The sequence below is a fragment of the Nicotiana tabacum genome, chromosome 7 (assembly GCF_000715075.1).
Source record: "Nicotiana tabacum cultivar K326 chromosome 7, ASM71507v2, whole genome shotgun sequence".
Taxonomy (NCBI): Eukaryota; Viridiplantae; Streptophyta; class Magnoliopsida; order Solanales; family Solanaceae; genus Nicotiana; species Nicotiana tabacum.
This window is the reverse complement of record NC_134086.1, coordinates 24,216,581-24,288,669: the sequence shown is the minus strand read 5'-3', so window position 1 is coordinate 24,288,669 and position 72,089 is coordinate 24,216,581.

Here is a 72,089-nt window from a genome sequence, read left to right as displayed (position 1 = left end):
CGAGTGCCAAGAGAGGGTATTTTTAGAACGGGTAAAGGCTTGTATCGTGGTTTTTGAAAGAAAAAGGTCTATGGCTCAAAAGGGTTGGCTAGGGATGTTATCATTGGTAGGCTGTGGAAGTTTTCAAGACAGCATTCGGATCAAGGAGAGCCTATAATCACATCTCAAGTCAAACTAAACTTAGAATTTTGCCTAGACAAACATTCAGGGCAAGTTCTAGACTAATGGCTTGAGACTTGGACTTGCAATTCAAATTCTCACCACACAAGCTATAAGATTGCTAAAGAGAAAGAGTCGAGGGCCCACAACAAACTTAGCTAAGAATTGAGCAACATGAATGGTCCCAAAAAACCACTTGATGATTATCGGCCAACACAAGAGTCTCAAGGTCACAACTTTCACCATCCTATACAAAACAATTTGTTTTGACCATAGGATCAAAGGAAAATGTGTTAGGCCCAAGTGAAGCTTTGCTTGAGGCACCCTTAACTAGCTACTATTTTCACCAAAAGCAAAAGAAAACAGACTCAAACCCTTAAGAAGGTTGTCATGACATCCATCATCAGAAAAAGCCACCCAGTTCACAGAAATTCTACCTTTGGAAAGAACCGTGGCATTAAGAAAACCAAAGGTTTATTGTACGCAAAACTCAAAATAAGAAGCTATCGAAATGAAATAAGAAGCTATGAAAGAGAAAATGTGAAAAGTAGAATGAATATGTACAAGAGGGGATTTAGACGAATATACATAAGGGGGAATGAATATATACATCAGTAAGTAACTTTATATACAGACCAAAGTTGCAAAGTACGAAAAGTAAACTAGAATGTAAAAACTATGTAGATACCAAAAGTAAAAAGAAATCGTAATAAGAAGAAAGTAATGTCATATATACAACCCAAATCATCCAAAATAGGGCCTACCCCCTCAAATGAGAGCTAGCATTGTCGCGCCCCCTTTTTTCCCTCCGCGAAGAGAGGTCCGGATTTAGACATTCATGGGGTGTGATAACTCCTTTTGTTTTGGGAATTGAGTATTTGAAGAGTCGTCACCTAACGAATTAAGGTGTGTTAGGGCACCTAGAGTAATTAACTCATGTAACTAGTTTGCATTACCAGATATTAGGGTAAGGGCTCGAAATAACCCTGAGGGGAAGGTGTTAGGCACCTCTCATGGTCCACAATGGTAGGTCCCGACCAAACTTATAGTCACGAATAAGTCCAAATAAGTACTTGAAACAAATAATTACAAATAAGGCATGTTTGTATGACTCAAATAAGACAGAAGTTTTTGGACAAGTTGTATAAAACAAAGTCTTAAACAAAAAAAATTCGGGAAAGGGGGGAGTCCTAGGTTGGTTAGCCTATAGGATCACCCCACACAATGTCCAATAAACACTCCTCAATGAGGGGCTACACGTTACATTAGAACGTAGACATCACATCCCATATCTACCATTCACATCATCGTAGTGGTCATTTAAAGCGAGTGTTTGGTCAGTGATCACTATTGCGTGCTGTTACTCGTCCCTTCTTAATGGTCCTGGAGGGATTACAGAACCCTAAGGTTTTAAAGGTGAAAACACTAAGGCGACAGGAAAGAACAATTAGGACTTTAGCACATAATATAAATGAGAGCAATTAGAGGCTCAAAGTTACCTCCTCAAACGATACACATAAACAGCACGACTCAAGCACAAATAAGGGCCTTTTGTTAAACAGTATCCTAAGGCATGATGTCTAAGTGAATATACAGAAGACGGGTAGATTATTTTATAAACTCAGAAGCAATGACCCTAGTAGTTGCCTATTGAGTTTTTTTAAAAAAAATAACCTGTTAAACAAGAATAACCTAAGTCACAGAAACAGTTTCAGAGTTGCAAGATTTGAAAATGTCCTATAGGCTTGCCTATACACGGAATACTGACGACTACATTTTATAGAGTGAAACAAGCTAGGTTTAAAATGGACTCTTTAATCAATATAGGCATGTTGTCTAGTAATAAATTAAGGCAGTTTCTTAAAGAACTCGTTTCAGGGAAATATAAACCATTTAATTAAATCAGTTTAGAAGTGAGCCAATCGTTAACCGGATTGATTTACTTAAACTAAACTTAGGTGATATCTATAGGCAGAATTTCTGGTGTTGTTCCCTATAGGCATGATATCTACTTGTTTAATACTGATGTTAAAGACTTGCAGGTATGATGACAAATGAAAACATACATAAACACTTGTTATAACAGAAGTTGAATTTGGATTATATCCTATAGGCATGGCATCTACTTGTAAAGCTGATTTTAAGACTTATAAACATGATTTCTATTAAGGAATCACTTGAAACCTATAAGCATGATTTCTAACATGGTGAGACAAACATGACAAGATGTAAAAGTCCTACATGCATGTTTTCTACCCGTATTACCCCACAAATATGTAGCTACCCACACTTTTCACTAATTACCCCAATATTCGTTTACAAGTTATTACAGACCATATGAATGAATTACATAAGTAGATAAGAAAATAAGAAGTTATTCTATAGGGAGCCTACAGATAGGCCCAGGTTTTCAAAGCCTCTAATAGCCACAAATGCCCAAATTCCATAGACAATGTCATAGTCTAGGTGAATCAAAGCTACCTAAGGATCTCAAGGATCCTGGGTAGTGCTTACACCTAGACTAGGTAACCAAAATTGAATAAGTACAGTGTGGAATGGCCAGCCTCGGTATGCTAGAGTTCAGAGGGTTCTCAAGAGGATCTCAAGGCAGTACACATACTGGAGGGGGAAGGACCTATTGACTTAAGAGTGGAGTGAAAGTGCTTGACATAATTTGAAAAGTTTCAGCAGGAAAACAATATAAAGAGGAGGTTTGTTTGAAATAGTTTGCGAAGTAAAAGAGGGAGTCATGCAGTAAAATAATTTTGAAAAGAGAGTTGCATGATTAGACAATAGTAAATCAAACGTGGAGTCCAAAAACCACATCAGCAATACTTAAAGAGCATAGAACCAAACATAAGGAGAAAACCTACATACAGGGGTGATAAGGATTGGGGATACATGGAACACATCATGGTAAACACATAACAGGAAAAGGCAATTGATACACACATGCTCAGAAACACTTAATTAGACATAGAGGGGGTAACATGTTTACACTGATCCTGAGGAAGGGGAGTACATGACATGCTAATCAGGTATCATATTAACTGTAGGTTTCACAACAAAACCATAAGTAAAAGCAAACTAGAAGCAGGGTGAACTGAAGCAATAAAGAACCATATTGTTTTTGGAACTTGAACTAAAATTAGAACATACCAGTAAAGAAGACAGTAAGCAAAAGTGAAAGAGTAGGAGAGCACAATAGTTAGCATTGGCTTGCAGCTGGCTAACTCAGAATAGTAGCCAGTAGCACAAAAAAGGGAGGGTAGAAAGTTTAAGTGTGAGAGAGAGAGAGTTTTTCAACCAAAGTGTTCGTGTGTTTGTGTTAATGGGAGGGTGTGTATATATAGTAGTTTGAAAATTAGGTAAAATAAGGCAATAATCATAGTAGCATAATAATTATGGAACTCAAAACAAATTAGTGTAAAATCAGGACAAGTACTCCCTTAAGTTAAGGGAATCAATTCAAACGGTAGGAACAAGTAGCATATAAAGAAAGAAATCAATATATGACTAATAAGGAAAGAATCAAATTCAGTAAGTATAAGGTAAAAAATTAGGGCTATGTTTAGAATGCTCTAATTAAGGAAATAGTCAGTAAGAATAAAGTACTACAGCAGACAAAGGTAGGCAAATCAATCAATTTGAATAGAAGAGGTAGAAATTGAGGGTTTATGGGAAGGCCTTTCAATCAAACCATAAAATAGGGAATCCAGAATCAATCAAAGAGGAAGTTATGATTCAGTACTCAGCATATAAATAGAGTAAAAATAAGAATAACCAGTCATAGCAAACATGTAGGTTAAACAGTATCGATAGAAAGAGGCAATTCTGAACAATCAAGATGAACATAAACATACAGAGATGATATAAGTTAGGCATGAGAAACCTAGTAGAAACACATTCGAAGTGAAATAGTCACAGAAACTCAAACAAGAACTGGCTAGTCACAAAATCAAACGAAGAAACCTAGAAAAATTATGGCTTTCAACATAGGCAAGTTGAAGAGGTAGTAAAGTCATATAATCCTTCGAAATATGCAAGAGATAGAAGTTTAAACATAAAGAATCGGTTTAAACAAGGTTTTAGAAAAAAGTTCCGAAAACCCTAATTTTAGAAGAAGGTGAAAACACTTTGAAATCGATGATTCTTGTAAAGAGTTACAAGAATAGTGTAAAACATCAAAGAAAAAGACTCAAATCGCTTAAAAATCGTACAGATCTAGGAGATGTAAGCAGAAATTAGGATTTCAGAAGAAACCCAAGTAGAGATGAAAGAACTTGTCTAAAATCTCAAGGATTGTAACAAGTACAGCATGATTTTGCTCGAAATCATACTGAAATAGCCAATAATAGACCATATGGCAAACCCTAGATGCAATTCGGCATGGCCCAGGGCCCTTGAAAACCTTAAAGAAGGCGAGCATGGCAATAGAGGAGCCATTGGAGGCTTAGGAGTTGAAGGGAGATCACCGAAGAAGACCGAAGAAGAAGGTCGGCAGTTGAAGGAGCTAGGGTTAGGTTGAGTGGGTTAGAGAGGAGAGGAGAGGAGAGAATACAGAGGCGGCGGTCTCTAAATAATGAGCTAGGGTTAGGGGTTGTTTGGAATTAAAAATGGTAAGAACGGACGAGGGCCGTTGATCTTTTAGATCAACGGTCAGGATTTAATATGGCTTTGGGTCGGGTAGGCGGGTTCAGGGTTTGGTTCGGGTATTTTAATATGAAATTGGGCTAGGTTTGGGTTTAAATTGGGCTACAATTGAAATGCAAATCTGGCTATATTTTAAATAGCCAATATTTCCTATATAATTTATAATAAATGATACATAATTTCTAAAAATTAATTTAATATACTACAATGATTTAAAATAGATATTTAGCATTTTAAAAATAAAGGAGATCAATTTTATACAAATAAATGTAATTATACATTAATGGGGCTAATATTGCAATTATATGCAATTTAGCTTTAAAAATAAAAATGCAACTATAAAAATGCATAAAAAATATTTTAACCATATTTTGGCATAAATATAGAAATTAAATGACCAAATCACCACAACAATAATTTGAGGGATAATTATTGGGGATTTTATGAATAAAAGGGAAAGAAATAAATCAATTTAATTTCTTAAATTATGGGAAAAATTATAAAAATCTTGTGCATGCTTATATATGAATATATATGCTATTTTGAAGGTATTTATGCATATCAAAAATATAGGTAAAAACTGGGTATCAACGGCTGCCCCTCTTTACCCGGGAAGGATGAAAGAGTTTTCAGGTAAAGAAATGATGGCCAATTTTGACGGGGCAGGATATTTTGAAGGACAAAGGCCGGACTCTAATTTTCGAGTTGCCTACATATCCCTGGTTTTACAGGAATCAGACCATGTGTAGTTCTGGATTCATCTGCGGAGTATGCCGATGAAATTACTGCAAGAACGGACACGCGATGCGGAAGTGGCTACGGTGAGCGGTTAAAGCTCGGGACGGTTGGAGGGAATTGGAGCGAGATTTCTCCTGCTAGGATAGCGGTTGCTTGCTAGTTACCTTCAGATAAAAGATGCTACAAACATATTTGCTAAAATTTAAACATGATGCAGATTCCCTTTGGACCATGAAGGTTGTCTTTGGACGGTTCAAGATGACGTCCTTAGACCATGATGTCCTTGGACATGAATTGTTTAGTGAGAGATTTGTAGTCCATGAAATGATGTTCTCGGGCCATAACAATGGTGCCTCCAACCATGACACCTTTGAATAATGATATGCAAATTTGAGAGATCCTCAGGCCATGACATGGTGTCTTCCGGCTATGAGGATGATGCATTAAGACTATGACGCCTTTAGATAGATTGTCGATATTTCATCCCATGATGTGCAATAGTCATGACGTTATCAAGATAGTGATTAGTCTTGTGAATTGGAGGGCAGAGCTTAGCCCGATTGGAAAGCAAATAGATAGTAAAATAGAGAAATATCTGTGCAAAAGGGACAGTGCTTAGTCCCATGTGAATGTGGAGGCAAGGATTAGCCTCATGCAGGTATAGAGGCAAGGATTAGCCTCATGCAAGTAGGGAGGCAGGGATTAGCCTCATGCAAATGTGGATTCAGGGATTAGACTCATGCAAATAAGGAGGCTAGGATTAGCCTCATACAATTGTGGAGTCAAGGATTAGACTCACGCAAGTAGGGAGGCAGGGATTAGCCTCATGCAGGTATGGAGTCAAGGATTAGACTCATGCAAGTAGGGAGTCAAGGATTAGACTCATGCAAATGGGAGGCAAGGATTAGCCTCATACAAGTATGGAGGCAAGGATTAGCCTCATGCAGGTAAGGAGGCAAGGATTAGCCTCATGCAGGTATGGAGTCAAGGATTAGACTCATGCAAGTATGGAGGCAGGGATTAGCCTCATGCGAATAGAGAGTCAAGGATTAGACTCATGCAAGTATGGAGGAAAGGATTAGCCTCATGAAAATAGGGAGTCAAGGATTAAACTCATGCAAGTAGGGAGTCAAGGATTAGACTCATGCAAGTAGGGAGTCAAGGATTAGACTCATGCAAGTATGGAGGCAGGGATTAGCCTCATGCGAATAGGGAGTCAAGGATTAGACTCATGCAAGAAGGGAGGCAAGGATTAGCCTCATGCAAATAAGGAGTTAAGGATTAGACTCATGCAAGTAGGGATTCAAGGATTAGACTCATGCAAATGGGGGAAAGGATTAGCATCATTCTAGTATGGAGGCAAGGATTAGCCTCATGCAAGTACACAAGTAGTAAGTAAAAGTAGCATATGTCTTAACTGGAGATGTATTCGATGTCTGATGGCCTGATTGATAGTGAACTATCTTTGTGTATACATGTTTTGCGAGTGCTATCGTTACATCAAATATGCTTGCATTCAAAGAAAAATTGTAAGTTTTGTGAGGGGGATGTTGGTTCGTGCTTCGTCCACTGGCCTTGTTATGCTCCGTTCTGAAAGCCCATTTCAAGTTCCACTAGGTAACACCTGACTGTTATAGAATTTTTTGAAAAATATGCAATTGTTGATAAAAAATAGAGTTATTTTAGAAAAAATAGATGAACTAGTGATTATAACACATGTCAAAGGCATTGGAGCTCTCTTATGTTAGAATTTTGAGGGCCCTCCTCAAAATTCTACCCTAGTTTAATAGATGATCCTTCGGCTGTTTGCGGATAATGGATTGCTGAACCTTCTTCGAAATTTTGAGAATCCTTATCAAAATTCTGCCCCAGTTTCTTAACTGATTACTGACCGTCTGACATATGTTGGCGTTGACTGGACTTGCTCCGAAATTTTGAGGGTCCTCCTCAAAATTCTGCCCTAGTTTCTACTCTTGGGGGAAATGAAAATTTTATTATGATATGACCGAACTCATAAGTCATGTATCCCCTCTTAAATGGGAATCAGTTCAAGCATAGTTCAATTACATCAAATGAGGAAATGTAAAGTATCTAAGCATAGTATCTCTTGACTGCGTCTGAATTGATCGGTTTTGGCCAGACTTCTCCGTCCATTTCTACAAGTATGAGTGCTCCTCCTGTTAGTACTCTGTGAACCATGTATGTACCTTTCCAGTTGGGAGAAAATTTCCATTTGGCCTCATCTTGATGTAGGAAAATTTTCTTGAATACTAGCTGCCCTGGTGCGTACTATATTGGTTTGACTCTTTTGTTGAAAGCTCTGGACATTCTGTTCTAATAAATTTGGATGTGACACACTGTGTTTATCCTCTTTCCATCGATAAGGTCCAATTGTTCATAGCGACTCCTTATCCACTTCGCATCGCTGAGTTCAGCTTCTTGTATGACTCTTAAAGAAGGAATCTCCACCTCGGCTGGGATGATAGCCTCGGTACCATAAACAAACATGTAGGGAGTTGCCCCGGTTGATATGCGAACCATGGTGTGGTACCCCAATAGAGCAAAGGGTAACTTTTCGTGCCATTTTTTGTGATTCTCTACCATTTTCCTCAATATCTTCTTGATGTTTTTGTTGGCGGCTTCTACGGCTCTATTCATCTGAGGTATGTAGGCTGTGGAATTCTTGTGCTTGATTTTGAAAGCTTCACATATAGCTTTCATTAGATCACTATTGAGATTGGCGGTGTTGTCGACTCAGGAACTCCGAATCGGTAGACAATACGATCCTTGACAAAATCTGCAACGATTTTCTTGGTTACAGCTTTGTAAGATGCAGCTTCTACATATTTTGTGAAGTAATCAATGGCCACTAGAATAAACCTGTGTCCATTTGAAGCAGTGGGCTCAATCATACTAATAACATCCATTCCCCAAGCGGCTAATGGCCAAGGAGAGCTTGTTGCGTTGAGCTCATTTGGTGGTACTTTTATCATGTCGGCATGCACTTGACATTGAAAGCATTTGCGGACATACTAAATGCAATCCATTTACATGGTCATCCAAAAGTAACCTGCCCTGAGTATCTTCTTAGCCAAGATGAAACCATTCATGTGTGGACCACAAGTCCCCGCATGCACATCCTCAAGAAGCTTTGAAGATTCCTTCGCGTCGACACATCTTAGTACCCAAATCAGGAGTTCTTCTGTACAAGTTTCCTCCACTGTGGAAGAAGTGGTTTGACAATCTCCGAAGTGTGCATTTCTAGATGTGAATTGCATGCTCCGGGTATTCTCCTTTCGATAAGTATTCCTTGATGTCATGGAACAAGGCTTTCCATTCGCTTCTTCCTCGACATGAGCACAATATGCCGGCTGATTATGGATCCTCACCGGAATGGGATCAATGTAGTTCTTATCTGGATGTTGTATCATGGATGACAAAGTGGCCAATGCATCGGCAAACTCGTTCTGAATTCTGAACACATGTCAGAATTCTATCTTTGTAAACCTCTTTCTCAATTCCTGCACATGGTGCAGATATGGAAATATCTTGGAATTCTTGGTGGCTGATTCTCCTTGTACTTGGTGCACAAGCAAATCTGAACCACCGATCACTAGCAGCTCCTGAATATTCATGTCAACTTTCATATTGAGCCCTAATATGCAGGCTTCATACTCTTACATGTTGTTGGTGTAGGGAAATCTAAGTTTAGCAGATGTCGGATAATGCTAACCCATTTCTGATACCAAAACTGCTCCAATGCATACTCCTTTGAAATTTGCAGCTCCGTCAAAGAACATCCTCCAACTGTCATATTTTTCGGTAATGTCTTCACCTACGAATGATACTTCTTCATCAGGAAAATACATTTTCAAGGGTTCGTATTCTCCTCCCACCGGATTTTCAGCAAGGTGATCTACAATGCTTGTCCCTTGACCGCTTTTTGAGTTACATAGATGATATCGAACTCACTTAGTAGTATTTGCCACTTAGCCAACTTCCCAGTAGGAATAGGTTTCTGAAATATGTACTTCAGAGGATCGATCTTGGATATGAGGTATGTAGTGTAGGCACAGAAGTAATGCCTCAATATATGGGATGTCCAAGTTAGAGTGCAGCAAGTGCGTTCAAGTAGAGAATACCATGCTTTATAAGGTGTGAACTTCTTACTCAAGTAATATATGGCTTGCTCCTTTCTTCCTTTCTCGTCATATTGTCCCAAAACACATCCGAAGTCTCCAACCAATACAGATAGATAAAGTAGCAAAGGTCGTCCTAATTCTGGTGGGACCAAAACTGGTGGTGTGGATAGGTACTCCTTGATCTTGTCAAAAACTTTCTGACAATCCTCTGTCCAGCTTGTTTCAGCATCCTTCCTCAGCATCTTGAAAATAGGTTCACATATGACTGTGGACTGTGCTATGAAGTGACTAATGCAGTTGAGACGCCCTAGGAAGCTCATCACGTCCTTTTTGTTCTTAGGTGGTGGTAACTCCTGAATAGCCTTGACTTTAGACGGATCCAGACCAATCCCTTAACGACTGACGATGAATACCAATAATTTTCCTGCGGGAACCCCAAATACACACTTTGTGGGATTCTGTTTCAAATTGTACCTCTGTAGCATGTCAAAGAACTTTCTCAGTTCCCCTATGTGATCTGCGGCCCTCTTGGATTTGATAATGACGTCGTCCACATACACCTATATTTCTTTGTGTATCATATCATGGAAGATGGTTGGCATGGCTCTCATATAGGTGGACCCAACATTCTTCAAACTGAATGGCATCATCTTGTAACAATATACATCCCATGGTGTCGTGCTTGGCGCAATTATCAATCAGGATGTGTATATTTGGTAGTGGGAAGTCGTCCTTGGGACTTGCTCTGTTTAAATCCTGATAGTCAACACATACTCTGACCATCCTATCCTTCTTCGGAACTGGCACAATGTTAGCTAACCAGGTTGGGTACTCAACCACCCTAAGAACTTTGGATTTGATCTGCTTGGTAACTTCTTCCTTGATTTTTAGTCTCATGTCTGGTTTGAACTTTTTAAGTTTCGGTTTTACTAGCGGACACATAGGATTAGTAGGAAACTTGTGAGCCACTATGGAAGTGCTCAAACCGGTCATGTCATCATATGACCATGTGAAAATGTCCTCATATTCTTTTAGGAATCGAATGTACTCTTCCTTCTCTATTGGTGACAAGTGAATGCTGATGCGAGTCTCCTTGACGGTCTCGGCATCTCCCAAATTTATTGCTTCTGTTTCGTCCAGGTTGGACTTAGGCTTGTTCTCAAAATTCTCAACCTCCCTGACAATTTCCTCAGGTATCTCATCTTCTTCATCTGAATCACTATCCTCATGTTGCGTCGCCTCATTACATGTCACAATCACTGGTTCATCGGGAAAAGTAATAATAATGTTGTAGAAAGAAAAGTGTAAAAATAGTAATGAATAATAAAGAGTAAATGCATTTGATTAAAATGAAAAATCATCCAGACAAGTATGGCTCGATAAATCGAGCATTTATTTTGGAAACAAAATTAGGGGAAATCTTAAATGCCTAGAATGGCTATGGAAGTAGAATCTGCCAAGCTACCTAGGGACTCGGCGGGCTCAGGATGGTGTGGCAGTCCAATTCCTGAGAACAGCTTCCTTCTCTATAGTCTGAATAGTGAGGCCTTCTTCCTCCTCCTCCTCAATTATGGCACTGTAGTCCATGTCTTGATCCTCCAAGAACAAATTCTTCAACCCAACTAGTTCTTCTTCCTCTGCAGTTCCCCATATTGTTTTAGCCTGATGAAAAGTTTGTTCCAAATGTGGAATTGGTTGCTCAAGAGGGTAATACGGCCCGCACCATAGAGGTGACCAATCATTGTACTCTTGCCATGTATGCTGGTATCTGAGCCCAAAGGTGGTACTATGATTTTTCAGCTGTATTGGTTTGGTGATACCTTGGAGGTTCTTTCCCAACCCTTTGTCGGGTTCATATCCAGACCATGCTAGTATGCTTTCTATTTTATTACTCCGCCACTTATCCTTTTCGATGGCATTGACCTGTTTAATGTGATGATAGGTTTCCCCTCCTAGGCTTCTTCTATGTCCAATAGCCGGGATCGTTTAACTAGTGTAGATGGGGTTACTTCCATCTCCCCTCTTAGCGGTTCCATTCAAACTTCATGTTTTGATGTAATGTGGAAGGCACAGCTCCAGTAGCATGGATTCATGGTCGGCCCAGCAGAATATTATATGAGGCTGGTATATCAAGCACTTGGAATTCAATGTCAAAGCAAGTTGGCCCCATCTACAAGCAAAGGTTGATTTCCCTGATCGTGGCCCTCTAGGACCCATTGAAAGCCTTCACATTCATGCTACCTACCTGTATCTCGTGGAAACCTTTGTCCAGCCTCTTCAGAGTTTCCAATGGACAAATGTTTAGGCTCGAACCTCCATCAACCATGACCCTTGAAATGGTCTTCAAATTGCACTGTGATATGCAATGCTCGATTGTAATTCAAACCCTCGGGTGGTAGCTCATCTTCGTGGAAGATAATCTTATGGCTCTCCAGCACTTACCCAACCATGTTTTCCATTTCTCCACCAGTGATATTATTGGGTACATAAGCCTCGCTCAGTACTTTCATCAAAGCATTCTTGTGTGCATCTGAATTCTGCAATGGTGACAGGATAGATATTTGAGCAGGGACTTTGTTCAGATGGTCAACAATAGAATACTCCTTTGCCTATACTTTCCTCCATAGGTCATCTGGCTCGGTCTCAATGATAGACTACCTAGTAGTGGCCTCCTTACTTGAACCTCCTAGGTGTTCAGGTGTATAGACTCTTCCGGTTCTAGTCATTCCTTGTGCAGCGTCAGATTCCTCTATGTTGGCCTTCCCTTTTTGCTGAGCCTCGGCAACATAATCCTAGGGTATTGCTTTTGAGTTGAATGGGGGTGTGGTTGATACTGTCATCGTAAAAGGTGTGACCTCTTCTACTTCAAATGGAGCGGAGGTGGCTGAGGGCGGAGCCACTTCCACCTCGAATGGAACTTATGCAGTTACCTAAACCTCGACTGGTGCCTGAGTCTAAACCACAATAGGGGTAAGAGTGACTGCAACCTTAAAGTTATCGCCTTCTCGAATAAGCCTGATCGACCTCTCAGGGTCCCATTCTTCATTTGTCTCTATCACATGTATTCCATCACCTCTGTGATCAGGGAGGGGATTGTTGCGGACATTAGATGCGGCTTCCTTTGCTTGTATGACCTTGTTATCAATGAGTGTCTAGATCTTATCCTTCAATGTTCGGCACTCAGCAGTGGTGTGCCCTTTCATACTGGAATGGTACGCACAGGTTTTGTTTGGATTGACCCATTGGGATGGAATTTCTAATGCCACAGCGGGAACAAGAATGATGTAACATGCGGCTTTCAACCTTTCATACAATTGGTCGATGGGCTCAGTAATGGCGGTGTACTGTCTTGGTGGCTTGCGGTCGAAGTTGGGTCTTGATCTTGGATAATTTTGGCGAGCTGGTGGTGATTGGAAGTGGGATGGTTGGGAATTATAGGTGTGATCACTACAAGAAACACGGTCTTTAAGGAAGGGAAATATGGTCCCTAAAGATCCAATCTAGTCCTAATAAACCAATTGCGACGGGAAAAAGCTGGTCGCCACCGGTCGCAATAGCTTCCACCGCTAAAGGCCAATAGCGACAGCTCCAAAAAACTAGTCGTTAAATATTTTTAGAGACGGATAAAAAATCTAGTCATTAAATACCTTTAGAGACTACATATCTCGTCCAAGTAGTCAATTAATATATTATTAAAATTATATATTTTCTCGTCGTAAAAGAGTTTTAGTCACCACCTTTCTCGTCCATATTAGACGATAAATATATTATGAAAAATATATATATTTTGGTCGTTAACCCATTTTAGCGACCAGTCTTTAACTGGTCATAACTTATCTTTTAGAGACGAGCTACACTAGTCCCTATTTAAAATATTTGTAGTAACTTTAATGACAGTATTTCCAATCTCGATCTTATTGACCACAAGTATTCCTAAAGCTAGATATCAGAAAAAAGATATGTTTATCAATAAATATAAAATTGCTATTGAAAAATCTAGATATAAAAAGGTAATAAAGTTATTAATTGCAATGTTAACATCCCGTGATGTTAGTTTCAATATTTGCTGGAGACCTTAACAAAAAACAACTAACATCCTGAGCTAGACTATGATATCAAATTTTACATAACATTCTTAGCAAAATAATAATGAGCTTGTGTATCTTCCAAACTTGTATCTTGACTTGTAGCTTCAATCTTCAAAACCTATAAATACAAAATTTTGAAAAGACGATGAATAACTATTGGTAAAACAATGTATATGTTAATTTACAATAGTAATAGTTAAGCCGCTTACCCCAAAAGGAGTCAAAATTCATTAGGTGTTATCCAGCAATATCAACAAGGCTATAAGAATATAGAAAGTTAATTAGAAAAAATTTGGAACGATAAATCAAACTTCGGTCAGATTGACAACTGTCTATACATAGTCCTTTTTTCTCTCTTATCATTCACAAATTATCAAACATATCTGTCAGATTCAGAGCCAAAGTCACCTCTCTACTCAAGGAACAAGCCTTAGAATGTATACTTGAAGCACAAGCTTTGGGAGTAAATATATACTTGTCAGGAACTAAGAGAGTCGAACTCCATTCACATAAATCAAGTGATAACATTTTGACTAATTAAATCTAAGAACAATTAAAAATATAAGGAGAAAGATCAGAACACTACTGCTGAGATAGTAATAATGATCTATTATGGACAAAGCAAGGAACAACATGAAAGTTTGGTCGGAAGGAATGGTGATAATGACCTATTATTACCTACTGCTGAGATGAACAAGGTGGAAAAGTTACAAGGAGATGCCAGGGATCTATTATATAGCTACTACTGGTTCTTTGAGTGCTGCTACTGATCGAGATGTTACTTCAAACAAGATTGTGCACTATGGATGGTGTTTCACATGTTGTGAATGCAAGTGTGGAGACTACTAGTACTGTGAATGGAACAGGACTGAATGTCACAGTTGCTACAGGTGATAAGGCAGGGATCAAGGATGCTAAGCTGCCTACAAATTGGGTTGAGAATCGGGCTACGGCTGGTATTCAAGCAGCTCGTTTGAATGCACCTGCGAATCGTGCTGCTTCTAGGTTTGGTGCTATTGATTGTGCTACTAAAGGTGATATTGGATTTCATGACAAGGGAGATGATTGTGAAGTGCTACAGATTTCCAGGAGTAATTGTGAAGCTACAGGGAATGCTGGTGGACTAAAGAATGTGGCTAAGGTTTGGTCAGTTGTATCACCTAGCAAAAGAGCTGCTACATATCATAAAAAGTAGGAATTTGCAGCAGCAAATATTAGGTGTACTAATTTTTCTGATGCTTTGGTCATTGAACAGGAAGATGGCAAGAATGATGCTCGGTAGAATAGTAGTGTTGTGTGCAAGAGCACAAGCTGGTCCCGAGACCACTGCTACAAAAAATAAAAACATTGATGCAGGCATGCCCACTTCTAGAGGATATTTTAGTATTACTGCTTCAAGTTTATGATACTTAGTTGCAGTAAAAGATAGATGTACCTAAACAGAGAAATAAAAGAAAGCTTGTACACTTCCAATAGTTGTTCAATGACATTCATTACCATAGTAAGAAAGAAGACACAGTAAGAGTAATCTGAGTAGTTCTTATATTCCAATTCCTTAAAATTCTGCCACCTGATAAAACCGTTTATCAATAATTTTTTGCACCATCTCCTAACCTGTCCCTAATTGATAAAATAAAACTCAATAAAATCCCTAAATAAAGGACAAGAAAAAGGATCCAAAAGAATCAGAGAAAGTTTTAGTACTTCATTAGTTTCTGGAGATAACATATACATATTACACTTGAGGAACTTTTTCTTAGAGTTTCACCAGCTACTTAGTAAATTTATAGGATATCTAAAGAATTTGATAACTTTTTTTTATTATTATTATTATAGAGAATTTGATAATTTTCTCTGCCTCCTAGAAATATTTGAAACTAAAAAAGAACTTGATATTTTTCCTTAAGTTGTCCTAGCAATGCTTACATAGTCACCACGAAGAAATAATAAAATATCGACTTTGGAATGAGATTATGGCATCTAATTTCTTTTTCTACTCGGAAATCTGTAGAAAAAAAATCAGGATATCAAATAAGGTTAATTTAGCACTAAAATTTAAGGTTGTCACTACTGCAAAGTTGTTTTTCTTAATTTCCAAATACAATCATCTCATGGTTGATATAAAACCATTTCGGAAAAAAACTTCTCTGCTTCCACAGTATTGGAAAAGGCAAGTCTCTTCAACTTAATACTACTTCGAATATATAACATTTAGTAACATAGTGTTCATCAGATCAGAGAATACAATATCTTCTATTGGGTGAATAATAATTAATTATTTGGTTTATTTAATTTTACGTCCATCTACTAAAAATTGCTTTGCTTATAGGACAGAATGCAGGACATTGCAACTAGAAGGAAGTAAATGTTAAATGGTTTTGACCCACATTTAAGTTGTTCTAGCCATTGAATTGGGAGGTCTATTGGAGATGCTCCCCACAAATAATGAGTGGCCCCACACGAAACTTGTAAGCATAAGTTCCGCCAGATGATAAACTACAAATTGACCAAACAATTCTAGTAGCAAGAAGTGAACAATGGCATATGCAGTAGACAAATCATTTCCTGAGGCTCATTTTACTCAGGTTCAGAACAATGGCATATGCAGTAGTAATTTCATGTGTAAAAGAGCAGTTAGACTCACACAAATAATTGACTGATATAACAAAATACCTGCAACAAACATAACTAATCAACTAAATTAGCAATTTGACATCTATCACAACATAGCCACATTTCACAGTAATATACTTACCAGTTTTATCACGCTTAAAATGCACAAGCATACTCTTAACTACAATTGTTACCTCAATAGCTGCCCACATGTGATTCAACTTTTCTTGCTTAATATCATTCCACGATGATACTTACAAATGACATATATTGCTTAATATCATTCCACGATTAAGTAGGCTTCATCGAGCCGATTGTCAACAAGTTGCATCCATTGCTTACTAGGTGCCATAACCTTGGAGAGTAGATAAAAATTAGATTAAAAAAAGATAAATGACAAGGAAAATACTAAGATGAACACAACTTATAACAATTAGATGCACACAATTGTGTTGAACTCTAAGGTGGCAATAGGTGATTAGGCTCTTTTTTCAGTTAATGCTTTGTAATGTACAATCAAATGTCACTAAGATAAATAAAAGATTATAAATCAACTTGTAATTAAGATGCTAGTTCCTGAAACATGTATACATGGTTCCTTCTGGCCTGCCACAAGATCGAAGTAAGTACTTAAACCCCAAAAAATGCAAACAATATAATTTGTGACACAAGATCATCAAAAATATCGATAGCAACTAAAAATATTGTTTGTTAGTAATTGGTGTGAGATCGTGAACTTCTCTGAACTATTGCTCATGTTATGGAAAAGACAAACTATGAAGACCCTGACATCAAATTGAAAGAACTCGATCCAAAATACCACTTCTTTTGCCAATTCACAGCTGATTCAATTGCAATGAAATCAGCAGATTTCATTATCACAAACACATATCAAGAAATAGCTGGAAGGTAAGAATTGGAACTACGAAAGCAGAGAGCTAATGAGCAGGCACTCATATATATATTTCAACATCGCTCTTTCACTATCATCGAATACACACCACTACTTAGTAAGTGTATTTGCTCAAAAGTTTGCAAATTTATGGATCTCATTCTTGAATAATTCAACATATGCAGTAAAAAATCATAACAAAATTGTGAAACCTTTTACCTATTTAATGTTAGAGAAGAAGAAGAAGAAGAAGAAGAAGAAGAAGAAGAAGAAGAAGAAGAAGAAGAAGAAGAAGAAGAAGAAGAAGAAGTCAAATATAGCAAAGCAGTAAAGGGAATTCCAAATGAGTAACTCAGAAGAGCGAGGTTGAAAAAAGAAGAAAAGGAGCAACTCAGAAGATGAGGCATACCTAGATTCGCAAACGGAGGTTGAAAACTAGGGCAGACCTTCGATTCACAAATCAACAAATTCGTAACCTTTGCTTTGAGAAAACAAAAATTTTGAGAGATTGATAGAGGGAGGCAGAGCAGCTGCTTGCGCTATTGCGTTTTGAGACTAGGGCAGATCGATGAGTTTGTTTTGAGAAAAAAGAGAGGAGTCTCTTTAGTTTTTAGAATTTTTAATTTTAGTAAATTAGTTGTGGCGCCTATTTTTTAACATTTTTAAATATTTTAGTATTATATTTGGCTCCATTCTCTCCCACTCATAGCCCTTCAATTATAATTTGGGACCAGTTACTCATTTCTTTAGGGACCAGATTTAGTACCTTTGCAATAAAATACAGAATTAAGGACCACAATATAATTTCGTCGCAATACATATACTTTTAGAGACGGGATTATTAACTCGTTCCTAAATGTTGGTCGTAGATAAGCCTTTTTTTGTAGTGGATGGACAGTGGCTGGTTGGGAATATCTGGGAGATGAAGGTTGATATGTAGGCGGTAATGCTTGGTATATGGGTGGTGGTGCTTGATATGTGGGTGGATGTGTTTGATAGGTAAGTGGAGATTTTGGGCCCTGGGCCACCATTACTGCCCCAAACATCCCTCTTCTTCGATATGTAGCCTGATTGTAATGTTTTATTTGTGGCTTGCAGTGCCTCGAAGTTCGTTACCATCCCGCTCTTATTTCCTTCTTTGATTCTTTCTCCGAGTTTGATGATGTTAGAGAACTTGTGGTGTTCGATAACCATCAACCTCTCATAATATTGTGGATCACGTGCCCTGACGAAGAATTTATTCGTCTGTTCTTCATCCAAAGCGGGCCTGACCTTGGCTGTTTCTGACCACCAATGAGTAGCGTACTCACGGAAAGTGTCAGTAGGTTTCTTCTTAAGATTCTGAATGTAGAAGATATCCGGTGCATTCTCTATGTTGAACCTGAACCGGTCCATGAAATCTGATGTCATGCTTACCCAATTGGACCATTTCTTGGGATTTTGGCTGAAATACCAAGACAAAGCGTCCCCAGTAAGGTTCCTCATAAAGAGCTTCATCTGGATCTTTTCATCTTTCCCGACCCAGACAACCTTGTCACAATAGGTCCTTAGATGAACCCTGGGATCACTTGTACCATCGAACATTTCGAACTTGGGAAGTTTGTACCCTTCTGGCAGTTCGACATCCGGCTGTATGCACAGATCTTCAAAGTTCAAACCCTATATTCCTCTGTCGCCTTCAACACCTTGAACTCGGCTTGTCAACTTCTTGAGTTCTTCATTCATGTTCTTAATGAGCAAGTCCTTCTCGGAGGATTCCAGTGCACAGGAGATTGGTTGGGTAGAATGAGGTATAGTTTCCACATATATGGGGTTGCTTTGATGGATTCCAGGAACTTGGGTGTAGTGATGGTCATTGGTGGAGTTTTGTGGATCGGGAATGGGTTGTGTGTTTTGGAGAGTGTGGTAAGTGGTGGTTGGTGGTACTAAATTGGTTGATGATGATGTTGTGGTGGAGTTGGTATTAGCAGTGGATTGATATTTTGGTATGGAGTTGCATATTGATTTTGTACGGTAGGATTTTATGGCTGCTGGTTTTGTGTGTTTTGAGGAGGCGTCGGGTTCTTTGTGTTTTGTTGATGGACATCGGGGACACTGAGGGTGAGTGACAAATTTACCAAGTTGAGAACCTGCTCAAGTTCTCCTTGCAATTCCAGTATCTTTTGTTCTAGTCTCAAAACCGGATCATTTGGGGCCTGAGTACTATGGACATCTGAAGTCTCTGCATTCTCAATATTTTCCTTTTGGATTCCACTTAAGTCGTCCATCTTTGCTTTTCATCTACATCATGTGTTGCTTGGAGGAGGAGGAGGTGGAGGGCCTCTAGATCTGGTGTGATATGCTGATGAGGCCAGTATGAGTGAACCAACCTAAGGGGATAGGAATAATCAAAAGTAAAGAAAAACAAAAGGTAACAAGTCAGCGAGGATTCTGAAACGTTTGTAGTATTTAAACACATATTGTGAAATGTAAACTCATGTCCTATTTTGGGAACCTCGTTGTGCCCGAGGTAGGCCTAGCGACAAATAAACTTGGAGAATGTTTAATGCCAATAACTGCTTCATTTCATAATATAAAAATAGTCGAATCCCAAAACGACACTAAGATAATAATAAACTAAGTCACTATTGGCACTTGGCCTTATTACATTTTAGGAAAAGCAAGTAAATCTAGCCTATTTGGTCCCAGAAGGACCTTCCCTAGATTTGATCTTCCGGACTCCATCATATAGATCCCCCAGCTCGCGCAGTCCCAGCAGCAAGTAGGCCCTGGCTAGATGTCCTCCTTCAGCTCCTTCAGCGTTCTGGCAATTTTCAATTCTCTTTATGACTTTGCCTTCCAACTCCACTATTCCTCGCTCCAAATATTCCAATTTCCTGTTAGAAGTGATTGCCATCTCTTTCCACTCCTCGATCAACCTCACATTCCTCTCATGTATTTCTTGGTGCTCATTCTCAGAGTCGTGGACCCTCTTGCGCAGCCTATTTTATTTGACTTGAGCTTCAGCTTCCTCATCTATGATTTTGTTCCCTCGATCGGTCCCTAGTGTCACCATTCTTTTCAGATTGTCTTCCAACCATGCCGAATAGAGAGGCTCTCACCCTGCATGATACCTGTTTAGCTCAATGGTGCTTTTCTCCACAATGATTTTGCAGTGCCATATGTGTAGAGCTTGGCACTTGTAAAGGACGTCGTCATCTTGAAAGTCTGCCCTGAAATGACTCATCTTGACAACCCTTAGTACAACCTATTTTCTGCTTGCCTACCTCAATATATGGGTATATTCCTCTCAACCCAATCAGCACCAAGTGTGGAGCATCCCTGGATCTGATAATAAACTCGTCTGTTGGGAACCATTCAAACATCCACTGCACTTGTTCCTCGATCAGACTATCGAAGAATTCTACCCATTCTTTGGCACTTTTCGGCTGGGCAAATCTGTCTGGAATGTAAGTCATCTGCTTAGGGTAATGGAAGGCAATATGGTTGTTCCAAGCCCTTCGCGAAAATTCTTGACGATAGCGACCCTTTTGCAAACGCTCCAGCAACCATAACTACAGCAACAAATTGCAACCCTCGAAATGTTTGACCCCTCTTTGACAGCACTCTAGAGCCCTGTAGATGTCAGGTATGATCATGGGGGCTATGGTATATGTCTGTCCATTAATCCCTTCCTTTAGAGTCTTAGCGACCATGGCCAACCTAGTGTGGATTCTTCCCTTTTTCATTGGGAACACTATCAGGCCTAGAAAGTATACAATGAATACAAACACTCTTCGGTGGATGTAACCTAGAGAAGTGAGAGAGATATCATCATGGTAAGTGTGGAAAGACTTGATATGGCCATACCTCTCGTACAGGTATTCGAAACGTATGTAGGAGTCCTTCAAGCACACTAGGTCAACATTCTTCTTCAGCCCCATCATCTTTAAAAAATCCCCTGCCCATACGGTTTTTTGGTACCAATAGCCTGGGACTGTCCCAGGTCAATCCTGCAAGCCCTCCTATTTCCTCTAAAAGCGGTGTCATTTCTATGTTACCGAAACAAAATACGGCTCTTTCACTATCCCAGAATAAAGTGGCAGCTTCGATTAATTTGTTGTTTGGCTCAATATCTAACAAGGAAGGCAGGTTACCAGGTATTTTATCACATGTTTCTTATCGCTTGAGGAAAGGTCCTCCCACCAATCTAGCAGCAATGGCGAGATGTTGCTAACCATACCGAATTTGGGGACCTCGTGCCTCATTTTCTGCAAAAAAAAAGGGTTAGACCTTTCCCCTACCGGACTCGACTATTATACATTTATGATCAACATATCGGCATATAGTTCTCCAAATTAGTCCACCTAGAGTAATTAACTCATGTAACTAGTTTCCATTACCAGAGATTAGGGTAAGGGTTCTAAATAAACTTGAGGGGAAGGTGTTAGGCACCCCTCTACCTACAACGGTGGGTCCCGGCCGAACTTATAGTCATGAATTAGTCCAAATAAGTACTTGAAACAAATAATTACAAATAAGGCATGTTTGTATGACTCAAATAAGACAGAAGTTTTTGGACAAGTTGTATAAAACAAAGTCTTAAACAAAAAGAATTTTGGGAAAGGGGGGAGTCCTAGGTTGGTTAGCCTATAGGATCACCCCACACAATGTCTGGTAAATACTCCTCAATGAGGGGCTACACGTAACATAAGCGCATAGTCATCACATACCATATCTACCATTCCCATCCTCGTAGTGGTCATTTAAAGCGAGTGTTTGGTCAGTGATCTCTGTTGCGTGATGTTACCCTTCCCTTCTTAATGGTCCTGGAGGGATTTAGGACTCTACCTATAGGTGGATCTAGATAGACCCCTAAGGTTTTAAAGGTGAAAACACTAAGGCGACAGGCAAGAACAATTAGGACTTTAGCATATAAGATAAAAAAGAGCAATTAGAGGCTCAAAGTTACCTCCTCAAACGATACACATAACAGCACGACTCAGGCACAAATAAGGGCCTTTTGTTAAACAGTATCCTAAGGCATGATGTCTAAGTGAATATACAGAAGACTGGCAGTTTATTTTATAAACTCAAAAGCAATGACCCTAGTAGTTGCCTATTGATTTTTTTAAAAAAAAATACCGGTTAAACCAGAATAACCTAAGTCACATAAACAGTTTCAGAGTTACAAGATTTGAAAATGTTCTATAGGCTTGCCTAAACACGGAATACTGACGACTACATTTTATAGAGTGAAACAAGGCAGGTTTAAAATTGACTCTTTAATCCCTATAGGCATGCTTTCTAGTAATAAATTAAGGCAGTTTCTTAAAGAACTCGTTTTAGGGAAATATAAACCACTTAATTAAATCAGTTTAGAAGTGATCCAATCGTTAATGGGATTGATTTATTTAAAGTAAACTTAGGTGATATCTATAGGCAGAATTTCTGGTGTTGTTCCTTATAGGCATGATATCTACTTGTTTAATACGGATGTTAAAGACTTGCAGGCATGATACAAATGAAAACATACATAAACATTTGTTATAACAGAAGTTGAATTTGGATTATATCCTATAGGCATGGCATCTACTTGTGAAGCTGATTTTAAGACTTATAAACATGATTTCTATTAAGCAATCACTTGAAACCTATAAGCATGATTTCTAACATGGTGAGACAAACATGACAAGATGTAAAAGTCCTACATGCATGTTTTCTACCCGTATTACCCCACAAATATGTAGCTACCCACCCTTTTCACTAATTATCCCAATATTCGTTTACAAGTTATTACAGACCATATGAATGAATTACATAAGTAGATAAGAAAATAAGAAGTTATTCTATAGGGAGCCTACAGATAGGCCCAGGTTTTCAAAGCCTCTAATAGCCTCAAATGCCCAAATTCCATAGACAATGTCATAGTCTAGGTGCATCAAAGCTACCTAAGGATCTCAAGGATCCTGGGTAGTGCTTACACCTAGACTGGGTAACCAAAATTGAATAAGTACAGTGTGTAATGGACAGCCTCGGTATGCTAGAGTTCAGAGGGTTCTCAAGAGGATCTCAAGGCAGTACACATACTGGAGGGGGCAGGACCTATTGACTTAGGAGTGGAGTGAAAGTCCTTGACATAATTTGAAAGGTTTCAGCAGGAAAACAATATAAAGAGGAGGTTTGTTTGAAATAGTTTGCGGAGTAAAAGAGGGAGTCATGCAGTAAAACAATTTTGAAAAGAGAGTTGCATGATTAGACAATAGTAAATCAAACATGGAGTCCAAAACCACATCAGCAATACTTAAAGAGCATAGAACCAAACATAAGGAGCAAACCTACATACAGGGGTGATAGGGATTGGGGATACATAGAACACATCATGGTAAACACATAATAGGCAGAGGTAATTGATACAGACATGCTCAGAAACACTTGATCAGACATAGAGGGGGTAACATGTTTACACTGATCCTAAGGAAGGGGAATACATGACATGCTAATCAGGTATCATATTAACTACAGGTTTCACAGCAAAACCATAAGCAAAAGCAAACTAGAAACAGGGTGAACTGAAGCAATAAAAGAACTAGTTTTTGGAACTTGAAATGAAATGAGAACAACCAGTAAAGAAGACAGTAAGCAAAAGTGAAAGAGTAGGAGAGCATAATAGTTAGCCTTGGCTTGCAACTGGCTAACTTAGAATAGTAGCCAGTAGCACAAAAAAGGGAGGGTAGAAAGTTTAAGTGTGAGAGAGAGAGCTTTTCAACCAAAGTGTTTGTATGTTTGTGTTAATGAGAGGGTGTGTATATATAGTAGTTTGAAAATTAGGTAAACTAAGGCAATAATCATAGTATCATAATAATTATGGAACTCAGAACCAATTAGAGTAAAATCAGGACAAGTAATCCCTTAAGTTAAGGGAATCAATTCAAACGGTAGGAACAAGTAGCATATAAGGAGAGAAATCATTGTATGACTAATAAGGAAAGAATCAAATTCAATAAGTATAAGGTAAACAATTAGGGCTAAGTTCAGAAAGCTCTAGTTAAGGAAATAGTCAGTAAGTATAAAGTACCATAGCAGACAAGGTAGGTAAATCAGTCAATTTGAATAGAAGAGATAGAATTTGAGGGTTTACGAGAAGGCCTTTCAATCAAACCATAAAATAGGGAATCCAAAATCAATCAAAGAGGAAGTCATGATTCAGTACTCAGCATATAAATAGAGTAAAAATAAGAATAACCAGTCATAGCAAACATACGGGTTAAATAGTATCGATAGAAAGAGGCAAGTCTGAACAATCAAGATGAACATAAACATACAGAGATGATATAAGTTAGGCATAAGAAAGTCAATAAAAACACATTCGAAGTGAAATAGTCACAGAAACTCAAACAAGAACTGGCTAGTCATAAAATCTAACGAAGAAACCTAGAAAAATTAGGGCTTTCAACATACGCAAGTTGAAGAGGTAGTAAATCATAGAATCCATCGAAATATGCAAGAGATAGAAGTTTAAACATAAAGAATTAGTTTAAACAAGGTTTTAGAAAAAGTTCTGAAAACCCTAATTTTAGAAGAAGGTGAAAACACTTTGAAATCGATGACTCTTGTAAAGAGTTACAAGGATAGTGTAAAACATCAAAGAAACAGACTCAAATCGCTTAAAAATCATACAGATCTAGGTGATGTAAGAAGAAATTAGGGTTTCAGAAGAAACCCAAGTAGAAATGAAAGAAACTGTCTAAAATCTCAAGGATCGTAACAAGTATAGCATGATTTTGCTCGAAATCATACTGAAGTAGCCAAGAACAGACCAGATGGCAAACTTTAGATTCAACTCGACGTGGCCCAGGGCCCTTGAAGACCTTAGAGAAGTCGAGCATGGCAATAGAGGAGCCATTGGAGGCTTAGGAGTTGAAGGGAGATCACCGGAGAAGACCAGAGAAGAAGGTCGGCGGTTGAAGGAGCTAGGGTTAGGTTGAGTGGTTGAGATAAGAGAGGAGATGAGAGAATACAGAGGCGGTGGTCTCTAAATAATAAGCTAGGGTTAGGGGTCGTTTGGAATTAAAAATGGTAAGAACGGACGAGGGTCGTTGATCTTTTAGATCAACGGCCAGGATTTAATATGGCTTTGGGTCGGGTAGGTGGGTTCAGCGTTTGGGTCGGGTATTTTAATATGAAATTGGGTTGGGGTTGGGTTTAAATTGGGCTACAATTGAAATGCAAATCTGGCTATATTTTAAATAGCCAATTTTCACTATGTAATTTATAATAAATGATAAATAATTTCCAAAAAATAATTTCATATACTAAGATGAGTTAAAATAGATATTTAACATTTTGAAAATATAGGAGATCAATTTTACGCATATAAATGTAATTATACATTAATGGGGCTAATATTGCAATTATATGCAATTTAGCTTTAAAAATACAACATGCAATTATAAAAATATATAAAAAACAATTTAACCATATTTTGGCATAAATATAGAAATTAAATGACTAAATCAACAACACACTAATTTGAGGGATAATTATTGGGGATTTTATGAATAAAAAGGAAAGAAATAAATCAATTTAAATCCTCAAAATTATGGAAAACTAAAAATCTTGTGCATGCTTATATATGCACACACACACACACACATATTATATTCTATTATGGAAGTATTTATGCATATAGTTATTTTGAAGGTATTTATGCATATAAAAAATATATAAAAAAATTGGGTTTCAACAAGCATTGTCCTCAATGCTAACTAACAAAAATAAGAACAATAAAAGATAGAGAGTAAAGAGAAACTCTCTATTGGCCCTCCGTCTGCATAGGATCATGATTCTGGGTCCTTGGGTCCTCGGACTGCTCGGGAACCTGTGACTGGCTCCCTATAATTTGTGTCTTCACTGGGACCTGGGCCTGTACTGGGTCATGGGCATGCACTGGGGCCTGAGGCTGGCTAGAGGAACCTCCCTGTGGCTCCTCCAACTCTATCACAACATCATCAACACGGGTAATCACCCTCTTCCTCTTCGTTGGCCTCTCTGTCTCCTGCTCTGGCTCAGGCTGGGCCGCTGGAGCCGGGTCATGCAATAAAGGTCCAAAGGCAAGTGATCAGCATTCAATTTCTCTACCTCCACCCTCAACTCCTTCACGGACTCCTTCGATGCCTGAGTCTCTCTCAATTTCCTTGTTTCTTTGGTCAAATCCTTCAAAAAATATTTGTGTGAACCCACAGTGTCCAATATTAATTGCTGGTTCTCTAGGAGCTTCTTCTGGTTCTCTAGAAACTCATTCAGAGGGTCCTCCACTAACTGTGGGACCTGTGGATGAGGAGGTACAGACTTGGCTGCCATCGAAGTAGAAAGTACAAACAGCTTAGAAGTGGTTGCCTGCATCCAATTGTTGATACTGGCAAGGGTCTAGCTCAAGAGTGGGCAGTCAAAGGATATGTTGTGGATGAGGGGATATCTGGAACTATAGAAGTGGAGGGTCCTGGGGCCATGTCTAGGGTGGCTGAAGGAGGCAGAGTAGGAGTCGCTACTACTACTGGCTCTTCAGACTAGCTAGTAGAAGTAGTGGCTTTGCCTTTAGGGTCCTTGGGGTTGTCAGCACCCTTGGTGTTGTACCAGGAGAAAGGTACCTTGGGTTTCACTTTCACATCAAATTTTCTCTTCTCCACATCTTGATCCTCAAAATACATGGTCAGGAAATTTGGGAAGGCGTAGGATCTATCACCTTCGTTCACCACCCATGTAATCACCCTGGATATGACATTCCCGATGTTGATCAGGTACCCCGCCATGATAGATGCCACCAATATAGCCCGGGAGATAGGAAGAGAGTTGTTGTGAGTGGTGGGTTCTATCCTGCTACAAACAAATGTCTCCCACCCTTTTGATTTGAAGTTCAAGGTTCTCCTTAGAATTTTTACTCCCGCTGTCAACCATGCTGGGGTGGTACCTGGGATTGCCAAGTACTCAGCTAACCACAGATGGGCATCCTCTCCCAAAGCTACCTTCTCTAAGTACAATGTCTCATACTCCTCCGGGAAGCCCAAGTAGTCATTGATCATTTTTCCATCAAACTTTACTTTCAAATTTCGCACCTTAGTCATTGTAGTGCCCTTTTTGATGTGGGCAACATTCGTGTAAAACTCCTTCACCAAGTGCTCATTTGCATCCTCAACGTGGCCTATGAAATAGTGCCAGCCTTCTCTCTCTCTATGAACTGCCTCAGCACATTGGGGTTGTGAGGCAAAAGGTCCTTTGTAATGAATTTTCGCTAAGGTATCAACTTCTTCTCGGGCCACCATTCTCTGAACTTGTGATAGGCCACTTCACTCACGAATCTATCTTGACATGCTTCCGATTTCCTGGTTCTCTCTACTCCTCCTACTTGGGGCTCAACCCCTCCTTCTTCTTCTAGGGGATCCTCACCGGGTATTGAAGTTGTAGGTGAGGTAGAAGAGGCACTATCACTACCCGCAGTTGAGCCCTCAAACGACTAAGAAGAAATTTGCACTGACACTTGGGCAGTAGGGATGACAGGAGGTGTATCTCTCAATTTAGGCCTCTCCGGCCAGTTAGGACATATTCTGGAATGGAGTCAGAGTCGGATGCCTCCCGGGAAGACACATACTCACTTCCCGAATGGGAAGCAGCTCTATCCGCAGCCCTTATTATTTTTTGGTATCTTTGATTGCCTGTCGAGCTTGTGGGGTCAATCTGATCATGCCCCGTCCCCTACCCCGGGAGGACTCTCCTTTTCCCTGTTGTTTTCTACCACCACCTCGTGATTGAACCATTGTCTGTAAGTGGAATTCAGTTGAAGCTTGCTAGTATCACAGTATCAGAAGAATCAGAAAAGAAAACAATTGCAGACACATAAGAAAATTGTTGCAGACTGCGGACCGCACAAAATGCAGTGCGGCCGCAAAGGGACCACCGCAGACCGCACAAAATCGCACCGCGGTCCGCATTGAGGTGGGGGTAAGACTACCTACGCTCTGATAAAGGTCATCGCGGACCGCACAAAATGTTATTATGGTCCGCATTAAGGCACCATGGACCGCACAAAATCCACCGCGGCTGCGGTCCTCAATTCTCAACTTTCTGAAGCTTCACCACTGCAGTCCGCACAAAATGGCATTACGGACCGTGGAGAAGCAATGCGGAACGCGGTGAGTTATACCTAGCAACACCAACCTAGGGTTTTCATTTTCTTCACATTTTTAGTCTAATTTTTACCTATTATTGATCCCCCTAGGTGTTCAATCAGTGTTTTTAACTAATTAGTCCTAATCTGAACAACTTATGAAACCCTAAGCTAAACAATTAAAGAAAAAATGGAAGAAGAAACGTAGAACTAATAATTTAAATGAAAATAAAACACATTGTAAAGCTAAGGAAGGATCAAAAGTACCAGAAATGAGATGCAATGTAGATGAATTAGACTCAACACTTGAATTCGTGCAGCTAGGAGTGATGAACAGTGTTTTTTTTCAGTGTGCAAAAGAGCGAAAAGTTTAAAATGAAGGCTTCAGGCCCTATTTATAGAAAAAGGGTCTGGGTCCCACTTCGCCTACCCACCACGGACCGCACAAAATCGCACTGCGGTCCGCGGTACTCACAAGTTAGAAGCTTTGGGGAGATGTCCACTACGGACCGCATGAAATGCTTCGCGGCCGCAGTGGTCCATCGCAGACCGCACAAAATTCATTGCGGTCGCGGTGGCAAACTTCAGAGACCCCTCCTTTTTGACCAATCCACTCTGCGAACCGCATTGAAATGTTGTCCCCGCGCTAAGGCCTTTGCGGTCGCACGAAATGTAATGCAACCGCAGTGCAAACTATAGAGAGTGCACATTTTTTCCAACTTGGTCCTGCACTGTATCAAAACAATCCTACACACATCTCACAACGAGTTAGTCCAAAAGCAAATCCTATACTACAAATAAAATCAAATAAAAACAAAAAGAAAGACACATTTGTTGCCTCCCAAGAAGCGCCTGATTTAACGTCGCGGCATGATGCAGGATACCATCAAATCACTTTAGATGGAGCAGTGCCACCGTGTGGATGTCATCAATTTTGCCCAGGTAGTGCTTGACTCTGTGCCCATTAATTCTGAAAACCTCCCCATTTTTGTTCTTCAAGTCAAGTCCACCAAACGGAGTCACAAACACCACTTCAAAAAGTCCACTCCATTTTGACTTAAGCTTTCCCGAAAACAGACGTAACCAAAAATTGAACAAGAGAACTAAATCACCCACTTTAAACTCCTTGCCACGAGAATATTTATCATGAAGGTACTTCATCTTGTCCTTGTACAAGGACGAACTGGAGTAGGCATGGAATCAAATTCATCAAGTTCATTAATCTACTCCACGCAAAGATTTGCTGCCACATCCCATTCAAGATTCAGCATCCTCAAAGCCCGCATGGCCTTGTGCTCTAACTCAATCGGTAGATGGCAATCTTTACCAAACACCAACCGATACGGAGACATACCAATCGAAGTCTACTAAGCAGTCCTATAAGCCCATAGAGCATCATCCAACTTCTTTGACCAATCAGTCCTATTTGCATTGACCGTCTTTGACAATATACTCTTGATTTCTCTGTTTGAGACTTCAACTTGGTCACTCGCCTGAGGATGATAAGGAGTAGAAACTTTGTGATTGACACTATACTTTGCAAGCAAAGTGTCAAAAGCTCTATTACAAAAATGAGACCCCCCATCACTTATGATTTATGATTGCATGAGGAGTGCCAAAACTTGTAAAAAAACTCTTCTTGAGAAATGCAACAACACTCCGGGCCTCATTGTTGGGTAAATCCACGGCTTCAACCCACTTTGAAACATAGTCAACCGCCACAAGAATGTATGTGTTCCCACACAAGCTAACAAAAGGGCCCATAAAATCGATGCCCCATGCATCAAAAATATCAACTTCAAGAATGGTATTGAGAGGCATCTCATCTTTCTTCGAAATTCAACCTGCTCTTTGACATTCGTCCTCTTCACAAGTTCACTCATATCTTTGTACAAAGTTGGCCAATAAAACCCACAACTAAGAACTTTGAAAGCGCCCTCGCACCGCCATGATGGCCACCATAGGGGGAGGAATGACAAGCCTATAAGATACTCAATTGTTCCTCCTTCGAGACACCTTCATATCACAAAATCGGTGCAGATCTTGAACAAGTACGGCTCATCCCAATAGAAGTCCAAACTATCCCTTTTGAGCTTCTTCCTTTGGTTAGAAGAGAGCTTACACGGGATTATACCAGTCATCAGGAAATTAGCAACGTCCACAAACCATGGCATATCATTCACCGACACAGAAAGGAGTTGCTCATCGGAAAATGAATCATTGATCTCTCGGCCATCACGAGGCCTCCCCTCCTCCTCCAAGCAGGACAAATGGTTCGTCACTTGGTTTTCACTACCCTTCCGATCCATAATCTCCAAATCAAACTCTTGAAGTAACAAGACCTATCGCATCAGTCTAGCTTTGGAATCCTTCTTCGTCATCAAGTACCGGAGTGCGGCATGATCGGTATGAACTACGACCTTGGCACCCATGAGATACGGCCGAAATTTCTCCATTTCGAACACAATAGCTAAAAGCTCTTTCTCAGTCACCGTGTAGTTCACTTGAGCATCATTCATTGTCTTGCTCGCATAGTACACCGGATGAAACATTTTGTTCACTCTTTGTCCCAAAACCGCCCCAACTGCAACATCGCTCGCATCACATATGAGCTTAAATGACAAGCTCCAATTGGGTGCGATAATAATAGGAGCGGTGGTCAACTTGTGCTTCAGAAGTTTAAAGGCTTGCATACATCTCTCATCGAACACAAAATTGGCATCTTTTTCCAATAACTTGCATAAGGGATTCACTACCTTCGAAAAGTTCTTGATAAATCTCTGGTAGAATTCTGCATGCCCAAGAAAATTTCTAACTCCCTTGACAAAGGTAGGGGGGGGCCTTGAAATCACATCAATTTTTGCTTTGTCCACCTCTATACCATGCTTTGAAATTTTATGCCCAAGAACTATGCCCTCCTCAACCATGAAGTGACATTTCTCCCAATTAAGAACAAGATTGGTTTCTTCAAAACTGGCCAACACTCTATCAAGATTTTTCAAACATTCATCAAACGAATCACCCACAACACTAAAGTCGTCCATGAACACCTCCAAAATATCTTCCACCATGTCAGTGAAAATGGCCAGCATACACCGCTGAAATGTAGCCGGTGCATTACACAACCCAAAGGGCATCCTAGAAAAGGCAAAGGTGCCATATGGACAAGTGAAGGTGGTCTTCTCCTGATCTTCCGGAGCAATCATAATTTGGTTGTTCCCAGAATACCCATCCAAGAAGCAGTAGAAGGCACGCCTAGCAAGTCGATCTAACATCTGATAAAGAAAAGGCAATGGAAAGTGATCTTTGCGGGTCACTTTATTCAACTTGCGGTAGTCCATGCACACCCTCCACCCGGTGACAGTTCTTATTGGAATCAACTTATTCTGCGAATTTGTAACCACGGTCATACCAACCTTCTTCGGCACACATTGCATCGGCGAAGTCCAAAAGCTATCAGAGATTGGTACACAACCCCAGCATCCAACCACTTGATCACCTCCTTTTTCACAACTTCTTGCATTGCCTCGTTCAACCTTCTTTGATGTTCCAAGGAGGGCTTTGCATCATCTTCCAGAATAATCTTATGCATACAGAATACGAGAATTATCCCCCAAATACCGGCTAAGGTCCATCCAATTGCCTTCTTCCACTTTTGAAGCACCGCCAATGTGGCATCGACCTCCATATTAGTAAGACAAGAGTAAGAATAATGGCAAAGTTGAACTAGGGCCTAAGAATTATACCTGAGGTGTGGAGGCAACGGCTTCAACTCCAATACCGAAGGTTCCTTGATTGAAGGTTTTGTTGGTGGAGTCTTCCTATTCTCAAGATCCAAAGAGAGTTTTCTAGGCTCATAAGAGTAAGAGCTCATTCCATGTAAAGCATTCACGCACTCCACTCGGCCTTCATCCTCATTTACATCAAGATTCAACAATACTGCCTCTAGAGGGTCCTCCACATTGATCATTGCACTAGTATCATCAACTATCACTACCGTGACAAGGTCCACAAAGGAGCACACCTCAGAACTGTTGGGCTGCTTTATTGACTTACACACATGAAAGACCACTTTCTCATCACCCACCTGGAAGGTGAGTTCCCCTGCTTCCACATCAACTAAGGACTTCCCAGTAACAAGGAAAGGTCTTCCCAATATGATTGGAACCTCATAATCTACCTCACAATCCAAGATCACAAAATCAGCTGGCAAGATAAATTTTCCCACTCAGAGAAGGACATCATCAATTATATCCAATGGTCTCTTAATATTTATATCCGCCATTTGCAATCTCATGGAAGTCGGCCTCGGTTGCCCAATATCCAAGGTCTTGTTGAGTAGGGTATCATGTTGATACTTGCTCTCAAATCATAATGTTGAAAGCACCGGGATCTTCTAGCTTCGGGGCCATTGAGTGCACTATTGCACTAACTTGGTGGGTCATCTTGATAGTTTCACAATCCATTGATCTTTTCTTTGTTACCAAGTCCTTCATGAAGTTAGTATAACCCGGCATTTGCTCTAGAGCCTCCACCAAAGTCACATTAATGGACAAGCTCTTCATCATGTCAATAAACTTCTTAAATTGATTCTCATTTTTCTATTTTGCGAGCCTTTGAGGATAAGGTGGAGGTGGCCTTGGCAAAGGAGCCTTGGTTTTAGGCACAACCAATTCCGGTATGTCTATTACGTGTTCCCTAGACGGGTTCACGTCATTCTGAGTCTCCACCTCGGCATCTTGAATATCAATCCTCACTTGCTCATTCATGTTCTCATCAATCACATTTTCAACCACCAAAGGGACCTCATTCTCTTGCAACTCAACTTTATTAAACAAAATTTCTTTTTGTTTGGAGGCATTCACATAACCGCCCCATCCACTTCTTGTAGTTACCATCATAACATGATTGTTCCCACCCTTTGGGTTAACTACCGTATCACTATAGCCCCCTTAGGGCGAGTATTCAAGGATTGTGAGATTTGGCCTAATTGAACCTCCAAGTTTCTGATTGAAGTATTGTGGGAAGCCAACTGAGCATCAGAGTCCGCATTCTTTTTCATCATTTGTTCAAACATCATTTCAATCTCCCCACTTCATTATTGGAAGAACTAGGACCTTGGGATGGAAATGGGGGTGTATTGTTCAGTTGTTGATATATTGGGGGCCTTTGAAAGCCTTTCCCCCAATTTCCTTGATTTCCATTGTTCCAACCACCCTGATTGTTATTACCACCCCAGTTGTTGTTGTTGTCATTCCAATTACCCTGATTGTTCTGATTATTATTCTAATTGCCCCAATTGGAATTTTGGTTGTTGTTCCCCCAATTACTATTCCCTTGTTGTTTTTTATTGCCCCAATTGCCTTGGGGTCTCCATTGTTGTTGGTTAGAGGAATTGCCTCTTTGGTCCTGATAATTGTTCACATATTGCACTTCTTCATTCTTCCCATCATAACCATCATCTTGGAATCCACCACAATCATTGTCATATTGATCCGAACTCCCTTGGTTCTATTGACCTCTTTGTCTTCTTTTGTTCACTAGCATGTTGACATCCTCCATAGCATTTAATTGGCACAAATTTTGAACCTGTTGTAATTGTGTCTTCGCTAGCTGGTTCATTGTTGTTGTCGGCTCTGCTATAGCATGCCCATGATCATGTAGCTCTTTGTGCAAGTGAGTGACCGTGGGGTCACCCTGTGGCACATTGGCTCTGTTTTGCCAAGTAGAGGACGTGTCAGCCATCTCGTCAAGAATGTCACAAGTCTCATCATAAGACAGTTTCATGAAATTACCCCCAGCAAGTTGGTTCACTATGCACTGATTTGTTGTGTTAATGCCCCAATAAAATGTCTGTTATATCATTACCTCAGTCATATCATTGTTGGGACATTCCTTTACCATGGTTCTATATCGCTCCCATATCTCATGTAATGGTTTGGTGGGCTCCTGCTTGAAAGCTAAGATCTCATCTCTCAGTACTGCCATGTGCCCCGGTGAGAAAAATGTTGTAATTAATTTATCCGCCAACTCATCCTAAGTAGTGATGGAATGGTTGGGAAGTCGTTCAAGCCAATCCAATGACTTCCCTCTAAGTGAGAAAGGGAATAGTCTCAACCAAAGTGCATCCTCTAACACATTAGTTTGCTTGCTCCCCCAACAGGTATCCACGAAACCCTTGAGATGTTTGTAAGCATTCTAATTGGGAGTACCTGTGAAATACCCTCGCTGCTCCAACAATGTCAGTATCATATTAGTAATTTGAAAATTGCCCGCCCGGATCTGGGGTGAGATAATTGCACTAGCATATCCTTGGTTGGGAAGCACTCGAGCAGCCACTCTGGGAGGTGGTGGGGGAGGGTCTGGAATATTATCATTGGCCTGGCAGCCTCTCCTTTGTCCTTGAGGCACAATAGGAACCTCATCATCTATATTGTCATCTACCTCCTCCCCCGGCGGAAGATCTCCAAGAGGTGCGTTGTTTGCTGCCATTTTGTACCTGAAGTTGCCAACACACACAAATTAGTAACGTGGAAGGAAAGAAGAACAATACACAAAACTAATTAGATAGATAGCCAAAACCGTTAACTCCCCGGCAATGGTGCCAAAAAGTGATCGGGGTCAACCCTACACCACTAAAAAGAGGCGAGAGTGGTCGAAGCAGCTTTTACCTGAGATGGTCGGGATCGAATCCACAGGGAGCTAGAAGTGGGAATTGGATTCCTATCTAAGCTAGACATGCGTAGTGCTCTTAATTACTATTCCAATCATCTTTTGGTTGATATTACTTCTAATATTTAAGCTAATGATAAGCTAAATTAAACTACGAATGATTGTTTGTAAGGTTTTCTAATTAGTTAAAGATGCACTAGGGAAGTGACTTTCTCCTAGGTGAATACTTGACGGGATATAAAGCCTAAGGCAAAGACGTTATGTTGGGGATTGTGACATAGCCAATGCACGGAATTACTCACTCTATACCTCTCGGTAGGTTGAGTGACTTTGCCCTAATTGACTTTCTCAACACCAATTGGGTGTCAAAACTGTGCAAGCAATATAGGCTCAATTCAGGTATTACTATCTCTAGATTTAACCCTTTAATTGGGGCTATCAATCTCTTGATTACACCTAAATTCCTTGTTGGACTGATTTTCCTAGACTCAAGCTCTCTTTCTCAAGAAGAACCCAAGTCAAATAGGCACAAATTAGTGTTTGCAACCACTAATTCAACATGGAAAACACAAATCAGTCCAAATATCAACTACCCATAAACATCTAAGCCTCAAATTAAAAGACCCATCAAATACCCACACTAGGGTTGAGCCAGCCCTAGCTAATGGGTCTAGCTACTCATAATAATGAAAGAAAACAGAGCAATAAATGAAGAATAACCCATAAGATTTAATTACAAGCTAATAATTGAATATTCAATGATAAACCCACTATAAAATTACTCAAAATAGTCAAACATAGCCGTTCACGTGCTCTGCTGAAAGTTAGATCACAAAAGATGCCCCAAAAATGTGAAAAGAAAGTATTTATACTAGGCCAAATTTTCTGGACAATAATACCCCGGATGAGGTAGTGCGGCCCGCACAAAATGCACCGCGGACCACAATGAGGCTTCTTGGCTTAACTGATCATTCTCTGAATCTAGCCACCGCGGGCCGCATAAAATGCACCGCAGCCACGATGGCTTCAATGCGGTCCGCACAAAATGGCTTGCAGACCGCGCTGGCTTCAGTTTCCATTTTACATAGCTCTCTGAATCTCATCTCCTTGAACCGCACAAAATGAAGTGCCGCGATGAGGCTACTACGGTCCGCGCAAAATGGTTTGCGGCCACAGTGCTTGAGTTACCAAAAATTGCACCTCTCTGAATCTCCTCACTGCGGACCGCACTAAATGGATTTGTTCTTGGTACTTGTGCATTACATCTCCGTTAACTGTGCTTGGACTTGTTCTTGGTACTTGTGCATGTTTTACTTCTTTTTGAGCTGGTTATTGTCACGGGAACCCTAGTGCTGAGAACTGCTCGGTGCTCGAGGGCAAAATCTAGCTATATGCCTCGTGTCTCCACAAGTAAAACATTCCCTCGGTTGCTGGGGCTGACGACCCTAAAAACTCTGAAGTGGAGGTGCACTGATAAGAGCTGGCGATGCACTATAGGACTGCTGATCAGAATACTGCATGTGAGAACCACAGCCACCTGGAGTATCGTGAGAAGCCTGAAGTGGTGAATGAAATGGCCTGGGAGGATAGACCCTACCAAAAGAATCCTTGCCTCTAGATGAGGCACCACTGAACCTTCCCGAATGACGAGGCCTCTTGTCAAACCCCTGACTGCTCCCCTGTGATAGAACCATCTCAACTCTCCTGGCCACATTGGCTGCATCCTAAAAAGAAATCTCGCTCCCTATCTCCTTAGCCATCTACAATCGAATCGACTGAGCGAGCCCCTCAATGAACCTCCTCACTCTCTCTCTCTCTCTCTCAATGGGAATTATAAGAAGAGCATGATGGGCCAAGTCAATAAATCTGGTTTCAAACTGAGTAACAGTCATAGGATCCTGCTGGAGATGCTCAAACTACCTCTGATAGTTCTCCCTCTGAGTGATCGGAAGAAACTTCTCCAGAAAAAGCTGAGAAAACTAATTCCAAGTCAAAGCTGGTGACCCGACTGGTCTAGCCAAACAATAATCTCTCCACCAAGTCTTGGCGGATCCAAACAAACAAAAAGTAGTAAAGTCGACCCCATTGGTCTCCACTATTCCCATGTTCCGAAGAACCTCATGACAGTTGTCTAAATAATTCTGGGGATACTCAAAATATGCACCACTGAAAGTAGTAGTGAAGAGCTTGGTAAACCTGTCCAATCTCCACAAGGCATCAGCAGACATAGCTGCTCCATCACCGGTCTGAGCTACCACACCCGGCTGAACTGCTCCAACTAGCTGAGCTGCTGGAGTATGAAACTGAGGAGCCATCTGCTCCAGAGTGCGAGTAGCAAGAGTCTGGGATCCTCCTCCAGCCTAAGAGACGGCTGGTGCTACAGGAAGCAAGCCTGCTCGGGTGACACTCTCCATAAGGCCCACTAGACGGACCAGAGCATCTTGGAGTACTGGGGTAGCAATGAACCCCTTTGGGATCTGATCTGGGCCCACCGGAACTGTCTAGGTAGGAACCTCATCATCAAACTCAACATGAGGCTCTTGTGCTGGTGCTGCTGCTCTGGGCTGAGCTCTACCCCTGCCTCGGCCTCTAGCAAGGCCTCGGCCTTGCCCTCTGCCCCTCATGGGAGTTGTTGCTGGGGGCTCGGGCTGCTGATCAATGGATGAGGAAGAACGTGTTCTCGCCATCTGCGAAAGAACAGAGTAGAAATTCAATTAGCATTGAGAAACCAAACCGCACGATAGGAAAGAATAGATGTGAAGTTTTTCCTAACTCTGTAGCCTCTGGGGATAAATACACACGTCTACGTACTGATCCCTCAGACTCAACTAAGTTTGTCCGTGAATTGTGAGACCTGAGTAATCTAGAGCTCTGATACCAACTTGTCATGGCCCGGATTTCCCACCCTCGGGAGTCGTGATGGTGCTTACTCGTGAAAGCTAGGCAAGTCGAGTGCTATAACTTCATTACCCTTTTTATTAAGCCATTTTCAACAATTCAATATAATAGGTGATCAAACAACGGAATAAATTAAATAATCAGAAATACGGAAGATGAAAACTTGATAGTTTAACCAAACACTGTAACATGAATCTGAAATACAACATTACCAAGAATTTGGTGTCACAAAGTCATGGACTATCTACAAATACTACAAACAGAGATCTGAAAGATAAGTACAAAGTTGTCTCTAAACTATATAAAAGAAACAGACTGGAAAGATAGAAGGAGACGTCAAGGCCTGCGGATGCCTGCAGGACTACTTTGGGTTGCCTGTTAGACTAAAGGCAGCAACCTCACTGTGGTACAAAAGCCTTGGATCTGCACATAGTGCAGAGTGTAGTATCAGCACAACCGACTCCATGTGCTGATAAGTGCCTAGCCTAACCTTGGTGAAGTAGTGACGAGGCTAGGGTCAGACTACCACATAAACTTGTGCAATTCTACTATATATAGCGGAAAAGAAGAAACAGATATTTACAGTTAAAGATGGAGGGGGAAAGCATGCTGCGGGGAGTATCAAATAACAACAGAATACCACAGAAGAATGTAAAGAAACCAAAATTCAATAGCCAACAAGAATAAGAAAAAGAAACACAGTATTCACTTTCATTTCTTTCTTGTTGCAGGCGTGCAACCCGATCCCCAAATCATATAATATCGTGGCGGCGTGCCACCCGATCCCAATTCATGTGTGTCACCTGATCCCATTTCATATATTATCGTGACGGCATACCACCTGCTCCCATTTCATATATTACCGTAGCGGCGTGCCACCCAATCCCATTTCATATATTACCGTGGCGGCGTTCCACCCGCTCCCATTTCATATATTACCGTGGCGGCGTGCCACTCGATCCCATATACAATACAACATCATTCATAAAGAAATCCTGGTAAGGGTACAAGAGTATAACAACAACATCCCGGCAAGGGAGACAATTTCATAAACAATAACATCCCGGCAAGGGAGACAATTTCATAAACAATAACATCCCAGTAAAAGAGACAATATCATAAACAATAACATCCCGGCAATGGAGACAATAATGAAAATCATCATATTAAGCATGAATAAATCACAACAGATTCACAACAATTATAATACGAGACTCACGGGCATGCTTGACACCAACGTATAGATACTCGTCACCATGCATATACGTCGTACTTTACAATTAACACATAGTAAATAGGACACAACTCTTAATCCCTCAAGCTAAGGTTAGACCAAACACTTACCTCGATGCCACGAACACAATTCAAGCTCAACTACCGCTTTACCTCTTGTTTTCACCACCAATTTACTTGAATCTAGCCACAAATTACTTAATGATATCAATAAATGTTAAATGAATCAATTCTAATGCATGAAAATAGGTTTTCCAATGATTTCCCCAAAAAGTCAAAAATTGACCCCGGGCCCACAGGGTCAAAACCCGAGGTTCAAACCAAAACTCGATTACCCATTCACCCACGAACTCAAATATATAATTTGTTTTGAAATCGGACCTCAAATCGAGGCCCAAATTCCCAAAATTCGAAAAACCTAAGTTCTACCCAAAACACCCAATTTCTCCCATGAAAACCCTTGATTTTGAGTTGAAATCATGTGAAAAAATATTATAGATTAGAGAAAACCGAGTTAGAAATGACTTACAATCGATTTGGAAGAGTTTTTGTCTTTGGAAAATCTCCCAAAGGTGTTTTAGGTTTGAGAGAGTTTGAAAAATGAGAAATTTTCGGGTAACTTATGATTTAGCAGGTTGCAGATATCGCAATTGCGACCAGGGTTCGCATTGAGAACCCCTTCAAAACCTGCTGACTTTGCAAATGCGAAGACTATGTCGCATTTGTGACCCTAAAGGAATCCGATCACCTTCACATTAGCGAGGGACCCTTCGCATCTGCGATATCGCATTTGCGGTAAATGGGTCACATTTGCGACCAAGGCCTGCCCAAGATTGGTTCGCATTTGCGACTCCTGGGTTGCAATTACCAAGCCAGAGAACTTTGCAATTGCGAAGCCTGGTCTCGCAATTGCAAGATCAGAGGACTGGGCAAAACTACCAGATACCAGCACTTGATCCTAAGTCCAATTTCACTTTGTGGCCTATCCCAAACTCACCCGAGCCCTCGGGGCTCCAAACCAAACGTGCACACTAACCTAAAAATATCATATGGACTTGCCCGTGCAATCAAATCATCAAAATAACATCAATAACTATGAATTAAACTCCTAATTCATGAAATCATTCAAGAATACCAAAATTTCCAATTTCTCAACTTTAAGTCCGTTTTATACCAAACCAATTCCGAACTTTACCAAATTTTATAGATTCAACCTACTTATTATTTCAAACTTGTACTGGGCGCCGAAACAAAAATACGGGACCGATACCATCAATTTCAAACATCTTTCATTTTCAAAAACTCTTATATATTCCAGAAAATAATTTTCTTTAAAAATTCATTTCTCGGGCTTGGGACCTCGGAATTCGATTCCGGGCATATGCCCAAGTCCCAAATTTTACTATGGACCCTACGAGACCGTTGGATTACGGGTCCGGGTCCATTTACCAAGAATATTGACCAAAGTCAACTTTATTCAATTTTAAAAGCAAATTTCCTTATTTCACTTAGTTTTCACATAAAAGCTTTCTGGAAACGCGTCCGAACTACGCACACAAATTGAGGTGAGAAAAAAAGAGGTTTTTAAGGCCTCGGAACACAGAATTTATTTCCAAAACAAGTGACATTCTCCACCTCTAAAACAACTGTTTGTCCTCGACCGGACATAAGAAGGAAGTACCTGAGTCGGAGAAAAGATGGGGATATCGGCTTCGCATATCGGACTCGGACTCCCAGATCGCTGCCTCAACAGGTTGACCTCTCCACTGAACGCGAACAAAGGGAAACTCTTCGATCTCAACTGACAAACCTGTCGGTCTAGAATAGCTACCGGCTCCTCCTCATAGGACAAGTCCTTTTCCAACTGGACAGTACTGAAATCTGACACGTGGGATGGATCGTCGTGATACTTCCGAAGCATGGACACATGAAACACTAGATGCACGACTGATAAGCTCGACGGCAATGCAAGTCTGTAAGACACCTCTCCCACTCTATCAAAAATCTCAAATGGGCCAATGAACCTAGAGCTAAGCTTGCCTCTCTTCCCAAATCTCATCACGCCCTTCATAGGCGACACCCAAAGCAACACCCGCTTACCGACCATGAATACCACATCACGAACCTTATGGTCAGCATAAATCTTTTGCCTGGACTGATCTGTACGAAGCCTATCCTGAATGATACTGACCTTGTCCAAGGCATCCTGTACTAGATCTGTACCCAACAACTGAGCCTCTCCTGGCTCAAACCTCCAACCGGAGACCGACACTGCCTACTATATAAAGCCTCATAAGGAGCCATCTGGATGCTCGCCTGGTAGTTGTTGTTGTAGGCAAACTCCGTTAATGGCAAGAACCGATCCCACGAGCCTCCAAAGTCAATGACACAAGCTCGGAGCATATCCTCTAAAATCTTAATAGTACGCTCGAACTGCCCGTCCATTTGAGGATGAAATGTTGTGCTCAACTCGACCTGCGTGCCTAACTCACACTGAACTGCTCCAACCACCTTCTCTGCCTCAAATTTAGCTCCTTCTGCTTGAACAAGTACTGCAGACTCTTGTGATCCGTGAACACCTCACATGACACCCCATAAAAATAGTGCCTCCAAATCTTCAATAAGTGAACAATGGATGCTAACTCTAGATCATGAATCGGATAGTTCTTCTCATGAATCTTCAACTGACGCGAAGCATAAGCAATGACCTTGCCATCCTGCATCAACACTGCACCAAGTCCAATACAAGATGTGTCACAATAAATTGTATATGGCCCTGAACTTGTGGGCAAAACCAACACTGGCGTCGTAGTCAAAGCTATCTTGAGCTTCTAAAAGCTCGTGTCACACTCATCCGACCACCTGAACTAGGCACCCTTCTGGGTCAACCTGGTCATCGAGGATGCAATAGATGAAAACCCCTCCACAAACCGACAGTAATAGCCTGTCAACCCCAAGAAACTCCGGATCTTTGTAGCTGATGCAGGTCTAGGACAGTTCTTGACTGCCTCTATCTTCTTCAGATCTACCTAAATACCCTCTGCCGAAACAACGTGACCCAAGAATGCAACTGAACTCAACTAGAACTAACACTTCGAAAACTTAGCATACTAACACTCCATTGGTCTCCATTATCCCCATGTTCCGAAGAACCTCATGATAGCTATCTAAATAATCTTGGGGGTCCTCAGAAGATGCACCACTAAAAATAGTAGTGAAGATCTTGGTAAACCTGTCCAATCTCCACAAGGCATCAGCAGACATAGCTACTCCATCACCGGTCTGAGCTACCACACCTGGCTGAATTGCTCCAACTGGCTAAGCTGCTGGAGTTTGAAACTAATGAGCCATCCGCTCCGGAGTGCGGGTAGCAGGAGTTTGGTCTCCTCCTCCAGCCTGAGAGATGGATGGTGCTACAGGAAGCAATCCTGCCCGGATGACACTCTCCATAAGACCCACTAGACGGACCAAAGCATCCTGGAGTATTGGGGTAGCAATGAACCCCTCTGGGACCTGAACTGGGCCCACCAGAACTGCCTGGGCTGGAACCTCATCATCAAACTCAACCTGAGGCTCCGCCGCTGGAGCTGCGGCTCTGGGCTGAGCTCTGCCTCTGCCTCTGCCTCGGCGTCTAGCACGGCCTCGGCCTTGCCCTACGCCCCTCATGGGATCTGTTGCTGGGGGCTCGGGTTGTTGATCAATAGATGAGGAAGCGCGTGTTCTCACCATCTACGAAAGAACAGAGTAGAAATTCAATTAGCATTGAGAAACCAAACCTCACGCCAGGAAAGAATAGATGTGAAGTTTTTCCTAACTCTGTAGTGTCGCACCCTTTTTTTCTCGCTAAATCAGGTTTATGACATTTGGTATGGGACAACTTATTCCTTTCAGGAACTGGGTTTTGCATTTTTTAAGAGTCGCCACCTAATGATTTAAGGTGCATTAGGACACCAATGGGGTTCAATTCTAAGTCATTTGAATAACTAGACATAGGGTAGGGGCTTGAAGTTATCCTAAGGGGAAGGTGTTAGGCACCCCTCAAGATCCACTAGTGTGGTTCTCGGCCAGACAGTTATAGTGAATTTAGCAAATATACAAGTACAGACTCATATATTAGGGGATTTAAACACATAAAAAAGAAAGAACAATTAAAAGAAAAGTTATAAAAAAAGAGTTTGCAAATAAACGGAAAGGGGATCCTAGGTTTATATTTAATATGAATCGTGTCAATGCAAAACCCGGTAATCACTCCTCAAAAGATGGGCTACACGTGGCATTAGCGCACCGGTCATCATATCCATATCTACCCTTCCCACCCCGTTAAGGTATTAAAGTGTGGATTGGTCTCGATTACTATTACATGTTATTACCCGTCCCATTCCTATCAATTCTGGAGGCACTTAGGACTACTAGTCTTAAAGGGTGGGATATTAGGCTGATTGGTTTCAAAGGATAAAAATCTAAGGCGATATACAAAAAACACATACTGCATGTTGGGGAAGCATATAAACAGATAAAGTCTCAAATATACCTCCTTGATCAAAAGCACATAACTATCATGACTTGCACATATTTTTTAGATCTGATTAAAATACTAAAGACGAGGGGAGTTTGATTATTGAAGCAGATTTGTTTATTACATAACTCAGATAAGAAGTCCGAATCAGGCCTGCTGCTGGTTGTAACAATTAACAAAGGCGGATTCAATTTTACAGTCATTACTCTAAGGTTTGCCTAAGTATTTAGACGGGGTCCTATAGGCATGATATCTACTTAATTCAAAAGGTGGTGAAACAGTGATAACTCAAAGAGAATTGTTTGAAATCCTATAGGCATGCTTGCTAAACCTCGTTAAAATAAGGAAATCAGATTATTAAAAAAAGATTCAGAATAGACGAATTTTAAATTAGACTAGTTTCAGTTTCTGCAGATGACAGTATCCACTATCGCTGATTTTTACTCCTATGAACATGGTATCTAGGATTACTGATTTTAGATCCTTATAGACATAATTGTCGATTTTAAACCTTTGCGTACATAGTATCTGAATAATGTCAAACACCTATAGGCATAATATCTTGTAGACAATGGAAACAGGCGGGTTTTCACTTGGGAATTCCAATAAGCATGATTTCTATTCATTATGTTGATTTTAACAGGCGACTGGGTTATAACCAATTGGCCCTAAAAAATATGATATCTAAATAGTGACAAACATGTAGAATTTTAGATAATTTCTATAGGCAGGTTATCTAGATGTGAAGTTGAACAAGTAGGTACTATAGACATGGTTTATAAATGTGATGTAAATATGCAGAATTAAAAGCAGTCATATAGGCATGTTTTCTAAATGCGAATTGAACATGTAGAAAAAGCAGTCCTATAGGCATATTTTCTACCTTTGAGCATGCATAATATCCAACCCTTTTCACTAGCCAGCCCCAAATGTTCATTATAAATTATTACAAACCAGGAATATTGAATCACATCAGAAAAGTACAAAGAAAAGTTACAACCAGGGGAAGCCTGATTCTTGACTTCCTCTCTAAGTTATGGAGTAAACCACCTCAAAATGCCATTGATCCAAAGTCTTTCTCAGACTTGAATGTGTCATAGCTCCTTAAGGGCCTCAATAGGACCCCGGGCAGTGCTCACACCCAAGTTACCTAACCAGAATGGAGATAAGTGCAGTATGGAATGCCAGCCCTCATGTGTCCAAGTTTAGAGAGAGCTTATGGGTCTCAAGGCAAGGCTCACATGAGGGGGCCAGAACTTAAGTCTAAGAAAAGAGTGAAAGTGCAGGAACAGAGTTCTAAGAGATGAGTGAATAAAGGAGAGGGAAAGGGTGATGGGAGACAGCCATTAACATTTCAGGGAGTCAATAACTTCACACACAGGGGGTAGGGGATTGGGAATCCAGTGCACGGAGCTTATACACTTAGGCATGGGTTAACTTTGGGCATGTACAGTAATAGGAAGTGCTGACATGCCTGTAAATCAACCAGAACACACAACATATAAGAGAAACATGGAGGTTATGATCCTAAGAGGATCAAGTTTGGGTCATGCACAACAATTTCCAATGTTGTCATGCCCCAAACCAACCACAAGTATTAAACACATTGGGGTAGGGATTTAGAATTGACAGGTCATGATACATTGATTCAGAACAGGAGAAAAGAAATTGCAGCATGCTAAACAATGGTACTGGGCCAAATACAAATAGTAGGCAGACAAGAATGCAAGAAACAGTAAATAAGCATATTGTTGTTGGTGCAACTTAATTAGAACATACCAGTAAGAAATGCAAATGCAGAAAATAAGCAAGTTTTCCCACAGCCTAGCCTTGGCTTTCAGCCGGCTAGGTAAGGCAACAATATAGTAGTAACAGAGAAAAGAGAGATTTGGTGGAGTGTGTGTTTGAATTCAAGTGTTTATGCCTTGTGTTCATGTTTTTTAAAGAAAAGAAGTACATGGGGGGTTGATTTAAGTCTCTGATGACTTTGGAAGCCATAGATTTGGGAGGTATTAGGGTTGGGTTAGGTGGCGGCGGCTTGGGTTCATGAGGGATTGCAGAGAGAGTTGAGAGGGAAAGGGATTCAAGGGCGGAATTTGGTGTGAAATGAGGTGGGGTAAAGGGTCGTTTGAGGTTTAAAATGGAAAGGGCCGATATTGGCCGTTGACCTAAATGATCAACGGCCAGGATTGAAAGGGTTAGGTAGGGGAGCCGGGTTGGGTTATTTAGATTGGGTCGGGGTCGGGTTGAAATTTAAATTGGGTTGGGAAATTGGAGGCCTGTTTTTGGTTACAATTGAAACTCAAATTGGGCTATAATTGCAATAGACACTTTTCCCTTTTAATTTTACAAAAAATAGTAAATTAATTCCTGGAAATAAATTGAAGGTACTAAAATGATTTGTAATACATAATTATTAATTTAAAAGTACTGGACTTAATTGTTTATAAATATAAACGCAATTAAATCTAAAAGAGGCTAATATTGCAATTATATGCAATTTAGCTTTAAAATACTAAATAAATTTGTACAAATATGCAAAAATTATATTGATTATATTTTAATATAAATATGAGAATCCAATAAATGAATCACCAAGATTAATAACTTTGGGAATTATTGTTGGGTTCTTTATGAATAAAATAGAGGAATAAATTGGTTTAAAAATCTTTAAAATTAAGAAAATTAATAAATCATTGGGGCATACTTATATATGCATATATATGCTATTTTAAAAGTATTTTGCATATAAAAACTATATAGAGAAAAATTGGATATCAACAGCTGCACTTCTTTACCCGGAAAGGATGAAAGAGTTGTCGGGTAAAGATATGATGGCCAATTTTGACCAAGCAAAATGGTTTGAGAAATTAGGCCTCACCCTAGCTTCTGAGTTGCCTACATATCCCTGGTCTTATAGGAATCAGGCCATATGTTGTTCGGGATTCGTTGGCGGGGTATGTCGATGGAGACTTTCGAGAACGGACGCAATATTCAGGACGGGGGAATGGTTAAGATTGGACATGGCTGCGGGAACTGGAGCGGGATCGCTCCTACCGAGATGGTCGTTTCTTGCCGGTATACTTGCAAATAAGCAATACAAACATAAATTGTGCATAAATTTAAACATTATGCAATCTCCCGTCGGACCATGAGGATTGTCTTCGGACGGTTAGAATGACATCCTTAGACCATGATGTCCTGGGCCATGAAGCGTATAATAAAGGATTCGCAGGCCATGAAATGATGCTCTCAGGCTATGAGGATGACGCCTCCGAACCATGATGCCTTTGAATAATGATATGCAAAAGATTAAAAGGGGTCCTCAAGCCATGACATGGCATTCCCGGGCTATGAAAATGGTGCCTCCGGACAATGACGCCTTCGAATGATTTGGCAATCTTTCAGCCCATGAGATGCAGTATTTGGCGATCTTTCAGCCATGCAAATGTAGATAAGGCGGCAATCTTTCAGCCACGCGAATGTAGATAAGGCGGCGATATTTCATCCATGCAAATGTAGATGAGGTGGCGATCTTTTAGCGATGCAAATATAGATAAGGTGGCGATCTTTTAGTCATGCAAATGTAGATGAGTTGGCGATCTTTCAGCCATGCAAATGTAGATGAGGTGGCGATCTTTCAGCCATGCAAATCTAGATAAGGTGGCGATCTTTCAACCATGCAAGTGTAGATAGGGTGACGATATTTCAGCCATGCAGATGCAGATGGAGGTTGCATTTAACCTCAGAAGGTAGAATGGTAGCCTTATGTAATGCAGAAATGTAGATGGAGATAGTGTTTAGTCTCAGAAGGTAGAATGATAGCCTTATGCAATGCAGAAATGCAGATGGAGACGGCGTTTAATCTCAGAAGGCAGAATGGTAGCCTTATACAATGCAGAAATGCAGATGGAGAAAGCGTTAAGTCTCGGAAGGCAGAATAATAGCCTTATGCAAGAAATAAAGTAGCAAACGGTAACATAGCTTGCTTAGCTGACAATGGATTACGATATTGTGACTGTTGGGAATGTGGTGACACACGGAACGTCACCGGTATGCATGGATGGCAAATGTGAGTAAGTGCGACAGTTCTGAGAGTTGCATTCCTGAATGATGTTTATCTCGTGAGTGTATTGTATGTATGATGCTTTCGTAATCCAAGTGCCTTCATCCAAAGAAAAATCGTGAGTTTTGTAAAGGGGGAAGGTTAGTTCGTATCCCCACTGGCTCCGCTTGACTTGCTCGGCTTCGATCTAGTGATACTATATGTATCATTGGGGTAGCATTGCTAAACAAGGAAATTTCAGTAATAAACATGCATGATTTGTAAAAACATAATTAAGAATAGTTAACTTTTTTTTAGATGAACCGACGACTGTGACGTGGTTCGAGACATTGCAACCTCTCTTGCTACGGAATTTTGAGGGTCCTCCTCAAAATTCTGCCCCAGTTTGATGGGTTGACGTTTCTAAATGTTGCTCGTGCGGCGATCGGCTGAAATTACTTCGGAATTTTGAGGGTCCTCCTCAAAATTCTGCCCTAGTTTCCAATTTCAGGGGGAAATGAAAATTTTATTGAGTTGTGACCGAACCCATAGGGTTGCCTATGTATCCCCTCTTAAACGGGAATAGGTCAGGCGTAGTTCAATTTACATCATATAAGGAAAGCATAAAGATTACACATAGTAATGCTTGACTGCATCAGAATTGATCGACTTCGGCCAGACTTCTCCATCCATTTCTGCAAGTATGAGGGCTCCTCCTGTCAGAACCCGGTTAACCATGTATAGACCCTGCCAGTTGGGAGAGAACTTCCCTTTGGATTCATCTTGATGTGGAAAAATTTTCTTTAACACCAGCTGCCCCGGTGTGAACTGTCTTAGCTTGACTCTTTTGTTGAAGGCTCCGGACATTCTGTTCTGATAGAGTTGACCATGGCAAACTGCATTCATTCTCTTTCCATCTATAAAGGCTAGTTGCTCATAATGACTTTTTACCCACTCTGCGTCGTCGAGCTAAGCTTCTTGTATGATCCTTAGGGAAAGAATTTCTACCTCAGCAGGAATGATAGCCTATGTACCATAAACCAGCATATAGGGGGTTGCCCCGGTTGATGTGCGGACTGTGGTACGATACCCCAGAAGAGAAAATGATAACTTCTCGTGCCACTATCTGTGATTCTCTATCATTTTCCTCATCCAACCAGATCTGATGATAACCAGCGAAGCAATATACAAATGACTGTAGCTCATGCTTGGCGCAATTATCAACCAGGATGTGTATATTTGGCAAAGGGAAGTCGTCTTTCGAACTAGCCCGGTTGAGATCTCGGTAGTCGACACAGACTCTGACATTCCATCCTTCTTTGGTATAGGCAAGATGTTAGCTAACCACATCGGGTATTCTACTACCCTGAGAACCTTAGCTTTGACCTGCTTAGTGACTTCTTCCTTGATTTTCAGACTCATATCAGGCTTGAACTTTCTGAGCTTTTGTTTTACCGGTAGACATGTTGTATCGGTTGGCAGTTTGTGAACCACAATAGACATACTCAGGACAGTCATATCATCATACGACCAGGCAAATATGTCCTCATATTCTCTTAGAAAATCTGTGTATTCCTTCTTTTCTGATGGTGATAAGTGGACGATGATTCGTGTTTCTTTGACATTTTTTGTATCTCCCAGGTTAACAACTTCTGTCTCGTCCAGGTTGGACTTAGGTCTGTTTTCAAAATTCTCAACTTCTTTAACAATCTCCTCTGGTATGTCATCTTCCTCTGAATCTATATCCGTTCGTTGCATTGTCTCATTACTTGTCACAGTCATTGGCTCACCAAGATAAGTAATAGTAATGCTGTATAAGTAAAGTAATGAGAGAAAAATAATAATGAGCGTTGATTCATAAGAAAAGTCAAAATGCTTTGATAAATTGCATAACTGTTTTGGAACATTCGAGATCTTATTGCGGGAATTAAAATGCAAAAATAAAATCATTTAGTAAAATAAAGACAGTGCATGATACTTGTTTTAGCCTTGCTACCCTGAGGCTCATCGGGCTCTGGTTGTCCTGATGGTCCAGTTATTGAGGTGTGCTCCTCTGCTTACAGCTTGTATGGAAGGGCCTTCCTCCCCCTTATCCTCAAGAATAACACAGCAGTCCATATCATTGTCTTCTAGGAACAAGTTCTTAACCGATGCCAGGGCTTCCTCCTCATCAGACCCATAGATAATATCAGCCGGTTGGAAAGTCTGCTCCAAATGTGGTATTGGCTGCTCCAGAGGATAGTAGGGACCGCGCCATGGTGGCGAACAATTGTTGAATTCTTTCTAGGTGTACTTGTATCCCGGACCGGAAGTGGTTCCATGTTTCTTGATTTTTATGGGCTTAGTGATTCCTTGGAGGTTCCTACCGAGCCTCTTGCCAGGTTTGTACCTACTCCAATTTAGTATACTCTCGATCTTGTTATCCCTTTATTTTTCTCAATAGCATTTACCCATTCAATGTTATGGTAAGTCTCTCCACCCAGCTTCCTTCTTCCTTCGATTGACGGGATGGTCTGGCAACTGTATATAGGGTTGTTACCGTCGCTGTGAATGATCACCTCCTGGTGACTGCATTCAAACTTTACTGTTTGATGTAGTGTTGATGCTACGGCCCCAGCAGCATGAATCCATGGTCGTCCCAACAGCAGATTGTAAGATGTTGGCACGTCTATCACTTGGAAATCAACATCGAACCAAGTTGGCCCCATTTGCATACATAGACTAATCTCCCTAATGGTGGACCTTTGGGAATCGTCGAAGGCTTTCACGTTGATGGCTTTGTCCTTTATCTCGTGCAGTGCTTTTCCCAACTTCTTGAGTGTTACTAATGGACAAATGTTGAGACTGGAACCCCCGTCGATTAGAATCCTGGTAATGAAATAGTCTTCGCATTGCACGGTGATGTGCAGTGCTTTGTTGTGACCCAACCCTTCAGCTGGCAGCTCATCTTCATGAAAAGTAATTTTATGACTTTCCAATACCTGTCCTACCATGTTAGCCATTTACCCACCAGTGATGTTGCTTGGCATGTATGCTTCTCAGCACCCTTAGCAAGGCATTCTTGTGTGCCTCAAAATTTTGTAGCAAAGCAAGTATGGAGATTTGCGATGGTGTTTCATTCAACTAGTCGATGACCGAGTATTCCTTGGCATGTATCTTTCTCCAAAGATCGTCTGGACCTGTCTCAATAATGGGTGGCCGGTTGGAGGCCTGCTTGCTTGACTCAGCCAGATGTTCAGGGGTATAAACTCTACCAGTTCTCGTCATACCTTGTGCGGCAATAGTTTCTTAGAACCTACCCTTGCCTTTCCTCCTTGCATCGGTTGTATAGTCCTATGGTATAGCCTTTGTATGGTATGGCATCATGGTTGACATCTCTACTGGAATTGGCATGGGTATCTTTACTTCGAACGGAGCATGTGCCTTGGGTGGTAAAACCGCAACTTCAAACGGTGTGGGTGCATTTGCTGGAGACACAAATTCGACCTCAATTGGTGCTGGTGTCTTTGCAGATGACGTTGTTTCAAACTCAAGTGACACGGACATATTTACCTCGGCGTCCCCAGAGGGCTGAATCTGGACCACGATCGGATTAAGAGTAACTATTGGCTTCTTTAGGTCATCACCTTCTGTGATCAAACCGATTGATCCCTCGGGATCCCAATCATTCTCTATTTCAATCATGTAAATGCCTCCACCTTTGTGGTCTAGCAGCGGGTTATTGCGGACATTCGGAGTGGCTTCCTTTGCCACAATAATTTTGTTGTCAATTAAAGTCTGGATCTTGTCCTTCAAAGAACGGCATTCGTCGATGGTGTGCCCTTTCATGCTGGAGTGGTATGCACAGGACTTGTTTGGGTTAACCCACTGAGAAGGATTCTTAGGTGTCGCAACAGAGATATGGGTGACATAACCAATGGCTTTGAGCCTCTCATACAGCTGGTCGATAGGTTCAGCGATGGTTGTTCATTGTTTCGGAGGTCTGCGGTCAAAATTTGGTCGAGGTCTAGGGAAGTTTTGGCGTGCATGAGGGGATTGATAGTGGGATGGTTGAGCATTGTAGGCTTGGTAAACATGTACGGGTTGAAAATATCTGGGTGAAGTAGGCTGGTATGTGGGAGGTGGAGGTGATTGATAAGTGGGTGGCAGAGTTTGATAAGAGGGTGAGGGTGCTTGGTAGTTCCGGGAAGGCTGATATGTGAGTGGAGGCATTAGGTAGGTTTGGTATTTGATGGGATATTTTGTTCTTTGTGCAACCAGTACGGCCCCTACGTCTCTTTTGTTGGACACACCACCAGGCTGTAAGGCCTTATTTATAGCTTGCAAGGCCTTGAAGTTTGTAACCATACCACTTTTGATGCTCTCTTCGATCCTTTCACATAGCTTGATAATGTTAAAAAATTTGTGGCTCTCGATCATCGTTAATCGTCCATAATACTGCGGGTCCTGAGCCCAGACGAAGAATTTGTTCATTTGTTCCTCTTCTAAGGCAGGTCTGACCTTAGCACCTTCGGACCTCCAGCGAGTAGCATACTCGCGGAATGTTTCTGTGGGTTCTTCTTTAGATTCTGAATATAGAACACGTCTGGCGCATTCTCTGTATTGAACCTGAACCTGTCCACAAAGTCGGACACCATGCCTACCCAATTTGACCACTTCTTCGGATCTTGGCTAATGTACCATGACGCATTATCTCCCTTCAAACTCCTCATGAACAGCTTTATGCGGATTCTTTCATCTTTCCCTACTCCAACCAGCTTGTCACAGTAAGTTATCAAATGGACCCTTGGATCACCTGTACCATCAAACATTTCAAACTTCGGAGGTTTGTACCCCTCGGGCAGTTCGATATCGGGCTATATGTAAAGATATTCGTAGTTCAGCCCTTCAATTCCCTTACTTCCTTCAATGCCTTGAATTCAGCCAGTCAATTTCTTGAGTTCTTCAGTTAGGTTCCTGATGAGAAATCCTTGTCATCAGACTCGGGTGTGCTTGACATGGGTTGGGTGGACATAGTCTCCACATAGATAGGGGTGTTATGGTGGGTATGGAAGTGGTCATTTGTGGAGTTTTAGAGTTCTAGGATGAGCAGCGGGGTGTTGTTTGAGATATGGAAGGTGTTGCAGTGATGGTGAGGAGCAGGATGGTTTTGTTGCTTTGGGATATTTTGTGGAGGTGTAGGGTTCTGAGCATTTGGAAAATTGATATCTGGAGTGGTGAGGGAAAATGACAGATTTGCCAGATTCCGAACCTGATCAAGTTCTTCCTGGAATTTCAACAGGTTTTGTTCGAGTTGGGATGCATTTTTTTGGAAACCTGAGTATTGTGACCATGAGTGACCTCTACCCGTTTAGTTGAGTTCTCTTTTCTAATATTATTCAAATCTTCCATCTTCCCTTTGTTCTTATTTTTGACAGGACTAAGAGGAGGAGTGGGTGGAGGGCCCCTGGATCTCGTGGAATCAGATGATGTTGTCTGAGTGCACAAACTAACCTTTGGGGAGGGGAATAATAAACAAAAAGTAAAAAACAAAAAGGTAACAAGTTAATGAGTATTATAGGAAGTATTGCAATATTTAAACACATAATGCGGGAATGTAAATCGTGTCCTAATTTGGGGACCTCTTTGTGCCCGAGGTAGGCCTAGCGACAAATTGATTTGGAGAAATTAGAATGCTAAATGCCTCATTTTATTGATAGAAAATAAGACGAATCTCAAATCGACACTAAATAAACAGGAAATAAATGTCATTACTGGCCATTCTCCTTATTACATTTTATAAAGCAAAAAAGAAAAACCTCCTATCTACTTGGTCCCAGAAGGACCTTCCCCAGATTCGGCATCTTTAGCTCCGTCAAACAGCTTTCCCAACTTGCGAAGTCCCAGCAATAGGTAGTTCTGTCTAGATGTCCACCTTCATTTCCTTCAGCATTTTGGCAGTCTTCGACCCTCTTGAGAAACTTAATTTCCAATTCCACTATGCCCCGCTCCAAGTATCCCAGTCACTTGTTGGCACTAACAACCATGTCCTTCCATTCCTCAATTAGCTTCTGGTTGGATTCTTGTATCTCGCGGTTTTTGCTTTCGCACTCCCGGATCCTCTTGCACAGTTGGTTGTATTTGACCTGTACCTCGGCCCTTTCATCTATAATCCTGTGACCTCGAGCAAACCCTGGCTGGCCCAGACCATCATGATTCTTCCAACTAACCGGAGTATAAAAGAGCACAACCAGCAGGTATCTGTCTGGCTCGATGGTATCTCTCCCCATGACGATCATGCAGTGCCACATATGTTGAGCTTGGCACTTATAAGGACTATCATCAGCCTGAAAGTCAGCCTAGAAATGACTCATCTTGTCGACCCTGGGTATAACCTGCTTCCTACCAACTTGCCTCATAACCAGGAGAGGGATATAAGGGTATGTTCCTCGCAGAGCGATCAGTAACAGAAAAGGTGCATCTCTGGATCGGGCGATGAATTCCTCGGTCGGAAACCTCTCGAACATCCACTGTACCTGGTCCTCAGTTAGATTGTCAAATACCTTTACCCATCCTTTGGCATCTTCTGGCTGGGCGAACATATTGGGCATGTAATGCATTCTCTTTGGATGATAGAAAGTGATATGATCATCCTAGTCTCTTCGCTGGATTTCTTGTCAGTATTCACCCTTTTGGAGATGCTCTATGAGCCAGAGCTGAAGTAGCAAATTGCAGCCTTCAAAGTGTTTGGCTCCCTGTTGACACTTATTTAGGGCTCGGTATATTTCCGCAATGATCATGGGCACAATGCTGAATGGTTGTCCACCAATTCCCTCCATTAAGGTCCTAGTTACCATAGCCAGCCTGGTATAGATTCTTGCTTTCTTCGTGGGAAACATGATTAACTCGAGGAAACAAAACATGAATAGAAAGACCCTTCGGTGAATATGCCATAATGATGTGATGGTAAACTCGTCAGGATACATAATGTAGGATTTGATGTGCCCGTACCTCTCATACAAATAATCAATAGGGATGTAGGATTCTTTCAAACGTGTCAGTTCTGGGTTCTTCTTCAAACCCATCATTTTGAGGAAGCCCATGCCCTTGCGGTTCTCAGGTATTAACAAACCCGGAGTTTCCCATGCTATACCGGCCAATCCTCCTATCTATTCTAGCAAGGGTGTCATCTCAATGTCCCTGAAGTGGAATATAGCCCTCTTATAGTCCCAGAACAAATAAGCAGCTTCTATGATCCTGTTGTTGGGTTGAATCTCTAGAAGAGAAGGTAAATTGCCCAGATATTTCCGGACAAGAGTTTGATCACTAGAGTGAAGGTCCTCCCACCAGATTAGCAGTTTTGGGTGGATGTTGGCGACCATGCTGAATCTGGGACTTCGTGCCTCATATTTCTGCAAAACAAATAAGGTTAGGCCTTTACCCCCACCAGACTCGACTATTTAATATCAACAATCAGCATAAAGCATTTAGTTCTCCAAATAAATGTACAGAACGTGGTGATGTCCGTTTGGGTTTAGGGAAACCCAGTGGACTTTGGACAAGGCTTATCTTAAAGAGTCATTATGCAGACAACATAACTGACTAGGCTAGGTTTGATCATGATGCATGTACAGTTTAAACAGAGTAAGGTTTCTATGGGTTTTTAGACTGGTACCCTTGAGCGGACAACTCAAGGGGAAAGGCACGGAACCGTCAACTACACCGTTGATCGACTGGTTTTACTGCAAATATGCCTTTTTCGTATTTAGGGGTAATAATATAGGAAGAGTGCAACCACTCATGATAAGCGTTGCTGTGGTATTAGTTTGGGCACAAGTGGTATATGATGTTGAGCATGATTATGCAATAATTAAAAGTATGTTGGCACGTATTTTCATGTTAAGAAAGCAGTAAATACAGCAGTTTCATAATTTGAAGCAGTAATAAAAGGAGGAAACAAAAAGAGAAGTCAGTTTTGCAATTGAAAAGGGAATTGAATGCTTAAAGAAATTAAACAAGTAATTGAACATAAAGGAGCATAAATTCACAATGATAGTCTAAAATGGTAAAAGCCTAAAAATCCCAGCAGAGTCACCATGCTGTCGCGCCCCCTTTTTCTCGCAAAATCGGGTTTATGGCATTTGGTATGGGACAACTCGTTCCTTTCAGGAACTGGGTTTTGCATTTTTGAAGAGTCACCACCTAATGATTTAAGGTGCATTAGGACACCAATGGGTTCAATTATAAGTCATTTGAATAACTAGAGATAGGGTAAGGGCTTGAAGTTATCCCAAGGGGAAGGTGTTAGGCACCACTCAGGATCCACTAGTGTGGTTCCCGACCAGACAGTTATTGTGAATTTAGCAAATATACAAGTACGGGCTCAAATATTAGGGGATTTAAACACATAAAAAAGAAAGAACAATTAAAATAAGAGTTATAAAAAAGAGTTTGCAAATAAAAGGAAAGGGGATCCTAGGTTTATATTTAATATGGATCACGTCAATGCAATTCCCGGTAATCATTCCTCAAAAGAGGGGTTACACGTGGCATTAGCGCACCGGTCATCATATCATATCTACCCTTCCCACCCTGTTATGGTATTAAAGCACGGATTGGTCTCGATTACTATTGCATGCTATTACCCGTCTCATTCCTATCAGTCCCGGAGGCACTTAGGCCTACTAGTCCTAAAGGGTGGGATATTAGGCTGATTGGTTTCAAAGGATAAAAATCTAAAGCGACATACAAAAAACACATACTGCATGTTGGGGAAGCATATAAACAGATAAAGGCTCAAATATACCTCCTTGAACAAAAGCACATAACTAGCATAACTTGCACATACTTTTTAGGTCTGATTAAAATACTAAAGACGAGGGGAGTTTGATTATTGAAGCATATTTGTTTATTACATAACTCAGATAAGAAGTCCGAATCAAGCCTGCCTGCTGGTTGTAATAATTAACAAAGGCGGATTCAATTTTACAGTCATTACTCTAAGGCTTGCCTAAGTATTTAGACGGGGTCCTATAGGCATGATATCTACTTAATTCAGAAGGTGGTGAAACAGTGATAACTCAAAGCGAATTGTTTGAAATCCTATAGGCATGCTTGCTAAATGTCGTTAAAATAAGGGAATCAGATTATTAAAAAAAGATTCAGAATGGACGAATTTTAAATTAGACTAGTTTAAGTTTCTGCAGATGACAGTATCCATTATCGCTGATTTTTACTCCTATGAACATGGTATCTAGGATTACTGATTTTAGACCCTTGTAGACATAATTGTCGATTTTAAACCTTTACGTACATAGTATCTAAATAATGTCAAACCCCTATAGGCATAATATCTAGTAGACAATGGAAACAAGTGGGTTTTCTCTTGGGAATTCCTATAAGCATGATTTCTATTCATTATGCTAATTTTAACAGGCGACTGGATTATAGCCAATTGGGCCCTAAAAACACGATATCTAAACGGTGACAAACATGCAGAATTTTAGATAATTCCTATAGGCAGGTTATCTAGATGTGAAGTTGAACAGGTAGGTCCTATAGAAATGGTTTCTAAATGTGATGTAAATATGCAGAATTAAAAGTAGTCCTATAGGCATGTTTTCAAAATGCGAATTGAACATGTAGAAAAAGCAATCCTACAGGCATGTTTTCTACCCTAGAGCATGCATAATTACCCAACCCTTTTCACTAGCCAGCCCCAAATATTCATTACAAATTATTACAAACCAGGAATACTGAATCACATCAGAAAAGTACAAAGAAAAGTTAGAACCAGAGGAAGCCTGATTCTTGACTTCCTCTCTAAGTTATGAAGTAAATGTAACGACCGACCTATCATTTTTAGCATTTCTATCCAGTTCAGCTATTTGAAGTCTTAAGTAGCGTCGCTTTGTGTATTATAACTTGCAAGTGTGGTCAAGTTTTTTTTTCAGATGATTCAAAATTTAATTGAAAGAATAACCCATGTTTTGGAAACTAAAGTTGAGTAAATGGACCAGAGGGTAAAATATGTGTAAATTATCCCAGAATGGATTTTTTATAATTCCAATAGCTCCATATGGTGATTTCGGGCTTAGGAATGTATCCGGATATTTATTTCGAGATCTGTAGCTAAATTAGGCTTGAAATGGCGAAAATAAGAAATTTAAGTTTTGAAGTTTGACTGGGGGCTGACTTTTTGATATCGAGGTCGGAATCAAGTTCTAAAAATTTTCATAGCTTCGTTATGTCATTTATGACTTGTGTGCAAAATTTCAGGTCATTCGGACGAGGTTTGATAGACTTTTTGATCGAAAGCATAATTTGGAATTCTTAGGCTTGAATCCGATGTAAAATTTGTGTTTTGATGTTGTTTTGAGCATTATGAAGATTGGAACAAGTTCGAATGATGATTAGGATTGGTTGGTGTATTTTTTTAAGGTCCCGAGGGCCTCGGGTGGATTTCGAAAGGTTAACGGATCAATTCGGACTTGAAGAAAGCTGCTAAAATTCCAGCTTCTGCATTTTTCGCGGGTGCATGAACAGTAACCGCATCTTTGGTGAACAGTAACCCATCTGCGGTGAACAGTAACCACACCTGCAGTGAACAGTAACCACAGGTGCGAAAATTGCTGGATAGATTATTTTCAAGTTCTGAACTCGGGGAGAGGCGATTTTCGGGAGATTTTTAGAGAAAACAACGGGATAAGTGTTCCTAACTCAATTTTGGTTATATTACTCGAATCCATCGTTGTTTTTAACATTTAATTGGTGATTTTAGTTGGGAAATTTTAGAAAACCCTCTTGGTTTAATTTGAGGATTTGAAGGTCGAGTTGATGTCGAAATTTGGTAAATTTGGTATGGTTGGACTCGTGGTTGAATGAGTGTTCAGATTTTGTAACTTTTGTCGGGTTCCGAGAGATGGGCCCCATGGGCGACTTTTGAGTTAATTTCGGATTTTTGTTGGAAAATTAGTATTTTCATATGGAATTAATTCCTATAATTTGTGTTGACTGAATCGAATTAATGATGATTAGATTCGAGTTGCTCGGAAGTTGATACGCACATAATGGAATTTCTGGAGCATTGTTTAGCTTGCTCGACATTGGATTCGGATTATTTGAGATAAGTAACTCTTTTAAACTTAGTGCTGAGGATATGAAACCCCGAACTATGTGTTATGTGATTGATGTTGAGGTAACGCACATGCTAGGTGACGGGCGTGTGGGCGTGCACCCTGGGAATGGTGACTCATTTGTTTCCAGAACACTGTACAGTGGTCCTACTTTGTTTATATCTGTGTTTTCACCATATGATAAGTACATTTAGCGGTATGTCATGCTAGATATCATGTTTAGGCTTTATGTCGATATTGTTGGGACCCATAGTGGTCATTTGTTGCTGTCATCTCACTGATTTCATTGATATTTCATACTCAGTCATATTCATTTATTCATATAATATCTCAGTCTCAGTTGTTATTATTGATACATTACATCATCATTTTGGGCTGATTTTCATGACATTTTGAGCCCGAGAGACTGGAGAGATTGATGACTGAGTGAGGCCGAGGGCCTAATTGTGAGGATGATTATGGGATCGGGTTGTACGCCGCAGCATGTTGTTATGATTTATGATTGAGTGAGGCCGAGAGCCTGATTGATTTATGCCACGAGATGGCTTGTTATAGCGCTTGGGCTAAAGGAGCCTCTCCGGAGTCTGTACACACCCCTAGTTAGCGCAGGTACCTACTGAGTGCGAGTGCCGAGTGATTGTGAGGCTGTGAGGCATGAGTGACTGTGAGGATGGAGTGACTGGGAGGACTGATTGACTGAGAGGATTGAGTGACAGGGAGGACTGCGTGAATTGATACTCTGAGAGCATGCATATGGTTTTGGTCTTGCATTGCATTGGTGCACATTGAAATATAGGCATAGAGATGTACTTTCCTCATGCCATTTAAAAAAATGAAATCTCCTATTTTGAAAGAAAGTTGTATGGGAAAGATCATAGTTTTCAGACTTACTCATATTTTGGTGATTTCAGTGAAAAGAATTGACTTTTACTATTATACTTGAAAAGAAAATATTTTTTTGGGAACTGTGAATGAGCTGAGCATTTTATTATTGAGTTATTCCTTATGATGCTTTAATTATATTGTTATGAGATGTTACTAGATATTAGTGTGGACTCTGACCTTGGTACAAGCTCGCCACTACTTTCAACCTAAGTTTAGGTTTGTTACTTTTTGAGTACATGGGGTCGGTTGTACTCATACTATACTTCTTGCACATTGCGTGCAGATTTAGGATGTCGACGTTGCTGTGTTCGATGGGAGCTGACTTGGAAAATGTACCGGCGTCCCTGTTGTAGCTGCCTCTTGTTCATGGTAGCCTTAGATTCATTCAACTCTGTTTATGTAACTTTTCAAACAGAAGATGTATTTGTTTCAATTCAGTTTTGTAAATTTTACTCTTAGAAGCTCATGATTTGTACTACCAGTCCTTGGGAGGGTATAAGAGATCATTTATTTTCCTCAGTAAGTTATATTATATTGGACTTGATGAGTTGGCTTACCTAGCGGGATGGGTTAGGTGCCATCAAGACTAGTTAGATTTTGGGTCGTGACAGTAAACCACCTCAAATGCCATTGATCCAAAGCCTTTCTCAGACTTGAGTGTGTCAGAGCTCCCTAAAGGCCTCAATAGGACCTCGGGCAGTGCTCACACCTAAGTTACATAACTAGAATAGAGATGAGTGTAGTGTGAAAATGCCAGCCCTCATGTGTCCAAGTTCAGAGGGAGCTCATGGGTCCCAAGGCAAGGCTCACATGAGGGGGAAGAACTTAAGTCTAAGAAGAGAGTGAAAGTGCAGAAACAGAGTTCTAAGAGATGAGGGAATAAAGGAGAGGGAAAGGGTGATGGGAGACAGTCATTAACATTTCAGGGAGTCAATAACTTCACACAAAGGGGGCCGGGGATTGGGAATCCAGTGCAAGGAGCTTATACACTTAGGCATGGATTAACTTTGGGCATGTACAGCAATAGGAAGTGCTGACATGCCTGTAAATCAACTAGAACACACAACATATAAGAGAAATGTGGAGGTTATGATCCTAAGAGGATCAAGTTTGGGTCATGCACAGCAATTTCCAATGTTGTCATGCCCCAAATCAACCATAAGTATTAAACATATTGGGGTAGGGATTTAGAATTCACAGGTCATGATACACTGATTCAGAACAGGAGAAAGGAAATTACATCATGCTAAATAATGGTACTGGGCTAAATACAAACAGTAGGAAAAAAAGAATGCAAGAAATAGTAAATAAGCATATTGTTGTTGGTGCAGAAAACTTAATTAGAACATACCAGTAAGAAATGCAAATGCAGAAAATAAGCAAGTTTCCCCACAGCCTAGCCTTGGCTTTCAGCCGGCTAGGTAAGGTAGCAATATAGTAGTAATAGAGAAAAGAGAGATTTGGTAGAGTGTGTGTTTGAACTCAAGTGTTTATGTCTTGTGTTCGTGTTTTTTAAAAAAAAAAGTACATGGGGGTTTGATACAGGTCTCTGATGACCTCGGAAGCCATAGATTTGGGAGGTATTAGGGTTGGGTTAGGTGGCGGCAGCTAGGGTTCATGAGGGATTGCAGAGATATTTGAGAGGTAATGGGATTCAAGGGCAGCGTTTGGTGTGAAATGAGGTGGGGTAAGGGGTCGTTAAAGGTTAAAATGGACAGGGCCGATATTCGCCGTTGATATAAATGATCAACGGCCAGGATGAAAGGGTTAGGTAGGGAAGCCGGGTTGGGTTATTTAGATTGGGTCGGGGTCAGGTTGAAATTGAAATTGGGTTGGGAAATTGGGGGCCTGTTTTGGGTTACAATTGAAACTCAATTTGGGCTATAATTGCAATAGCCACTTTTCCCTTTTAGTTTTACAAAAATTAATAAATTAATTCCTGGAAATAAATTGAAGGTACTAAAATGATTTGTAATACATAATTATCCATTTAAAAATACTGAACTTAATATTTTATAAATATAAACGCAATTAAATCTAAAAGAGGCTAATATTGCAATTATATGCAATTTAGCTTTAAAAGTACTAAATAAATTTGTAAAAATATGCAAAACTTATCTTGGCTATATTTTAGTATAAATATGATAATCCAATAAATGAATCACCAATATTGATAACTTTGGAAATTATTATTGGGTTTTTTATGAATAAAACAGAGAAATAAATTGGTTAAAAATTCTTTAAAATTAAGAAAATTAATAAAACATTGGGACATACTTATATATGCTATTGTGAAAGTATTTTGCATATAAAAAATATATATGGAAAAATTGGATATCAACATGTAGCCTCTGGGGATAAATACAGACATCTCCGTACCGATCCCTCAGACTCTACTAAGCTTGTTCGTGAATTGTGAAACCTGAGTAACCTAGAGCTCTGATACCAACTTGTCACGACCCGTATATTTCACCCCTCGAGAGTTGTGATGGCGCCTACTCGTGAAAGCTAGGCAAGTCGGGTGTTATAACTTCATTACCCTTTTTATTAAGCCCTTTTAAACAATTCAATATAATAGGTGATCAAACAGCGGAATAAATTAAATAACCAGAAACACGGAAGACGAAAACTTGATAGTTTAACCAAACACTATTACATGAATCCGAAATACAACACTGCTCAGAATTTGGTATCACAAAGTCACGGACTATCTACGAATACTACAAATAGAGGTTTGAATGATAAGTGCAAAGTTGTCTCTGAACTACATAAAAGAAACAAAATGGAAAGATAGAAGGAGATGCCAACGCCTGCAGGACTACCTCGGGTCGCATGTTGGGCTGAAGGCAGCAACCTCACTGTGGTCTAAAAGCTGCAGCACCGGGATCTGCACACAGTGCAGAGTGTAGTATCAGCACAACCGACCACATGTGCTGGTAAGTTCCTAGCCTAACCTTGGCGAAGTAGTGACGAGGCTAGGACTAGACTACCAAATAAACCTGTACAGTTAAATTATATACAGCAAAAAATAAAAGCAGATATTTACAGTTAAAGATGGGCGGGGGAAAACATGCTACGGGGAGTATCAGATAACAATAGAATACCACAGAGGAATGTAAAGAAACCAAAATTCAATTTCCAACAAGAATAAGAAAAACAAACACAGTATTCACTTTCATTTCTTTCTTGTTGCAGGCTTGCAATCCGGTCCCCAAATCATATAATATTGTGGTGGCATGCCACCCGATCCCATTTCATATACTACCGTAGAGGCTTGCCACCCGCTCCCATTTCATATATTACCGTGGCGGCGTGTCACCTGCTCCTATTTCATATATTACCATGGCGGCGTGCCACTCGATCCCATTTCATATATTACCGTGCGATATGCCACCCGCTCCCATTTCATATATTACCGTGGTGGCGTGCCACCCGCTCCCATTTCATATATTACTATGGCGGCGTACCACCCACTCCCATTTTATATATTACCGTGGCGGCGTGCCACCCGATCCCATATACAATACAACATCAATCATAAAGGAATCCTGGCAAGGGAACAAGAGTATAACAACAACATCCCAGCAAGGGAGACAATTTCATAAACAATAACATCCTGGAAAGGGAGATAATATCATAAATAATAACATCCCGGCAAGGGAGACAATAATAAAAATCATCATATTAAGCATGAATAAATCACAACGAATTCACAACAATTACAATACGAGACTCACGGGCATGCTTGACACCAACGTATAGATACTCGTCACCATGCCTATACGTCGTACTCTACAATTAACACATAGCAAATAGGATACAACCGCTAATCCCTCAAGCTAAAGTTAGACCAAACACTTACTTCGATGTCACAAACACAATTCAAGCCTCAACTACCGCTTTACCTCTTGTATCCACCACCAATTCGCTTGTATATAGCCACAATTACTTAACAATATCAATAAATGTTATATGAATCAATTCTAATGCATGAAAATAGGTTTTCCAATGATTTCCCCAAAATGTCAAAAATCGACCCCGGGCCCACATGGTCAAACCCGAGATTCGAACCAAAACCCGATTACCCATTCACCCACAAACTCAAATATATAATTTGTTTTGAAATCGGACCTCAAATCGAGGTCCAAATCCCCAAAATTCAAAAAACCTAAGTTCTACCCAAAACACTTAATTTACCCCATGAAAACCCTTGATTTAGAGTTGAAATCATGTGAAAAGATGTTATAGATTAAAGAAAACGAGTTAGAAATGACTTACAATCGATTTGGAAGAGTAGTTGTCTTTGAAAAATCGCCCAAAGGTGTTTTAGGTTTGAGAGAGTTTGAAAAATGAGAAATTTTCGGCTAAGTTATGATTTAGCAAGTTGCAGTTGTCGCAATTGCGACCAGGGTTCGCAATTGCGAACCCCTTCAAAATCTGTTAACTTCGCAAATGCAAAGATTATGTCGCATTTGCCACCCTGGAGGAATCCGGTCACCTTCGTATTTTCGAGGGACCCATCACATTTGCGATATCGCATTTGCGGTAAATGGGTCGCATTTGCGACCAAGGCCTACCCAGACTTGGTTCACATTTGCGACGCCTGGATCGCAATTACCAAGCCTAAGAACTTCGCAATTGCGAAACCTGATCTCGTATTTGCAAGATTAGAGGCCTGGGCAAAAATACCAGATACCAGCACTTGATCCTAAGTCCAATTTCACTCTGTGGCCTATCCGAAACTCACCCGAGCCCTCGGGGCTCCAAACCAAACATGCACACTAACCTAAAAATATCATACGGACCCGCTCGTGCAATCAAATTAACAAAATAACATCAACAACTATGAGTTAAACCCCAAATTCATGAAATCATTCAAGAACACCAAAATTTCCAATTTTTTAACTTTAAGTCCGTTTTATACCAAACCAATTCCGATCTTTACCAAATTTTACAGATTCAACGTAATTATTATTTCAAACTTGTACCAGGCTCCGGAACCAAAATATGGGCCCGATACCATCAATTTCAAACATCTTTCATTTCCAAAAACTCTTATATATTTCAGAAAATAATTTTCTTTAAAAATTCATTTCTCGGGCTTGGGACCTCGGAATTCGATTCCGGGCATATGCCCAAGTCCCAAATTTTACTACGGACCCTACGAGACCGTCGGATCATGGTCCGGGTCCGTTTACCAAGAATGTTGACCAAAGTCAACTTTATTCAATTTTAAAAGCAAATTTCCTAATTTCACTTAGTTTTCACATAAAAGCTTTTCAGAAATGTGCCCGGACTGCGCACGCAAATCGAGGTGACACAAAAAGAGGTTTTTAAGGCCTCAAAACATAGAATTTATTTTCAAAACAAGTGATGACTTTTTGGGTCACCACATTAAAGTATATATAGATATGGTATACAATATATATAATATAGTTGCATACATAAGCATTCTATGCACAAGAATTTAATTGCCTATTAGTTAAACCATCAAGATTCCATTCATATATTTCGGAACCACTGTAAGACGTATTAGTCTGATTCCAATCACGTTCCTCTATCAAAACATCTTGAGGAGTAGGACGGGGATAATAGTAAGTTTGCATTCTGGGTTTTTCAGCATACTTACTATTTGGTTTAATTAAACCCTTGAGTTTATTAAACACTGACCAAGTTTCATTTTTATAATTAGAAATAGTTTCAATTTTATCAGCAAAATTTTTCGATAAATTAATTGGTTTAATATTTAAACCAGAAATCTTTTTATCAAGAAGTTCTTCTAAATCATCAAAAAATTTAAATTTTAAATCCTGAATCTCAGGAGGTCTTTGAACATGAGTAAGAACAGTTTGAACATTTGATTTGCTTCCTTAAGTAGAGGAAATATCAATTGTCTTTTTGTTAGTACTCATTTCTTTTATCAAAACTGTCAATTTATCAAGTTTTTTGTCAAGAGAACTGATATGTTCACCCAAAATTTTTACATATAATCCCATATAATTATTTTGAGAAATCAATTTATTAATTTCTGCGATGTTGACTGCTGCAATATTTTCATCAATAAATTTTTGGAAGGCAGAAAACGTGATACAAGTATTATTAGGTAAAATAAAAGGTGCTTGAGGAGGGTATGTAGCTTTAACAATATTACCACTCCCATCTTTATAAGATCTTTCTAAAATCTTTATATAAAGAGGTAAATAAGTTGCTATAAACCAAGGAACAAAATACATAATTTGATTATGAAAAGCACAAATTTCATAAAACTCTTGAGAAATATTATTTAAATCATCTTTACTATAAGTTTCGAAAACCCCATGTTTTAAACTGGTTCCATTTATCACTAAATAATTCTTTTTGAATATACTTTCTTGCCCGCGACCCTGGGCTAAATCAATTTGGTGTGGAATTATTAAACCTCATTAGGGTCGAAATCTATTTTGGATACAAAAGGAATATCCTTATCAGAAACATTATCATTATCCTGAACAATATTTGTTTGAGGGTTAACTTTAACCCTTTCAACCGGCTTACCACTAATTTTTGTAGAAATAGTGTTTAAGGAGGCTGTACGATTTTGAGTTGGTCCATAGATTGGTTCAACAGGAGAAATATGTTGAATAACAGGTAAGAGTCTATGATTAAAAAATGAATGTATATTATAAATAGTAGACTTATCATCAAATTGAATACAAATCCTACCATACGGATTTTGAGTAACATGCAAAATTCACTATTTGACAAGTTGTTAGTGATCTGACTTGGGGATATAACCGAATTTAAAGTCCAAGTAGTTGGGAAATTAATTTCTTCCCGCTTAATAGGTCTCTTTGTGGTGACCTTAGACTTTGCAAAATTGGTTTCCACCAGTATAGTCTGATCCGATGTAACGACCCGATCTGTCATTTTAAGAATTAGCGTCTCGTTCAATGGCTTAAGACCTCGAGGAGATTCATAATACGCATTATGGCCCACATGTATAGTCAAGTTTGATTTTTCGTAAGATTCGGAGTTAAATTTAAAGAAAATCAAAATCTTATTTTTTAGCGCAAATGGAAAGAGTTGACTTTTGAGAAAAAGACCCCAAATTAGAATTTTAATAACGTCAATAGCTTTGTATGGTGATTTCGGACTTAGACGTGTGTCCGAATTTGGATTTGGAAGTCCACAGGACAATTCGGCGCATTTTGGTGAAATAAGAAAGTTGGCGTGTCCTAATTATATTATTTTATATGTGGAAGAGGTCTATTACCATTATGAATACCAATTAGATATGATAGCAAGTGTACGAGGCGTACTATAAGATATATGGCCTCTAAGGAAAGTCCTAAATCTAAGCCAAGTTGGAAAAACTCATAATATACTAAAGTTGCAAATAAGTACGCGCAAAACCTCATTTTTTGACGAGCATATCTACATGTATATAAAATTTATGTGATGCACAACCTATCAAATTAAATATCTTTGGGTCTAGTTTCCAATGCATCAAACCGTTCATCATTTGGAGGTGTATACAGAGAGTTATGATCATTTTACCGGACATGTATCATAAGCGCGACCACGCCGATTCGAAAGTTTTCTGCCAGTGAGTGTGGCGGGAGCGCAGCAGGAGCGCGTCAAGGCACGTAAAATCCCTGTAATACCCCTAGGAAGTGTAACACCGAAGGGGTCCGAAATTTCTTCCATTTTTGGTCATTCAAGCTCAGATTTGGGCGATTTCAAAAGGGGTTTTCACGATTTCGACTTGGGTAAGTGTTATATATCCGGAAGTGATTACATTTCATAAATCTATATCAATATTCATTGTTTATTTCAGATTTGGATGAAAGAAATTGTAGCTTTTGTAAAACTTTCCAAAAATGAAAATTTAGGATTTGAAGGTCCATTTGACATCGGAATTTGATAATTTTTGTATGGTTGAACTCGTATCGGGATGGGTTGTCAGATTTTATGAGTTTCTTCGGATTTCGAAATGTGGGCCCCATGGGCTATTTTGAGCTAAATTTCGGATTTTAATTCGGAAAATATGTAAATTCAGATGGAATTAGTTCCTACAAGTCGTGCTGAGTATTTTGAATTGTTTATGACTAGATTTGAGAATTTCGGGCACGAATTCGCGAGGCAAGGGCTTGTTGGAATCTTGAATTGGTTGCAAAGCGAGGTAAGTATCTTGCCTAACCTTGTGTGGGGGACTTCCCCTTAGGAATTGAGTCTTCTATGCTAATTGTAGTCCATGCATGCGAGGTGACGAGTGTGTGCTCGGACTTATTTATGGGAAATTGCCTCTAGGGTTCTTAGGTCCTTATGTGGAAAGTATCCTGTTATGATTGGGTTTCCTAGTTGCTTAAATTGCCTCCATATTCTCCATATGACGTTGTTAGTTTTCCTCTAATTCTTACGCGTTACATTGACCCTAAATTGCCTTAATTGAAGTGATTGCCTTCCTTATTGTTTTGATACTTCTTGGTTGTGAGTTCCTCTATGACTTCGTGCAAATAGGTTACATGTCCAATTGTTGTGGTTGCCGGTGTAATTATCACGTGCTTATTATGTCTTGTTGTGTAGTTGAGGTTTCACTGTGAAGTTAATTGTTGGTACAAGTTTGGTTATAGTTGATTCCCTTGTCGGGACATATTTAATTCTTACTGTTTGTTCCCTTGCCGGGATGTGTTTATTCTTGTTGTTGACTCCCTTGCCGGGATATTGCTGTTTCCTTATTATTCCCTTGATGGAATTCTTTCGTGATTGGTGTTGATTTGTATATTGGGTTTGGGTTGCACGCCGCAACAATATTATATGGATCGAGTTGCACGCCGCAACAATATTATATAGATCGGGTTGCACGCTGCAACAATATTATATGGATCGGGTTGCACGCCGCAACAATATTATACGGATCGGGCACGTCGCAACAATATTATATGGATCGGGTTGCACGCTGCAACAATATTATATGGATCGGATTGCACATCGCAACAATATTATATGGATCGGGTTGCACGCCGCAACAATATTATATGCTTTGGATCGGGTTGCACGCCGCAACAGTAATATGTGATTGGGATCGGGTTGCATGACGCAACAAGAAAGAATAAAAATGAATATTGAATCTTATGGTGAGAACCAGAGTAAAAGCACGAAGGGTGATGCCGTGCACTTTCTGCTGCTGTGTGTATTTGTTGTTATCAATTCAAACGTTTAAACTGTTTAATCCTTTTATTGTTGTGATCCTTTGTGTTAGAACCCACAATGTTTCAATACCTCATTGTATTTATATATATTTATTTATACGTTCCAATACTTCAAACTTCAATAATTGTTACATCCTTAATTCAATTAGTCTCTCAATTATATCCCCTTAAACCGGCTGAGGGTGTATTTTTCTTAAAAAGGAATTTCTACTAAGTTTTAATTTATCAACTCCCCTGTTAAAGGTAATAATTCTTCCGATGTTGTATTTTAAATTGAAAGGGGTACTTTCTTACTCGAATTATTTCTAAAAATAACTTCATCTTTTCTCGCCGATTTTCCAAACTTATTTAGAAACTGAAATTTAATTTATATATATCATGTAAATAGGACTTCTCGAACATCTTAAGTGCATATGTAAGGACATTTTTTATTGTATATCATGTGGATTTTGTTGTTAAGAGTGGGATGGAAAATATGTGGGCACGAGGTGCCATATGTGCTGAAAGTTCAAAAGTTGAGATTATGATATGAGAAATCGAGGATTGAAATGGTCGGGATGGTGTATTAAACATGATGTGATTGATTGAGTTGACATTGTTTTCTTTAATTGGATACATTCTTACTTTTCTCCGTCTCTATTACGTCAGTGTTGAATTGCTTGGGTTATCTGATTTACTTGGTTTCTGTTTGATACTATCCGTGTTCTCCCTTTATTGATTATACTGTTTGTACTTGGATTTTCTCTCCGCAGTTGATATTACTTCGTTATCTTTATCTTGATGTTTTATTATCATATCATGTTCATTTCATTTGACCAGTAGGTGTCCTGACTGTTCCTCGTCACTACCCCACCGAGGTTAGTCTTGATACTTACTGGGTACCACCGTGGTGTGCTCAAACTACACTTCTGCATATTTTTGTGTACAGATCCAGGTGGATTGATAGTAGTTGTGCGGGTCGTCGCGGTGGAGACTCAAGGTAAACCTGCTACAGCTTTCGCAGGTCTTAAAGTCACCTTCATTTGTATTTACTTCCATTTTCCTATGTTTCGGGGCAGTGATGTATTATTTTGTGAAATTACTCTTAGATAGTCTTGTGACTTGTACCACCGGTTTTGGGAATTTTGATTTATTCAGAGTTGGTTAATTTAAAGTTAGCAAGCATCAATGTTATTTCAGTTTATGTTAGGTTTACCTAGTTTAGATACTAGGTGCCATCACGACTCCTTCGGAGGGATTTTTGGGTCGTGACATCCGATGTATCATATAATTTACATCGAGGATTTAACGTGGATAATAATTTAAAATAAATTCTGTAAGATATACCTATAAGTTCAGAACCAGGTGCATAATTATAACCATGCGTGTTCACATTTAACGTCAATGCATCGAGTACATTAACATTAGAAAGAGATAATTGCAGATTGGGTTGAGTATTAAAATATACTGGACCATAGGCCACAGTAGATTCAATCGAACCCATCAGAGACTGTTGGAAATTCAAATTTCTAGTATCTCTAAGAGCTGCTAAAAATATCTCTGGTAACCCTTTAAGGGTTAATGGTTTGAAAGCAATTTGAACCATACCAATATGCAGATAATTATAATGATTTTTATACAAATCAATATCATGTTTATTTAATAAACGAATAGTCTGTTCAGACGAATTTAAGTCTAAAGACTGTTCAGTTGTCTTTATCAATTGTTTTGAAGAAAGTTTATCAAACCAACCATAATCATAAATGGTTTTAATAGAAACTTTAGGTATTGTCCACTTGTTTAACAAATCGAGATTTTGAGGTATATCTACCTCTTCAAGTCTAGTACTTTTAGTACTTATTTCTCCCAAATTCATTTCAAAAGCTTCATATCTATGTTGAATAGTACAAATCTATTTCATATTTATCCTAAAAGTCCTAGGCTCTGATACCATTTACAAGATCAAATAGGCGGGCGATAGTCCGCACGGCCATCCAGATCTAGCTGTTTAGTACCCTTTAAAGATTGGCGGTAGTCCGCACGACCAGTAAAAAATCGAAATATATAGGATTTTAATATAGCTTTAATGACTGTATGGAAGAATCTTCTTTTACCCCAAGCAAGGGGCTTGTCTAAATCTAATGCATACTTTTATTGAGCCCATGTGTCTAGCAGTTCTAACTGGAAAAGAAAATGTCCTTTTAACAACTTCAGTGGGCTTTAGTGTCACAGCTGGCTAGACAGAGCCACTAAGGCAAAGCCAATAAGAGTAGTACTAGATTCGAATGTACCACCATCTTAGAACCAAGCCAAGAAACTATATTAAAATTCTTTTATATTTTGATAGAGTCTGGATCTTTCATGATTAATATAAAAGAGAAGTTAGACATTCAACATAGATATGAATATGTTTAGTCGGACATAGTCGTGGCTGGAGAGAAATGAAATAATAAATAAAATAAAATAAATACCTCTTAAGGCCGTGACGCAAGGCCTGAAGATGTTGAACTAGAAACCTTTATTTACTTCAAGTGAGTAATTACAATTGTGAGAGAGATTTACAGTAGAGAGAGATAAATTGAAGAGAGAGAGGGGGTTTCTTCCGCTTCCTCTCCAAATGAGAGAAGGCTTCTACTTATAGAAAAATAAAAACTATAAAAAATCTCTGTACAGTAAAGTGGGTCCCTTATGTGGGTCCCTTACACAGTATATTTACTGTGTATATAGTGTATCGGCTGTTTTAAACAGTGCATCTACTGTGTATATAGTGTATCTGTTGTGTTAAACAGTGTATCTACTGTTGTAGTGGGGTCTTTAGTAGCTTTTTTCGTTGATCACAACCCTCTTTCATCTAATCTTTTCATCTGTTGGAGGAAATCTTCCACCTTGTCTATGGCTTTACCAGATAATATTTCTTCTGGTTGCATAGGCTGGGAATCATCTTCCGCGATATCCTCGCCGCTTGTTTCACTTCCCATTGAAGTGTCACATCTCTCATATTGATTTAGAGACTGAAGTAAATTTCTTTTTACTTCTTCTAAATATTGATTTATCAATTCATTTTTGTCTCCTTCTTGCACTAAGATCCTTCTAGTAATGTGTCTGACCGAGTTATCATCAATCATCTT